This window comes from Halichoeres trimaculatus, unplaced genomic scaffold, assembly GCF_033239565.1.
Source record: "Halichoeres trimaculatus isolate MK-OKI-2021-1 unplaced genomic scaffold, fHalTri1.1 fHalTri1_scaffold_14, whole genome shotgun sequence".
Lineage (NCBI taxonomy): Eukaryota > Metazoa > Chordata > Actinopteri > Labriformes > Labridae > Halichoeres > Halichoeres trimaculatus.
Window position 1 is genome coordinate 16,359,233 of NW_027437192.1, and position 70,126 is coordinate 16,429,358.

Sequence of the window (70,126 nt, forward strand, 5' to 3'; positions counted from 1 at the left end):
TTTTTGGTCTCGTTTCTCAAGAATGATCCTTGAAGATTTTTTTTTGAAGTGCAAAAAGTTTCATTCCACATTTTTCACATCATTCTTATTCCCTTTCAACCCTGCCACCCTCTTCAAAACTTTTGCTAGTCTTCCTGGGGTCCACACAACAAATCAAAAATAAGAAACACAACTATTTAGAACCACTCAGTTTCCACAAAACAAATCAGAAAAAGGATCAAAGTGTGAAAATCAAAAAGAAATATACATTATTAAAATAAGTATCAATAAATAGCATAAACCTATAAAGTCATGGACACAAAAATCGAAAATTCTCCCCATTGAGACTCAGATGGCTTATCAGTCTGGGTCGCACCCAGGAGGGTTCACCCTTGGGTAGATGGTCTAGGTTCGAGCCTTTTTCCCACACACTATTCCCCACCCTCACCCTGCACAAAACAAATAAAAATTCTTCCCCATGTTGCTCCATCTTCACTCGGCAGTTTCCATTCCTTTGTCTGCTCACTGCTCTGTGACTGTCATCCTATCACTCTGATTGGTGATTATCAATCATCTGATAGCATCTAAATCAGCTCCACTTTCTGTGAAGCTGAGCTCTGCTGAGCACGTCATGAAGTACAGCCAACACCGTGGTGTTAGAAGTGTAGTGTGTTAACTGTTTCTCAATAACGTGAGGAGCAAGCAACAGGTGCGGCTTTCGGGGCTATTTTAACCCTCTGGCTGTTCCAAAGAGCAACATGTGAGTTAATTTCTTCCAGCCACTTTGGCCTCACAACACTATACGTCATTTATAAACTCACTTTAAAGTCTCATTTCCCCTTTTTATTCTTCATCCAATTCCCTTTAAACAGTTATCCTGGACCCTTATAGTGCATTCAGCAGTTAGTTGTGTACACTTTTCCACCATGTTTCTTTTGTGTGTGTGTGTGCGTGCTTGTTGACACACTGGATTCGTGTGATCACTCCCTGTCTCTCTCTTTCTCCCATCCAAGGAGCCAGAGTTAATGCCAAAGACAACAAGTGGTTGACTCCTCTTCACCGGGCTGTCGCCTCTTGTAGTGAGGTAACACATTACACAAACAAGCGTGCTCGTGTTTACTGTGTCAACTCACTCCAATAAGCTGACTGAGCTGTCCTCTGCAAGCAGTGAAACAAATGTCACAATTACAGGAGGTTAATCGATTTTTTTTAAACCTTAGAGGAAAAAGACAGACTCATTCAGAATGGGATTCCCTCCTCCGACAATAGCACTGCAACAAAAAATACAGACATCTTACATTTCAGTGAGAATACAAGTTATTGCAGCAGCACACCAACCAGATAAGCTGTCCTGTGGCTGCCATAGCAGCATGCAAAAGATATGATGACTGCTCCTGGGATGATGTTTGTATAGTGTGGCCTTAAAGGGGTAAAATGCAGTGAGCAATGCGCAGTGTGTTGGTGTTTGATAAGCCTGCGAAATCTCTTATTTATTCTACACAGCCCTGGGCAACATTCCCACATTAACACAGCTCTGTTGCGTAGTTTCTCCCTCTCGGTGCTATTGTCGGCATGAAAGCCCCCTAAGAATAGCAAAGAATTTTATACCACCCCCACAAAGCCACCTGCACACGCTGGCGTCTTCTTTGTGGGAACACTGTGGCTGCATATGAAAATAAACTACTAGTCTGCACACCCTGACCCACTCCCTGTCTCTCCCTTTCTCCCTCCTCACAGGATGCAGTGGCAGTGCTGCTGAAGCACAGCGCAGATGTTAACGCTCGGGACAAAAACTGGCAGACGCCGCTTCACGTTGCAGCTAGCAACAAGGCGGTGCGCTGCGCGGAGGCTTTGGTTCCGCTGCTTAGCAACGTCAATGTGTCCGACAGGGCGGGACGGACTGCCCTGCACCACGCTGCCTTCAGTGGACATGTAGAGGTTGGTGTCCTTAGACGCACGCACACACACACACACACACACACACACACACACACACACACACACACACACACACACACACACACACACACACACACACACACACACACACACACACACAAAACAAAAGACATGTTAGCCTAAGGTTTATCTCTTTCTTTGTGATAGATGGTGAAGCTGCTGCTGTCCAGAGGAGCTAATATTAATGCATTTGACAAGAAAGACAGGAGAGCCATCCACTGGGGAGCCTACATGGGTGAGAATGTTACTATGTGCACGTCTTGTGCACACACTTTGTCACAGACTTGATGTAATGTTTTTCTTTCCCTACAGTCTTTAACAGCTAAATCCTCTCTCCTTCTCTTCTTCCTCTGTATCAGGTCACCTGGAGGTGGTGAAGTTATTGGTAGCCAGCGGAGCAGAGGTCGACTGTAAAGACAAGAAAGCCTACACACCGCTCCACGCAGCTGCCTCCAGTGGGATGAGCAGCACAGTGCACTACCTGCTTAGCCTGGGAGTCCATGTAATCATGACCGCACGCACACACATGCACCATGTTTATATGAGTGTCTGACTTTAATAGAAGTATACAAAAGCACAGTGAGATTTGAATGACATGTGAGTCTTATGAAGTAAAGAGATGTTTCAGTGTAGGAGTGGCTAGCGTGTCCCTGAATCAAGGTTATAATAGTTTTGGATTTGTCATTATAGTTTAGTTTTAGTTAGTTTTGATTTTTTTTTCCATTACAGTTTAGTTTTAATTAGTTTTAGAGCAGGCATTCTAGTTTTTATTTAGTTTTGATTTTTGCAACAAGGCTTAGTTTCAGTTATAGTTTAGTTTTAGTTTTTTCATACTTGATTTGCCAGATGCAGGATTCAAAAAGGTCAGAGTAAATATTTTGTAATACTGTTTATTTTCCAGCCCAACATAGTGCTCACTGCTCAGTTAATGCTGATTCTGACCTGGCTGCAGCTGCCTTTAAAACAAAAAAATAAAATAAAATTAATATAAAAAAATATAAAAATAAATTTTACAAAAACAATGTTAACCTAAAATAACAAAAATTATATCAAAACAAAAACTATATAAAACAATATATTATGAGCTTAAATATTTAGAAACTTGGACTCTGTAACAAGAAAGGAAGACTTTAAATACAGTTAAAGTCAGACTCACATGCAATTAAACTATTACAGATGCTCTGATTCATTGCTCCACTACGTTTCGTCGCAGCACAGCGCAGAGACAGTTAGTGCAGTTAACAAGCACGACCCAGTACGTCGCTGTGATGGTGCCATACGGCACTAACAACTGCCTAAAACTGTCGTAACATTGGTTGGGAAAATGTGTCGGATTGATTTAAATTCTAAAGGCTGTTAATATTGTTAGAAACTAAAACTAAGGGCATTTTCTGTATAATTTTAGTTAGTTTCAGTTAGTTTTGTGAACACAAGATACAGTTTTAGTTTACTTATCGTTTTTGTTTTCTTTTTTTAGTTCTTATTAGTTTTAGTTAACTGCAATGTATTTTAAATTTTAGTTTTCGTTTTGAATTTCGTTTTAGTTAACTATTATAACCTTGCCCTGAATACACAGTGATGTGTATTTCTTCTCTTCTTGTCCAGGTCAACGAAGTGAACGCCTACGGCAACACCCCACTCCATTTAGCCTGTTACAATGGGCAGGACGTGGTGGTCAGTGAGCTCATCGATGCAGGGGCCCATGTTAACCAGGTGTGTTTGTGTTTCTCAGTACAAGCTAATATGTGCAGTAATCATCAGATTTAAATTTTTTTCGCTTCGCATCTCGTTTAAGGTAAACGAGAGGGGGTTCTCTGCTCTCCACTTTGCCTCCTCCTCGCGCCAGGGGGCGCTGTGCCAGGAGCTTCTTCTAGCCCATGGAGCTCTCATCAACATGCGGGTGCGTACGTATCTACAGCTCCTTTTTTGAAGTTGCTTAGAAACAGCTTTTTGGCAACATGTTGGCATAAATTGCAGAGATGCACATGTCTGAAATTTTACCATTGTATATGGGTAGCAGTGATGGAAACTGATATTAAGCCCCAACAGCCCCAAGATGTAGGGACATATGGAAGATAACAGAGGAGGGGGTGGCTCCCTGAGGCTGCAATCTGCTCTGGGAATCTGTGTGTGGGTGTTTTTGTGGTCCACAAAGTGGTCTAAGTTAGCTCTTGTTCATTTCAAGCTTTCTGAAATTTCAGTATAGACTCAGATTCAATCCAGTTACCCACACACACTCTCTTGTGTGTCTCTGCAATCGCTGCTTAACTGAAATTGGAGCTTTAAAATCAAACTCTTTTTCTTCTCTCTCCATCTGTTTAGAGTAAGGATGGTAAAACCCCCCTCCACATGGCAGCTACCCATGGAAGGTTCTCCTGCTCTCAGGCACTCATTCAAAATGGTCAGAGCTCGGACAGTATGCTGTCTCTTTGCACCTACTGGTAGACATTGTGTAAATGTGCTGTTTCCTGAATAATTTGAATTATTAAGCATTTATAAATTATAATAAGTCTTGTTATGTGAAGGAGCTGAGATTGATTGTGAGGACAAGAGCAGAAACACAGCCCTCCACATCGCAGCCCGCTACGGCCATGAGCTCATCATCACAGCACTCATTAAACATGGAGCCAACACCACCAAGTTAGTAACAATCGACATTTACCCAGCTGTCAATACAATCTGTGCTTCACTTTCAAAAGTCCTGACAAAAAGCTCTGAATCAAAGATTCTTTCACTCATTATTTTTTGTTTTCTTTCATCAAACATGTACCCAAATCCCTCACACCTCCCCCTCTGCGTCCTGTGGTGACTTGCCCTTTCTGCCTTGGCTCTTTTCAGGAGAGGCATTCACGGGATGTTCCCTCTACACCTGGCAGCTCTCAGCGGCTTCTCAGATTGCTGCAGGAAGCTGCTGTCCTCAGGTACACTCACGCTGATGCCGTTCTTGCATCGAGATCCCCCAGTTGACATCCTAATTGATGCTGAATGCATGTTTGCGCAGGGTTTGACATAGACACCCCTGACGACTTTGGAAGGACCTGTCTACATGCTGCTGCAGCTGGAGGGTGAGTCATCATTTCTGCTTACTGTTGTTTTATCTTTCTGCCCTTTTATACTTTTTCTTCTTCCTTAATAAACAGAAAACACCCTTTTTTTTCTTTGTTTCATCTTTCTTTTCAGTACATTTTTCGTTTGGCTCTGACAAATAGGAAGCTCATATGCCCTGAAATATTATCCCTGTTCTTGATTGACATAACAAAAAATCATTGTTAAAGCCATCTCTTCATCTAGGAACTTGGAGTGTCTGAACCTGCTTCTAAACATTGGAGCAGACTTTAGCAGGAAAGACAATTTTGGGAGGTAAGATAAGCATGAGGTTGTAAATAGAAACAAAACAAGGATTGAAATAAAGGTAGACTTAAAAACCACATTTGAGGATGTTTAGGTAGAAAAGAGCACTGTGTCTCATTGAGGCAAATCAACTTTTTTGACCCCCCCAGGACTCCACTACACTATGCATCAGCCAACTGCAACTACCAGTGTGTGTTTGCCTTGGTGGGCTCAGGGGCCAGTGTTAATGAGCGGGACCAGAGGGGCTGCAGCTCCCTGCACTACGCTGCTGCAGCAGACACCGATGGAAAGTAAGTTTGGAAGTGTTAAAGTGCTCAACAGGAGTGTCCAATGAAGATTTTGTTAATGTTTTATTGTCCTTTCTCAGGTGTGTGGAGTACCTGCTGAGGAATGATGCTGATCCAGGAGTGAGAGACAAACAGGGTTACAGTGCTGTTCACTACGCCTCAGCCTACGGACGCACACTCTGCCTGGAACTGGTGTGTACAGCTCCAGAGAAATATATTGCTTTTGTGAAATGTTATCTGGAAATCAAAAACATTTTACAAATTAGATCCAAGAACTTACTCATGCTGATAGTTTTCAGGGCTGTAGAGAAAAGTAAACACACTGACTGTAGTCTTTGTTTTTCTTTCAGATGGCAAGTGAGACTCCTCTTGATGTGGTAAGAAAAATATTACTGTCATCCGCTGTTACACAATGAGCCCTCACACGACTGTTTATGTAGCTCCCTCTGCTGGACAGATGGATGAAAGGGTGGTCGAGTCATCTGTTAGCCAGATGATTCCTACATGAAGTTTTCTTTGCTCTTTGGGGGACGTATAACAATAAGCAAGCCAACGTGCATTTAGCACATAATCAACCTTAGTGTCTTGATCTAAGGTCTGTTCAACAAGCTTTATATTCACGCCTGGGTTTCAGTTGATGGAGACGTCAGGAGCAGACATGCTGAATGACGCAGAGAGCCAAGCCCCCGTCAGTCCTCTCCACCTTGCTGTAAGTTCATCAGTTTGTCTACATTTGGCTGTTTGTGCCTCACACCTCCATGTTTAGTGATGGTAAACATGAACACATGGTGTCTCCCGCCGCATGCTCTGTCGCTTCAGGCTCACCACGGACACTGTGGGGCTTTGGAGGTTCTCTTGTCGTCTCTGCTGGAGGTAGATGTTTGCAGTCCAGAGGGCCGGACCCCACTCAGCCTGGCCTGCTCCAGGGGGCATCAGGAGTGTGTCACCCTGCTGCTTCACCACGGCGCCTCGCCCATGACGCGGGACTACACAAACAAAAAGACAGCCTTACATGCTGCAGGTACAACACATAAAACGTCATTATATCACACATTGACAAGCAAATCTACTGCTTCTCCACATTATAAAGGTTGCTTTAAGAGAATGAGTCATGCTTTTGTGTACTTTTTTTTGTCTTTTTAGCTATGAATGGCCACCCAGAGTGCCTGCGCCTGCTCGTGAGCAACAACAACCAACACATCAATGTGAATGCACAAGACAGCAACGGACAGTGAGTGTGTTGGCACAGGCAGCATGTCTTAGTCTGAATGCTTTGTACTTTTCTTTAGTTTAAGGAGTAAATGAGATGAAACACGTTGTATTTCTATGTTGTGTACAGGACTCCTTTAATGCTAGCTGTGCTGAATGGACACACAGAGTGTGTGTACTCCCTTCTTAGCCAAGGAGCCAGTGTGGAGGATCAGGACCGCTGGGGGAGGACAGCACTACATCGAGGGGTGAGACACACACACAAACACATTAAAGTTGTGATTTGAGAGTTATATTTTTGGGGGATTTAGTCCAAAAGTGCACACTCAAACTTTTAGCTTGTGATGCCTGTGACATTGATATTTAAGTGAAACCTAAATGATGAATTTCTTCTCACACAGGCTGTGACTGGTCAGGAGGAGTGTGTGGAGGCCCTTCTACAGCGGGGGGCCAGTGTGTGCGTCAGAGACATCAGAGGTCGCTCGCCTCTTCACCTGGCATCAGCTTGCGGTCGTGTTGGTGCCTTGGGAGCTCTTCTGCAGACCACAAACACCTCACACACCTACACACACTTCACTGACAACCAGGGCTACACACCCTTGCACTGGGCCTGCTACAATGGTACAGAGACACGCAGCCTGACACATGTATCTTCTGTATGAGGTGCCAGCAAAGCAGCGTTTACGTCTGTCTGTCTCTCCTCCAGGATACGATGCTTGTGTGGAGGTGCTACTCGACCAGGAGGTGTTTAAGAAGATTAAGGGAAACTCTTTCAGTCCTCTGCACTGTGCTGTGTAAGAGAATGTTTGTACCCATGACAGTTTTTCCCTCAGGCAGACACTGGTTTGGGTGTTAAAACAGTATTTGTGTGTCTTCCAGTATGAATGATAACGAGGGAGTAGCTGAGATGTTAATCGACTCACTGGGATCAGCTATCGTGAACACCACTGACTCAAAGGGCAGGTAAGATGTTATCAGTCACTAAAGTCATCATATGATCTCGAAGTTGTTTTGGGTCATGTTTGTGCTTCAAGTTTCTGGTTGTGCTTCCACAGGACCCCACTTCACGCTGCAGCTTTCTCCGACCACGTGGAGTGTGTTTCTCTGCTGCTGAGCCATGGAGCTCTGGCAAATGTTGCGGACACACACATGCGCAGGACACCTCTGATGATGGCAGCTCTGAATGGACAAACTAATACTGTGGGTCAGTTCACCCGTTCAGTGACACACAGGTCAACTTGCTCCTGTGTGTCAATGCAGGCATGTAACCAGCTCTATGTTTGTGTTCCAGAGGTGTTGGTAAGCAGCGCTAAAGCTGACTTGACTCTACAGGATGCACAAAGGGACACATCGTTACATCTGGCCTGCAGCAAGGTAACAACCACTGGCTGAGACAGGAAATAGTTTCTAAAGGTAGTAAGATGTCCAATCAATGTGTGTATCCATACTTTTTGCTTTCTGTTCCTTTCAGGGTCATGAGACGAGTGCCTTGTTGATTCTGGAGAAGATCAGCGACAGAAATGTCATCAACTGCACTAATGCTGCTCTGCAGACGTACGTATTGTTTCAGGGGAGCAGAGAGTTCTGCAGCTGGTTAATTTGGACATATTTTAACCTCATATCTCCCTCTGACTTTCCTGCAGGCCTCTGCATGTGGCAGCCAGGAGGGGACTGACAGTGGTGGTCCAGGAGCTGCTTGGGAAAGGAGCCAGTGTGTTAGCAGTGGATGAAAATGGTCAGCCTTTATATCCATGCTAACATTATCCTCTCCTGGTATGAGCTGTCTTTATTTTTTTACTCTCTTGTGTTTTCTCTTCCCTAGGATACACTCCCGCCCTTGCCTGTGCCCCAAACCGTGACGTGGCTGACTGCTTGGCCCTCATCCTTAACTCCATGATGCCCACATCCCCTATGGTCACCATAGCAGCTTTACCTGCACTTTCTCTCACTCAGACAGTCATCAATCATCACCCCACGAACAACCACGTCTCCAAAGGTGTGGCCTTTGACACCCCACCCCCTTTGAGGCCCGATCACGCCTCTTACTGCAGGCCGGAGCGCCCGCTGTCCTCTGTCTCTGTAGACGATGAACTGAATGACTCTGATTCAGAGACGTATTGATGAGGACACGTGACTGCTTTTAAACACAGTGACATAACACTGGCAGGTTTGCCAGCTACTCAGGAGCCTTAATAGATCACTGATGAGAACTTTAAGATGGCGACAAGGGAGACAAATGAGCCAGAGTGTGGATTATTTTTAGAAAAGCTTCCTCAAATCTAAAAATAACACTTGTGAGCCAGGTGTTTGTTTCCTTAAGGTGCATAACAGTTGGGTGGAGAATTACATGCTAGAATATAGAGCAAAGAGAACACACACTTCTTCATCTCTTTCAGACGGTATCACTGTAATGTATTTTTAAACTGTAAGCAGTGTTTTTCTTTATAAGCTCTTGATCTTAGCTGATTTTTTCTGGTGTGGTTTTAATTCCGTTCCCAGGTTTTTCTTCAACTTTCACTAGAACAGGATCTTGAGAAAAGCTCAGAGGACTTTATTTTTAAAAAAAGCAGGATTGTCTTAAAAACTGAGGGACAGTGTAATGGGACCAGGATGCTGAACACTGTTCTTCTAAGTTGTGATTCTTTTCTGAGCCGTGGTGATGGCTGTATCTCTTCGTCCACATTGATGATGTGGCCTTGTTGTTTTTGACCTCTTTTTTGATTCCCTGGTAGGGAATTATTGTTGAACACTACGGTTTTTTTACAGAATGGAGAGGGGATCCATGGGGGCAGATTATGACAGCAGGTGGATGTATGAAGCATTTACCAGGTAATCGATCAGGAGACAGATGAATGGGTGGCCCAAGGAACTTTTAACCTGCAATGCTGTAACTACTCAATGTCTGTGTACTGTACTGGAGAAGGGGAAAATAGATGACACTTTGTATATGTGTGTGTGACTGTAAGAAATATGGCGTGGGTGAATGTGTGTGTGTTGGAGCTATTAGGAAAATTAACTATTATTGCCTTCTTAGGGACAAGCAACTTACAGGCAGAGGATGAACTACCTGGTGCAATGTTTGTAAAGATAAAGTAATGAATGATAAAAAGATATTTGTTTTTGATTTATTGCAGACTGGGCATAAGAGAAAACAGCAACTTCCTCTCAAGTTTGAACATTTTGAAAAGCAAGTCATTCATTGTCTTGGTGATACATCCGTCCAAACAAAGAGGCGGTGACCAGCCCACCAGTCATGTTGGAGTGTTTCATGGTCAATCTTCCATCTGCAGCTTTTTCAAAATGCTCTGGCTCCTCCAGAACCATCCTGCTAGCCAAAACTGATGGGTACACATATCTGGTTCCAAACTTCCCCTCTAGCAGGAAGTCCATTTTTGACTCTGCCTCTTCTACGATCTGTCCACAGGAGCTTTGGTCCAACCCTGCACAGCGGACCAGTGCACACACCTACAAATAATAATGATAAAGGTTATATAAGTTTCATGAAGCACTTTGAAATATTCATTAATGTTCTTGCTCGTACCTGCAGAGCGAAGCGTCCATCCACTGTGTGCAGCCCAGCAAATGCACCTAAAGCATACAGCTCCTTACTGCTGCCCTGTGGAAACCTCTGGTACTGCAGGTGACAGCAAAAGGTGCCATCACACACGTTGAGTCTCCCCTCTGTCTCATTCAGGAGGGCAAATGTAAAGGGGTCGCTTATCATGGATGAGGTGAAAGTAATGGGTGATGGTGGCGCTGTTGATGCATCAGAGCAGCTCTCATTGTGACATGAGTCTGCTGCTGTAGATGATGAGGACTCAGAGTTCAACACACCCTCCTCTTTGGCCTGCTGACCCAACCACTCTGGATCTAAGACTGGCACCCTGGCCACCAGCAGCCTGCCCTCCTCTGGGTCTCCTCTCTTTGCATGGTGGTAGGTGGCTGAAAAAGGGGTGTAGATACCACTTCCCCCCATGTCGAGGTGATCATGGCGGAGGTTAGCTGAAAGCAGGGTCAAATTGGCACCTAAGCTTACTGCTCGATGAATCTGGACAGAGTCCAGTAGGGGGAGTGTGTTGATCCAGGCTGTGGGGTAGACCAGCTGACGTAAACCCTGAAAAAAGTGGAAACATTAGGCTTCTGTATGGAGATCACAGTCAGGACTGCAGAGTAGAGTACACAGTTTGAGTGTGTTTTTTACCTTCTCCACCAAGGTTATTGTGGGCTCTTGGAAGAGGATGTCAAAGCATATAAGAAGTCCAAACTTCCCAGCAAAAGGTGTGTCAAATGTAATAATCTCAGGCTGTGGTGGAGTGTCAAAAGAGTCCTCATAGAAAAGGTTGTTTTTGTGGTAGCGAGCCACCAGCAGACCATCTGACCTGATAGAAAAACACTCTGAGTTAGAATTTGTTTTAAATTGATGAATATGCTGGACTCCAGCCAGACTTCTCCATTTGAAGGTCTTTACCTGAAAACCACATTGGTGTTAAACTGCCAGTGTCCATCAGAAGGACAGGAGGAGGTGGGATCAGTGGACAGAGGGCAGGGCTGCAGGCCAGCCATATTGGCCACAATGTAGAGGTTGTTTTGACGAGCCATACAGCTCAACCTCTGCAGAACCTGAGAAACAAATCAAATTAAAATATCTATCATTATCATGAAACACTGTTGGCAGACTTGTGGCATATCAGAGTCATGTCAGAATACATGCTTATAACATTTCTAAAGGTGTTTTCTGAACCTCAGTGTTGTTGTATTTCTCACGCTCTGTGCAAGGGTTCCAGCTCTCTTGCTTGGGGTCAGGAACTGTTTCAAGGTATCCAGAAATGGATGAACGGCTGAAGTTAAACCCATGGATACCATCTTCTGGGAACACCAGGATCTGAGCACCCTGACAGAGGAAATAAAAGAGAAAACATTGTCAAATAATGGTGCCAGAATTTCTGCAGAGCACTTATCATTTCATACAAACCAAACTGAGAGAGAACCCTGTCATACGTATATGGAGGAATGGCTTTATTTAACCTTAGGCTTACAGCACTTTATGGTTATTATACACACCTGAAAATTATGCCCCTTCAATTTAAAGTTTCCCATTTTCCTCACTTTGACACATTTTGTAAGAAAAAACCAGATACTTCTCACCCTCCAGTCAGTGCTCCCCACCTTACCTGCTGAGCCGCTCGTGCAGCCTGCTCCTCATAGATGTCCAGGTTTTTCTTCATGTGTTGAAGTGCAGCATCTCGGGACAATGAGACACGAGGCTCGGGGTTCACAATTAAGTTGTGCTCATACACGGCAGCAACATATGAAGAGTCTTTTACAGGCTGTGTTAAAACAACAGATGCTAAAGAAAAAGTGACGATCACACCGAGTGGTATCATGGTGTCCTCCCTGTGAGAAATGAATGGTGTAACTGGGATAGATGTGGTCTATTGATGCACCCCGAAGGTCCAGAGTCCACTGGAGGCACTATTTACATGCATATTTACAGATCAGATATGATGTGACGTTGTGTAATGTTAACTGACTGGATGGATTTTTTTTTTAATTTCACTTAGCTTAAAGGAAAATACAATATCCTTGACTTCACTACATTTCTTTTAAGATGGTGTACTTTTTTAGTTTTAAACTTCCCCTCTGGTGTGTCCGTACATGCTTAACAAAAAAATCCCTACTTTCCACACACTCACGTAAGATAAGCCCTTACTTCAGTCTGTTTAAAACACTCCTTTGCAGTTCTTTGCACAGTGGTTGTGATCTGCCACTTTTATGTACCAGAGCTTGTGTTTAATTAAAAACAATATAACCATAGTGCTCAGCTCTCTGGTTGACTGGCAATCAGTCCGGGGTGTAACCTGCCTCTCACCCTGAGACAGCTGAGATAGGTTCGAGCCACATGCAACTCTGAACTGGATAAGCTGTATGGAAAACTAATTAATCAACCAATCGCAGTCCCTCTGGTTTGCATGTTATTGTCTGTGTTACCATGGCTGTTACTTTAAAACAAAGGTTTGTTTACAAATGAGGTGAAATTGGTTTGAAGCTTGAATATTTAACAGAAGTTTACATTGTAAAGCTCTCACTTATACCCAGGCGGGATTGTAGGGAGACGGTAACTTCCTCTCCATAGGGTCCCTATAACAGACATAGACGGATGTTAGGGACCATCAACAGACTATTGCTATATTGGGGCAAAATTTTTTAAAAAAAATCTTCGATAACTTCTTTGCTTTATGACCAAATGTCCTCAAATCGGTACTAATAACTCATACTCATTTGAAGGAATGAGACAGACCAACTTTTCTCCAAGCAGTGATGAGTGATTATCTATCTATCTATCTATCTATCTATCTATCTATCTATCTATCTATCTATCTATCTATCTATCTATCTATCTATCTATCTATCTATCTATGTCTATATCTATATATGTCTATATCTATATATGTCTATATCTATATATATATGTATATGTGTGTGTGTGTGTGTGTATATATATATATATATATATATATAAATAAATAGATAGATAGATAGATAGATAGATAGATAGATAGATAGATAGATAGATAGATAGATAGATAGATAGATAGATAGATAGATAGATAGATATGAGCAGGCTACACGCACTGCTCATCAGGTAAAAGCTGCAAGTATCAAATCATTAACTCAAAGGGTCCTCACAACAGGTGAGTGAACTTTCAGAGGTCACAGATGTTATCATCTGTTATTAATTACTAACCACCTAAAGAAACCCAAGTCCTGAGGATCAACAGACACCCCCCTGAACATGACGGTTATTTGTATAATTGACTAGTAAAATAAAGGGATAGTAGAAAATCTCTGCTGCCCCCCCCCCCTGCATTATTTTGACTCTCTTTGTATGTGAAGTAAACACAGAGCAATAATAATCCTATGGAAACCTTGTTTTTATTGTGTCAGTGTAAGTGTACAGTTGGTCTAAGTACTGTGGAGGCTAACTGTTCACACCTAAGGCCAAAAACCTACTGAAGCTGATTACTGCAACAGTAAATGTGTGCACAAACTTTACTCAGAAATTCTGAACAAATTTGAAAAAGTACCAATTTTCTTCTCCAGTCACAAATTCCAAAGCAGGTCATTCATTGTCCAGGTGATACATTCGACCATACAAACAAGCAGTGACCAGCCCACCAGTCATGTTGGAGTGTTTCATGGTCACTCTCCCATCTGCAGCTTTTTCAAAATGCTCTGGATCCTCCAGAACCATCCTGCTAGCCAAAACTGATGGGTACACATATCTGGTTCCAAACTTCCCCTCTAGCAGGAAGTCAATTTTTGACTCTGCCTCTTCTACGATCTGTCCGCAGGAGCTTGGGTCCCACCCTGCACAGCGGACCAGTGCACACACCTACACAACAGATTATGGTATCAGTGAAATAGGAAATGGTTGAATGACAAAATAATATAATTTTTATCATGCTGACGTTTTAGCTCATACCTGTAGGGCATAGCGTCCATTGACCACATGTGTTCCAGCAAATGCACCCAAAGCATACAGCTCCTTACTGCTTCCCTGTGGAAACCTCTGGTACTGCAGGTGACAGCAAAAGGTGCCATCACACACGTTGAGTCTCCCCTCTGTCTCATTCAGGAGGACAAATGTAAAGGGGTCGTACATCATGGATGAGGTGAAAGTAATGAGTGATGGTGGCGCTGTTGATGCATCAGAGCAGCTCTCATTGTGACAGAACCCATCGTCAGCCGCTGCAGGTGATGAGGACTCAGAGTTCAACACACCCTCCTCTTTAGCCTGCTGCCCCAACCACTCTGGATCTAAGACTGGCACCCTGGCCACCAGCAGCCTGCCCTCCTCTGGGTCTCCATTCTTTGCATGGTGGTAGGTGGCTGTAAAAGGGGTGTAGATACCACTTCCGGTCATAATTAGGTGATCACTCCGAATATTGGCTGCCAGCAGGGTGACATTAGCACCCAAGCTGAGTGCTCGCTGGAACTGGATTGTGTCTAGTAAGGGGAGTTGGTTCATCCAGGCTGTGGGGTACACCAGCTGACGTACACCCTGAAAATGTCAGAAAAGAGTTAGAGGTTACAAAAATGGAGTATCAAACATAGAAAACTAAGGTACTTTTTTTACCTTCTCCACCAAGGTTACTGTGGGCTCTTGGAAGAGGATATCAAAGCATATAAGAAGTCCAAACTTTCCCGCAAAAGGTGTGTCAAATGTAATAATTTCAGGCTGTGGTGGCTTGTCAAAGGCTTTTTCGAAGTAGGGGTTGTGTTTGTGGTATCGTGCGACCAGGAGACCATCTGAGCTGAAAAAAGGAAGATATGTTCATTAGTTCATTTCAATTAGGAGTCTGTGCTGTGGGGAAGCTATAGCAGTTTATTCAAACCTTACCTAAAAACCACGTTGGTGTTGAACTGCCAGCGTCCATCAGGGGGGCAGGAGGAGGTGGGATCAGTGGACAGAGGGCAGGGCTGAAGGTCAGCCATATTTGCCACAATGTAGAGGTTGTTTGAACGAGCCATACAGCTCAACCGCTGCAGAACCTGACAACAACCATGCTTAAATATGGATCATGCTTGCTGGCTGTTATTACAGGAGCTTTTTGGCATTTCTTATTCATTAAAAAACATAAAACATGAGTGTAGTAGTGCGCACCTCAGTGTTGTTGTATTTATCGGGTTCTGTGCAGGGGTTCCAGCTCTCTTGCTGGGGGTCAGGAACCGTTTCTAGGTAACTGGAGATGGATGAACGGCTAAAGTTGAACCCCTGGATACCATCTTCTGGAAACACCAGGATCTGAGCACCCTGATCAAGACACAACAGACAGGATATAGGTATAATCATTTCAACTCACAATGATCACACTCTATAACAAAAATATTTTCTGATTAAAGTTGAGATTAAGACCTCTGAAAAACACTTCTTTACAGATGGACTTTGCCTCTTTCATGACTTACCTGCCATCTCATGTTTAAGGGGCTGCATATTTATGGATTAAGCTGGGACTTCTTATTTTGTTCAAACAGTCAAACATACAATTCACTTTTGTATTCAGGGGTGTTCATTGATCCTTGACACTCCAATAACTTCAGCTGGTTTGCAATTCAAAATAGATGATAATGTCTGTGACCTCTGACAGTTCACTCAGCTGTTCTTAAAACCTTTTGAGTTAAAAATTAACAATTATGAGGTGTTTTCTGATAAAAAAAAAAAAAAAAAAAAAAAGTAAAAAGTTGAACAAAGTTGATGTGCAGTAAAAGTTTACCTTTGCCTTGAGTTGCGCCATTTCTAGGGACATATGGTCCCTTTTGCAAGCCCCAGTTTAAACCTGACAGAATGAACTACGTTATTATCATAATTATTATTATTATTATTGTTATTATTATTATTTATTTTTTAGTTTTAGAACTAGATAGAAAATGGTTGCAGGGTCTTTGTATCTTTGATCCAGGTGCCATACGTGTCTAACTCTTAAATCTGCAGTCCCCACCTGCTGAGCAGCGCGTGCAGCCTGCTCCTCGTAGATGTCCAGATTTTTCTGCACGTGCAGCAGAGCAGCGGGGCGGGACAGGGGCACGCGAGGCTCCGGATTCAGGATCACACTGTGTTCGTACACAGCAGCGACGTACGAAGGGTTCACACCGGGTTCCAGTTTGACTCCAGCCGAAGTCAAAGAAAAACTGACCAAAACTACAGCCAACGAAAGCATCGTTTCTTCAGACAAAAATATGACCAGCTATCACCAAGTCCCTGTGGTCAGAGAGCACCCTATCATGATCACTTCACCTGAGAGGTGTAAAGTCCCACTCGTAGACAGGGTAAACCCAGATAGGCAGTATCCAAGTTTCAAGCTGTTATGACGCCAACACTGTTCATCTACTGCAGAATACTGGGGCTATCCAAACATATCGATCCGTCAGAAAATGTATTTCATTTAATATGACAGTGATATCAATATCATTGTGTACTGCAGCAAAATGATAACGGAAACGGCGGTGGTAACTCAGGAACTTCGCGTAAACAAAGTTTTATTTTGAAGTAACAACACAGGAAATATCCTGCAAACCGGAAGCACTAGATATTTCAAATAATAAGCCCTTTTAGATAAAAGTGGCAGATCAAAGTCACTGTGCAGTCAAAGGGAGTGTTTCAGACAGAGGCTGAAATAAAAGTTTTCTTAAACACGAGTGTGAGAATTAAGGGGTTCTGTTTAAATTACGTTAACATTTAAATTACACAGTTTCATAAACACGAACACACAATTGTATTGTTTGCTAGGCTGAGTTATTTGTGAATACCAATGTCTCAGTTTGTACTCTGGACCTCTGGAGTACATAAAAAAACGATGGCTATCTCAGTTCTTGTAGGTGTTGCGCCATTAAGTGACTGTCTGCCAGAAACTGAGTAAAAGGCCGCGGGAGCGCGCGCAGCTGGGTGTATTGCTCAGTTTCTCTCGGTGTTTCTGCACCTGTTTAACCTGACACGCCAGACGGACAGTTTGATATACCCGCCAATCAGGGATGTCCGTCTGCTCTGCAAGGTTAGCAGCTGTTCCCCTCGACATGAAACTTTGTTTATGTTTGATAGTAATTAATCCGTTAAAACACTAACATGTCACATAAATGTACCCTTTCTGTTAGCATTAACACATTATCACGTCTATTTGCGTGTTATACCAGTTTCACGCCCAGGGGAACAGCTGTAGACCGGAGACACAGAGAGAAACTGTGTAATACAACTTCCGCAGACTACGCGCGCTCCCGCGGCCTTTTAATCAGTTTCTGCCAGACAGTCATTTTAAAGCACAACACCCGTGAAGACAACATGATACCACTCGGCATCATTATAATTTTTTCTTTAACACCTGTTGTTTTAACACAGCCTGAAACAGACGCCTCATATATTGCTGCCGTGTATGAGCACAACATAATTGTGAACCCTGAGCCTCGTGTCCCACTGTCCCGAGATGCTGCACTTCAACACATGAAGAAAAACTTGGACATCTATGAAGAGCAGGCTGCACGAGCGGCTCAGCAGGTAAGGTGGAGAGCACTGATTGGAGGGTTAGGAGTTTATCATTATTATTATTATTATTATTATTATTATTATTATTATTATTATTATTATTATTGTTGTTGTTGTTGTTGTTGTTGTTGTTGTTGTTGTTGTTTATCTAATTATATTTACTTGTGTAAAACATACAACCATCTGTATGGATGGATCGATGTGATTGATTTGCCTGTCAAAAGTTTTCTTTTTTCTTTTCTTCTTCTTCTTTTTTTTTTTTACATTTCAAACTTTGTGAAAGCACATTTATCCAGATCTTAACATGAACATCATACATGTTGATGGATTGCCAGCATATTCATTCATGCGAACTAGCTTTAGCTAAAGATTAGCCTGATTTGCTAAGCTAGGCTATTTTTTTTCACCAAAATGTTGATGTTGGAGTAAAGTGGGTCCAATAATTTGGGGTAAATTGAGCCAGTAAGTAAACTCTGTCAGATGGTATTAAGCACATGTTACTGAGACTGCCCCTCATGTTTGAACAGTACTTTCCCAAACTAGGGCTTCACAAGTACAATAACTAAAATATCTTACAATTAAAATGTGATTCATGTTTTGTTAGTGGAGTTATTGCTTTCCCATTCTTATCATTGAGTAACCATTTTGGACCATGATGAAGTGACAGAGTTCAAAGTTCAAACCAAACCAAGTTCAAACCAAACAAAAATGTTTATAAATCATTTGCAGACAGGATCTCTTCGTCAATACCTAGGATAACAAATTTAACTCTTCTTTTAGTTAAAAGCTATTTCTCCTTGACTTTAACCTATTATTTTGTTCATTCACCCAAAAATTAAATCTTTGAGTGCTCTGTTCTTATTCTATAAAGTTTTGTTGTGGTGTGGTTGATGTTACATGCAGACTTAGATCTCACATTGTCTTACACTGACGCCAGTGGCGAACTTAGCCATTTGGGGCTCAGGATGAACAGCCCCATTTAGGGGCCCCTGCATCTGCCAGTCCTTATAGCTGTTGCTGTTAATCCAATATTTTTTAATACATACAAATAAACAAAAATAAAAGCTATTTATTGAAGTGTGGGCTCACATAATTCATGCCCCCTTTATGAGTCAGTGCCCTGGTTTGGGCACCCCAGTCTAAAAAGTCTGGACACACCCCTGTCAGTCCAAGACCAGTCTCGATAACTGCTCCTTTCTTCTCTTGGAGTTAATGCCAGTTGGAGAAACCAAATCATTTGTGCATTGTCACCAATGACTGGGCTGAAGTGTGCAGAAAAAAAATGTCAGAAACAAAACAAATGTATTAATAATAATAATAGTATAGAAAATAGCAATTGACGCACGTAGGCAAGTAGATAAGAAATTTACTTGCACTGTCTCAAATTTTAAGGCCAAAAAGGAACCATTCAGGATTAGTCTGGAGCCCTGCCAGCGTCCATCAGGACATGACTGATAAATCAAATTAGATATCCACATGCTGCTATTGTGAAGAGATTTTTATAAAAACAATAATTATTAGGACAATTTGAGTCAAGTTACAGAGTTGTTTTTGTTGTTTGCAGCCCTGTTGAATCTAACATAGTTTCTTTTGGATCATGTCTTTGTCTTCTATTCTATTAAGCAAACTTATATAACAATTTATTTATTTTTCTAATTGTTGAATCTTTGGTTGTTTTTGCGCCCATTTAAGGGTTAGAAGTGTTCAGTTATTAACCATAGACTGTGTAATAAACTGGGTTTTTATGCTGTTCACAACCTCATCATCATAAAGATGCACGCTCATTAAGGCAACAGAAATGGAGTTTAGCTCCATTCATTGAGATGAGTTAGAGTTCTTTACCATGGAGTCATTCTCTGTCCCGTTCTGACCATTACAGAGCAACTGGTGTTTTGGAGTTAAGGGTGATGGTGCTGACTCTCAGCCAAACATGTCAGTGATTGTTGGCTGAGAGTCACCAGTTAACAGGGTCACACTTAATACTGAAACACCAGCGATGTCTTCATCCAACCTCAGTTAACCATGTTGTTGGTTTGTGTATTTAATGAAAAATTGGTTTTTGGGTTGAGGTTATGACCAAATATGGACTCACTATGGAGAGTAAATAAGTGAACCTAAAAATTATGATTAGCAGAAACAGATTTAAGACAACGTAAAAATACAGAATAATCAAAACTATTAGGTTATATTTAATAATAATAATATAAATATAATAATCCTAGCTAGTAATCTAGATGGTAGTGATCAAGTGACTTGTGTGTTTAAACTCTTCTCTCATGCTGCATATCACTTGACCAGCCATTGTAATATGTTGACTTTTGGAAAATGGAATACTCAAGGTAGCTTACTTTTTAGGTGTTTAATAGCTAAAAGTTGCTTTTGGTGCCATTCTGCGACAGTCGGATGACAGGGTTCTCTCTCAGGTTGGTTTGTATGAAGTGACTGAGAGATAGCCAAAAATTATGGCACCATTTCTTAACAATCTTTTCTCTTTTCTTTTCTCCGTCAGGGTGCTCAGATCCTGGTGTTCCCAGAAGATGGTATCCATGGGTTCAACTTCAGCCGTTCATCCATCTCTGGATATCTTGAAACAGTCCCTGACCCCCAGCAAGAGAGCTGGAACCCCTGCACAGATCCTGAGAAATACAACAACACTGAGGTTCAGAAAACATCTTTAGAAATGTTATACGCATGTATTCTGACATGACTCTGATATGCTACAAATCTGCCAACAGTGTTTTATAATAATGCTATAGATTTTAATTTGATTTTCTTTTAGGTTCTGCAGAGGTTGAGCTGTATGGCTCGTCACAACAACCTCTACATTGTGGCCAATATGGCTGGCATGCAGCCCTGCCCTCTGTCCACTGATCCCACCTCCTCCTGTCCCCTTAGTGGACGCTGGCAGTTTAACACCAATGTGGTTTTCAGGTAAAGACCTTCAAATGGAGAAGTCTGGCTGAAGTCCAGCATATGTATCAATTAATTTATTCCTAACTCAGAGCGTTCTATCAGGTCAGATGGTCTGCTGGTGGCTCGCTACCATAAAAACAACCTTTACTATGAGGACTCTTTTGACACTCCACCACAGCCTGAGATTATTACATTTGACACACCTTTTGCTGGGAAGTTTGGACTTCTTATATGCTTTGACATCCTCTTCCATAAACCCACAATAACCTTGGTGGAGAAGGTAAAAAACACACTCTACTCTGCTGTCCTGACTGTGATCTCCTTACAGAAGCCTAATGTTTCCACTTTTTTCAGGGTTTACGTCAGCTGGTCTACCCCACAGCCTGGATGAACTCGCTCCCCCTACTGGACTCGGTCCAGTTTCATCGTGCACTCAGCCTCGGTGCCAATGTGACCCTGCTTTCAGCTAACCTCCGCCATGATCAACTCAACATGGGGGGAAGTGGTATCTACACCCCTTTTTCAGCCACCTACCACCATGCAAAGAGAGGAGACCCAGAGGAGGGCAGGCTGCTGGTGGCCAGGGTGCCAGTCTTAGATTCAGAGTGGTTGGGTCAGCAGGCCAAAGAGGAGGGTGTGTTGAACTCTGAGTCCTCATCAACTACAGCAGCAGACTCATGTCACAGTGAGAGCTGCTCTGATGCATCAACAGCGCCACCATCACCCATTACTTTCACCTCATCCATGATGAACGACCCCTTTACATTTGTCCTCCTGAATGAGACAGAGGGGAGACTCAACGTGTGTGATGGCACCTTTTGCTGTCACCTGCAGTACCAGAGGTTTCCACATGGCAGCAGTAAGGAGCTGTATGCTTTAGGTGCATTTGCTGGGCTGCATAAACATTATGCCCTGCAGGTATGAGCAAGAAGCTTAGTAAATTTTTTAACATGCTTTGTGAAACTTATTTCACCTTGATCATCTGTATTGTAGGTGTGTGCACTGGTCCGCTGTGCAGGATTGGACCCAAGCTCCTGTGGACAGATCGTAGAAGAGGCAGAGTCAAAAATGGACTTCCTGCTAGAGGGGAAGTTTGGGACTAGATATGTGTACCCATCAGTTTTGGCTAGCAGGATGGTTCTGGAGGAGCCAGAGCATTTTGAAAAAGCTGCAGATGGAAGAGTGACCATGAAACACGCAAACATGACTAGTGGGCTGGTCACTGCCTGTTTGTACGGACGGATGTATCACCTGGACAATTAATGACCTGCTTTGGAAATTTTTGACTGGAGAAAAAAAAAAAGATACTTTAACAAATCGGTTCAGGTTTACTGAGTAAAGTTTGTGAATTTGACTAACATGGGAGCAGCAGCGCCATCTTTAAACTTTTCATTTGACAGCAGCATTTGAATCTAAATCACTTTGAATAGACAGATTTGATAATGTTTTGTCATGTAAATTTTAATAATTTTTGTTTTGCTAAAATTAGCAATAAACATTGGTCAGTATCTTCAACCAAATGAACTAATAGCTTAGCATGACCTGTAACCAGACAGGACCCTTCACACAGAAACATAACAAAGTTCCCTTTGTATCTGTCATAGTGACACGGGTGCATATCTGTCATCCTAGAGTCATCCGTGTTTCATATAATCTGTGAATGTCAACATTTAAGTTTTAGAAAAAATAAGACTTGTACCACTTGAACCTGTACTGTACATATCAGGTGTGTCCAGCGTTAACAGTTTCTGGCCTGTCTTGTATCCATCCAGTCTCTAGCTTGAAATGTTACTTGATAGTGGTAACTTTTCTGACACCTCCTGCTTAAAACCCGAAAAGTCAGAAGGATCGTTTAACTGATGATTTGTCTTTTCTGCTTTAAAATCTCACCTTAAAGACTACTCATTATGCTTTTGTTGTTCTTTGTGTGAGTTGTTTAAGCAGTGCTGCAATACGTGAGCATTAATTAACTGGATTTTTGCATAAATTGGTCATAAAATATGTTCTAATCTTCATCTTGCTCACAACAAAAAACAAAACAAAACACAGTCTGCTTAAGCTAACTCCACAATAGCAATTACATTCTGCTGTATTGAACAGACTATGTGAGCAATCACGGTGCAGGACAGGGAAGAAGTTTGTTTACCCTTGGATATAACAACTAGTTGACCCTCCTTTGGCAGTAACTTAATGTTTCCTGTATTTGCAGATCAGAACTGCACAATGGTCGGGAGGAATTTTTGAAGATCTTTTCTGGTAAGTTAAACTCCCTGGATGTGAAACCCTCTCGTAGGGTCATACCTCGGGATGGGTACATTTTACATTTGTGATTATACGATACCAATCCCCTGTACCTGAGCGAATCTGAGTGGAGCCGAGTGACAAAAAGAAAAATATTTCTTTTCTTTCGAGAGTCTTATCACTTCTTGATCCAACCTCCCAACATATTTCACAATCTCTGAAATAAATACACAAGAACGGCAGCTGTCAATCATCGTTAAACGTGATGGAAAGCCTGGTTTTTAACCTTGCATAACTGTATAACTAATGAAAACGAAACTCTTCAGACTGGTTGAAGCCAGTCTGTTTTTGATGTACTATTGTGCTTTGAATCATTGTCCTGTTGCATTTGCCATCTCCTGTTGAGCCTAAGTACATAAACATACACTACATACACACATATTTACTTTGAGACAGGAGCTTTTGAAACCTTTAGAAAATTACTTTATTAGTAATTATGGTTGAGATTTTGAGAAAATAACAGAAAAATTGTTATCCTTGTAAACAGGGCTTGACATTAACACCGGCCAACCGGCCAAATGCTCGGCAGTGGCTGGTAACACCGCCGCTCCCACTGGCCACTTTGGCAGGTTGAATTTTATCTCAAACATGGAGAAGAGAGACAAGCAAAAAGATGACTGATGATGAAAGCTCTGAGGAAATTTAATTTACCTCTCTTCATTGTAATTCTCATGAAAAAAGAAATGATTTTCTGATTACAATCGTTAATAAATATTTAAGCAGACAGTGTCTCTTGCTGAGTTTTTATCAGTTCAATTAATCCCCTTTACCATTGTATTATAAGCAATAACAAACTACTATTTTAATTACTATGTCTTAATTGACTGCATATTTTCATATGAAAGGAGTACAATGTTACACACAGCTTTGTCAGAGCTGAATACCTGATTAAGGACCTGTGGATTTTAACATTGATGTAGTCTTGTTTTGAGTGTGCATAGGGGTCATTTACATTTAAAGAGGTTGTAAATCTTTTTTAAGTAAACTTTAGCATGTTATCATCGGCTTTAATCATATTGAACATAATTATCCAACAACAAATAGTGGCCAGTGAAAATACTGAGTGGCTAGTAACTCAGGGATACCACTAGCCACAGTGGCTGGTGAGCAAAAAAGTTAATGTCAAGCCTTGCTTGTAAATTAACAAATCAAATGTTCGGATGCATGACCATGATGGCCTAACGTACGTAACGTTTGAATTAGCTCACTGAAAATAAACGAAGCTTTTATTTTGAAACGCCCAAAAGGAAACAGAGAAACTTACCGTTCTGCTCTGGTGAGAGCTATGGGTGAGAGTTAGCATTCAGAAGACCTGTGGTTGTACAATAGAAGTCATTCCGGACTTTGTGTGTTTGCACTGGGGAGTGATAACTGCCAAAGGACTGCTGCTTTGTTTTTCAAAGCTTTTCTGTCTGACGCATTCTCACGGTCTGTGCTAACCAGGACTTCTGTTAGCATTAGCATTTGCAAACACCCCCTGGTGCAATGTCAAACCCATCTGATGGAGAGCCCCGAAAACAACGACCACTGCCACTGGGGCACATGGTGATACAACACTGCTTGAGCTGTCATGTTGTCAGTGGAGGGGGTCTGCTGTTTGCTGGAGCCTATGTTTGCAGTATAGCTCGGAGGGTAATGAAACCAGGTCGTCTCCTGAGAACACGCACAATGGTTCAGCTATACTTTGGTTCTGGTAAGCAGCTTTAATCCCAGACACCGAATCTATCTTCACGCGTTGGCAAAACAACGAATGTTTCTTGTTTTTGTCTTTTAGGCCTGATTGCCTGGGGCTTAGTTATCATAACTTTGCCGTGGTTGATGCCGCCGCCGTCGAAATGAGACCCATGAGAAGTGTTGAAGAGGCGTGTGTGTGTGGTGTGTGTGTGTGTGTGTGTGTGTGTGTGTGTGTGTGTGTGTGTGTGTGTGTGTGTGTGTGTGTGTGTGTGTGTGTGTGTGTGTGTGTGTATTTGAAAGGGTTCCTTCACTGACAGCATACCAACAATATCCCCCAACCCAAAGAAACTGCTTCTGACTGTGGACAACATGTGTTCAGTGTGTTCAGTAGCCTCTGACAAAATCAGTAAAGATTTTTGATGGTATTATGCATTCTGCAACACTGGACGTTTTTGATTTAATAAAAAAGTTAAAGAGATCTTACATTTCATCAATGATACCATTTAACATCTGTTACCTCAACATCTCTCACAAGCTCTGGATACGAGCAGTATGGGAGCATCCAGTAGACATTTACCCAGTGAGAGATAATGTGTGGTGAGCAGGTGGACGTCCAAATTTAAATCATTCAGGATGAGACCAGAAACAGACTCATGAGCACACATATAGTTGCATGAAAAATGATGCAAATGCTTTGGAAGTACTTGGATTTCTGCATAAATAAGTCATAAAATGTATTTTGATCATCAAAGTCACAACAATAGACAAACACTGCCTACTTAAACTAGAACCAGTTAGCATGTACTAGAGATGATACTCCAGGATTCATCTTCGCCTCATCGAGCACTTTGCGCTGTGCTCTTACAGGACGGCCACTCCCAGGGTGAGTTTCAACAGTGCTGAACTTACTCTGTTAGGTTTCAGGGTAGCTTTATTTTAAATTCTGCAACATGTGCGACACATACAGAGGGTTGAAATTGAGATACTCAAAGGCCCATGATGCTAAGGTAAACATATAGTAAAAATAGTAAACATCAGAATGAAAATCAGGAGTATAGTATAAAACAGTAGTTCTCAAATGGGGGTACCCGAGATCCCAAATTTATATTAAAAAATGCAACCAAGTAAATTCCTTTTAAACTATTTGTTCAATCAATGTTCAAATCAAATTTGAGTAAGTTTAAAATAATATCATATCCAGAAGGTTATTTAATTCTGTGAAACCCCACAAAAAATAAGTCTCCCTTATACCAGGATAACGACACAAATAACTGCGCCGTGGATGAAATGTAGCAGCAGTGCTGCTGAAAACACAGGGACACGCTAAAGAAGGCCAAATTAGAATCTGCAAAATTCTATCAGTATTTGGGAAAAATACTTAATGAGATTTACTTCCACAAGCTGCTAGGCTTTCAAAGAGACCTTTGTTAACCTTACCACCTGTATGCAAGTCGACAGATCTTAACTGCAAGTCTTCTGAGAGCTCTCTTGTGCAAAGCATGGGTCAAATCAGACAATGCTTCTTGAGAACAGTTAACTTAAAACTGATATGTGTGTGTATGTGTGTTTGTATGTGTGTGTGTTCATAGGGCAGGAAAGCTTTAACCAACATTTCCAATCTGGTCTCATTAATTGGACTCCAGGCTGACTCCAATGAGCTCCTTGAGAAGTCATTAACCAAAGGTTCACATAGGTTCATTGTGGTATTATCTTAAGCAGACTGTTTTTGTTGTCATGACTTAGATGAAGATCAAAACACATTTTCTGACCAGCTTATACAGAAATCCAGGTACTTCAAACGGGTTTACCTACTTTGCCTTCAAGTCAGTGATCAGTGAGGTGAAAATGCACTCAGTAGCCCTGCTGCTGTATGAGTTGCTGTAGAGGATCCTTCTCTACCTTTTCTTTTGGTAATGCTGAAATGCTTATGTGGACACATCAATGCACAATTGCTCACACTCAAATCATTCACCACAAAGAGTCAATGAAACAGTGTAAACTGGGTTCGACACCCAGGCTGCTCCCACATTTGTGCTGGATAGCGATCACTATTTCCCAACTCAACTTGAGATCAGGGGTGGCTGCTTAGTTAAGACCTGTCAGATTAAAAAAAAAAAAAAAAAATTACATTTAATTACAGATTATAGTTGTGCAGGTTTATAAAGCACTTAGGTAATTTGCTTCTTTTAATTTATCTTTTTTGTGATGATGAAATTGCAGCATTTGCAGGGTTGCCTCTGAATAAATGTAAAAAGAAAAAAAAATCTGGTTAGAAAAGGCTTAATTATCTTAAAGATGCTACGGGGAGGACCAGTTTTAATTGGACTGCCTTACCACTGTCTTATTTACACTGTTGTGATGACTTTTAGCAAGGACTTTGGAATTAAATGGAGATTGATTGGGAAAAAAAAATGTTCAAGACAACTTTTACTGGATACAACATGGCAAGATAAGGTATTTATCAACAGTTACGTAGTGCTACGGTTTGAAATGTGACATCAAGCATGTTGTAATCGCCAGCTATATTTAGCGCTGCTAATAGCCCAGTGCTGTGAGACATGTCTGTAATGTGTAATGTAAGTGAATCCTGGTTATATCCTGCCAGTCAGCTACCAAGCAGAGCTAATGTAACCTCACTCTTCATTTTATTGATAGACTCTCAAGTTTGAACAAACCACTGCAGAATAACTGCTGCATGTGGGTTGGAATGAGCATTATTACAAAAAGGATAGCTCGTGCTCTAGCCTTTGGCTTGTGCTTTAGCCTTTAGCCTGTGCTCTAGCACTCTAATGTTTAGCTTTCTCCTGCTCTTCTGTCTTTTTTTTCTGTCCGACAGTTAGCCTGTGCCCACCATCACTACAAAATTAATCATAGAAATTATTTTCAGAAAAACACAGATATCTCTTCTCACGCTTAAACTTAGTCAGCCTGGGTGGTGTTGTCATAGAGACCTAGATGTGCCATAAATCAATTTGGTCCTGCTCGATCCAATCGAGAAGCTAAGAAGTAGCATTTTGTAATAACCTGTAAACTGTCATACTGGGCTTGATAATCTTGTTTTTAAATGTGGATTACAATCAGGCATACATCTATACCTAATCCTATTCTGTACACATTTATGTGTCAATAGAGGAGAAATGATTCACAATGACCCAAAATAATACCAGTGCAATAGACATTACTTTCGGTTCAGACGTTTGCAAAGAGCCATCCTAACTCATGAAGCAGATTATTATGTGAAACACGTTACTTTTGAAAGTGGAAATTTTATCTGATTTTGTTAATCATTAATTTGTTTGCCCTGAGTACCAAACCGCCCTTGGCTGGTTGAGCTTTCCTCTGATGTGTTTCCACACCACAAAAAGCAGAGATCTATAAAATGGTACCTGTGCTAGTTCTATGTATTTTAACCTTTATTTCCCCTCTGTGATTTAAACTGCATCAGGAGTTTGATCAACACTGGGGAATCTCTTTACTTTACAGCAAATGAGCTAAAACGTGGACCAACCATTTCATTAATTTTCACTGGGCTGCAGGGAGCAAAATTTAACTGCTTGCACACACACACACACACACTGAAGACAGCCTCCAATACTGTAGGTCAGTTAGTCTGAGTTACCTTTTATTAGTGTTATACTGATCTGAGCACAATCGCTCACAAGGAAGAGTTTGATAAGCATGATGCAAAAAAACACCCTAAAGTCATTTTCAGTCGCATAAAATGATCATGACATTCTGATTGATTTCTTTTTTAGGTTAAAGAAAAATATGAAAATAGAGTTGACAGTACATTTAGGCACACTATTAACACATACTGTACACAGATATGCACAATTTTCATTATCATAGACTCATAAATACTTGGGTTAAAAAAACAGACAGGCCTTCCTGTTTGGAGAGGTGTGCAGAAAGTTAGAGGTGACACATCCTCCACTTTACGGGGACAAAATATTCCTCTGAGGGCGAGAAGAGGCTCCAGTTCATTTCCTCTTGTTTAGCCAATCAGAGTCCAGGACAACTGCTCAGTGCAAAGCAATCAAAGCAGACATGTCCATCCAATGACTGCGGCAGAACAGAGCTCCATTCAGCCAATGGGAGAGGAGAGGCCCTCCCACAGTTGCTACGGTAAGTGCTCATTAGCAGTGATTCCATTGGTCACAGGACAAGGCTCCTCTGTGAGCCTATTGGACAGGAGAGAGGGGACGGTCCCTCCACCCTGTCAGTTTACAACAAAAAGATGTTTACACTTGACAGGACAGGCTTGAACACATAAAAACGCCACGTATGACTTAAAACGAAGCAGTATTGTGAGGCCGCCTCGGAGCTAGCTTTAGCCTAACGGGCGTAACATCAGACTGTGAAACCCTCGTCCACTCCCACATCCACTGCATACACTCAATTAGGTTGGAGTGGTTGGGATAAGTGGAAAATATCCCCCACACACCAAAAGCTGAAGAAAAACTCAGACTTATAAAACAAGTCTGTAAATAAACATTGTACTTTTACAACAACGGAATGTTAGGTTGTTGGGATACGAAGATATTTCTTGGGGAGACCTCTGTTTTGTTTTCACTATTAAAACTATATGGATTATTTCTTTCAGTATACAATGATTCAAAATGCACATGCATTAAAGAAAAAAATATTGCACAAAATTAAACATCTTCTCTGAATAAAAGTGATTAGGGATACATCTCCATATCTCTATCTTGATTTCCTTGTAACGTTCAGTCGTGTGAAGGAGCGCTACCTCTAGCGTGCGTCTCTTGGTCAGTTTCTCCTGTATGTAGTTTTAAGGCTGGTTCACTAGCTCACACTGGCACAGTTTCTTACTGAAGAAGGTAGCATCTTTATGCTAAAACACACACACAGGCATACACCCACACACCCATTCACACACATTTCTACACAAGCCAAATACAGACTAGACCAGAGAGTACATTCTTTGATTGGAGCGCTTAGCGACCCACAACTGTGCCGCTCTCTTCCCTCGCATGGTAAAAGACATGAAGCACAGTAATGTTCAGAGCACCCCCAACGTCAAGCCAGTGTGCACACACACACACTTATGGAACAGCATGAGCTTTGGTCTTCAGGTTTTGACAGTAGCCTTAAAGGGGGTGTGGCTTATTTTTTGAGGATTTAAAAAAAAATGTGCAGACAATAAAATGTTAAATCACCTTTCGACCCACTTTTGTTCAGTCACATAAAAAAAAAACAGCGCCTTTTGAGCCCAGTGCTATTGACATATTTGGTAGCAATGAAAACAAAGAATCATTTGCATGTTAGCAAGTGTGCAGCTTTTGCAGATAAAATGTCTACAGCTTGAGGGTTAGTCTGACGACAGGTGATCAGATGGTGGACTGTGCCAGCTGAAACACAGAAGCGGGAAGGTAAGGCAAGGTGTGGGTCAACGCTATCTGCTCCTGCAGTTAAAAAAACAGAACAAAACGTACAGTATTTGTGGTCTGCTCTCTGGACCACAAGAAAGCAGCATCGACTGGCCCAGGTTAAAGCTAACACAACTAAAACATCAGAAAAAAAGAACAAAATTCAACTAAAACAAATGACTGCAATGATCAGTCTTGGTGCAAATTACAGGATTTGTTTGCGCATGTGTGTGTCACAGAGTTAGAGGAGAGCAATGTGTGTGTTGCTCATCCTTCAGTTTCTGTCCCCTACAGAAATTATCAGCTGGATAACCGGAGTGTTTTACCAAAAGAGAATGTGTAAGGGAAGTGGAAGGGCAGAAATCACGCAAACACACCTTAAAATTCACATCAAGCCCCCCCCGCCTCCCACCGTCACTCTCCAGTCTCAAGTCCAAGTGTGTGTCTCATGGGCTGATGTCCCGCTGCCTCCATGCTCTCCTGTCACCTCTTGAGAGAAGACGATTTGACTTTCTGGCTAAATCTGTGGATGCGTGGCGAGCGGGAGTGTAGTTTGACAAAGAGCTCAGGGAATTTGTACTGGGGGAACATCGTCTCCAAGAAGCCCTCCAGGAAAACGTAGACTAGCCGGCGGTTCATTGGTTGATACTGAAACATGTCAAAGACTCGGAGGATGCCTTTTCTGGTGGTGTCTGCTCCAATGATGTGCTTCAGCTCGTCTGAGACAGAGAAACAAACATTACGGAGAGGTCAAAAGTCTACAAAGAGGGAGCAAGAAAAACTGTATTATTAATGCTTCTTTGAGGAACTTTGAGATTTCAGAAATCTGTAAGATGACAGAGTACGGCTCAGGAGAAGATGACAGAGGAGAAAAAGTAAACTCCCTTTTTATATTATAAGTATTGATCCGATTCTGATGTGTAACTGCAAATCTTTTAGGATATGAAGACTTTGACAAAGTTAAATTTGCATTTTTAACTCTCTTGGAGAGTTTCTACCTGTTTCATTACCAGCTAAATAAAAAATTTGCACATATATCTAAGATTAACCAATTAGCTTTTAATCATTTTTCTGTGGCTAAACTTGAAATTAAATGCGTTAAAGATGTTATAAACAGATACATTCAACTTGTTTTGTGTGTCCAACAATGTTTACATCTACCCTCTTCTTTACCATTTCCCTGCACAAGGACCTAATTTGCAAATACTGTCTCCTAGAGGACAGAGGACGTGTAAACAAACCTTTAAGAACAGCATCATCAAATCTGTAGTGCCTGTCAGAGGGGAATCATTAACCTCAATCTGAAACAAACCTCTCTACACACAGTTTGGATTTAAACCTAAATTAAAGGATTTTCAAGTAGATGAGTGGTAAAGAGGCCCTGGAGGATGAGGAGACAGAGGATGAGGTTGTCTTGAACTGGACTAGCAGACAACAAAGTGAAGCTGGAGAGTGTTTATATTACCTGGCATGATGCCCAGCAGGCTGGTCTTGGCAGCTACTCTGGTCCTCATGCGGATGTTCTTGTCCCGACGGGGCGGTGACTCAGCCAGAATACCGTTAGGCCAGTAAGAATCCCTTCATGGACACACAGCCACTATGATGAGCCACATGATTCCCCTGATTGATCAGAGCTTTTGGATAAAACATACTGATGGGTTACCTGAACTTCTTGACGTAGTCTGCGACTTGCTCGGGTGAGGTCATGTAGTCCACATGATCCACAATTTTCCTTCAGGGGAAGAAGAAAGAGGATTCAGGCTTCAAGTTATTTACTCGTCCCTGTTTTTGTCTACAAGACTTGTGTGTGTGTGTGTGTGTGTGTGTGTGTGTGTGTGTGGGGGGGGGGGGAATTCTCTGGACCTGTGTTTACTGTGAGAGCAGTTTAAATATTAGCACACATCCTGTCACATTTCTCCCATTTTCTGTTTGTTTTTCTGTTAAAACTGGTTCTGCAATGCCACAGACGGTTCTAACATGTTTGTCTGAAATTCTGTTTTTTACCTGAATCTTTAACAAACAGGGAGGCAATTCCGTTGTCACATGTGCTTAAGTCATGTATAAACATCACTTAGCACTAAAAATTCAAAAACTCTGCCAAATACACTGATCATAACTACATTTCTTAACAAAATAAAATATGTCACACTTTTGGTCAGATTGACTAAGTTAAGAGGAACTTTTTGTTGGCTTCCATAAGAACTGTGAACTATATTGAAGTCTGAAGATTCTGTGTTTCTGACCTGTTGATTGTGTCTCCATATGTGGCCCTAATGAGCTGCTGCAACAGGTTCTTGATGTTCCTGCGTAGCCATTGGTTCTTTTCCTTAAGATCAAAAACCTCGTCCATTAGTAGCAGCATAACCCTCAGAGGGATGTTGTCATCCACCTTGAAGGAGAGGTAAGCATTTAAATGTTATTTGATCTGATTCAATTGGTAAAAATAACAAGAAAATAAAGAAATGAAACAAATTATTAATATGGAAAAGGCACAGGACTTACATTGTCATCCAGCTGAGCAGAGACTCGACAGTGTTCAGGGTCGATCTCAGACTTGGGGAGGAGTGGAGGCACCTGGGAGAAAAATTACACAGACAAGTTGGAGGTTTTTAGTTTTAGATGACTGTCAAATAAAAGCACAACTTAACTGTATAAAAATCCACCAATCAGTTGTTTTTAAATAAGTATGTTATTCACTTGGTACATTTATGTTACTGGGTTTTCACACTAACCACTGTGCCTACACTGTGTCAAATGAAAAGTTTGTTCAGACTTTATTTACTCTCAGTGCTGAGGTGCTGAACCTGATGTCATAAACTTCACACACCAAACTCTGCTTTGTGGTTACCTTGAGTATGGACTGTTTAATATCCTGTCCAAGCCTTTCAGACATGCGACCCATGTTGTCAGACACTTTTGTCATGCCTTCAGCTAGACTGTCAGGTAGCGCTTTCACTGCATTGGACACATTTCTCATTGAACTCCTCAAAGGATTTACGAATGTGTCGATCTGATGGGTGGAAAAAAAAAAAACAGGACAAAATGTATCATTGAAACTATTACAAGAGAAAACTGGAGAAGCACAGCTACTGTCTGACATGGCTAACTACTCTTTGGTTGGAGCTACCTTTCGCGCAAACTCTCCCTTGCCCTTGCTGTAAGCCTTGTTTTCCAGGAAGTCATAGACGTATGGAATCAGAGTTGGACAGGCTTTCACCATCTCTGGGTTTAGCAGCAACTGAAACACAAACCAGAAGTTATTGATAGATTTATAGAGTGACACAGGGCAGTAAGGTAAGGTTTTCAAATAATAGCAAACATTAACCTGTAAGTAAGCATTGAGGTCTTTTTTTCTCTTTTCCAAGAAGTCTCTGTCCATGTTGTTAAATGTCTTCTTCCCTGGCAGCTTCAGGATTGACGACAGGTTCTCAAACTAAAACACAAAATTCTCACATGAAGATCAACACGTTTAACGATCCTGCTTCGTTTTTGTTGTCTCCTCTAGCTCAAAACACACACCTGTTCTGTTATCCTCATATGGAAGTCATGGAAGTCTGAGTAGCGGCGATACGTCTTCCAGCAGTCTTCGCTGCCATCCTGGCTGCGTCTGAACACGGTGATGGCGTACAGCGCGTAGGTCTTACCGTGGTCGTTGCAAACCCCTGCGGCACCCCAGAAGCCGGGGAGACAAGTGTCAGCTACCCAGCCCCGCAATACATCCAAAATGGGAATGGAAGATGAAGAGGATGGATGACAGGAAGGAAAAGAAGGATGGGGGGGGAAAGGGGAAAAGAGGGTGCAGGTTCAAAGTGTGGGAGGGATGGAGAGCAAGCAAGCGAAAGAGAGCAAGCACAGGAAAAGGAAGTGGGGAAATGTGAAACAAAAGACAAGAAACAAAAAGCAAGGGAGGGAAGAGCAGGAGAAAAGGAAGAACAGAAAAACAGTGAAGGTGATGGAATGAAAGAGACAAAGAATACTGGAAAAGTGTAAAATGAGAACAGAAGTAACAAATGGAGCTAAAAGAAAGAAAAACAAGCAGGGAAGGGCAAGAAAGGGCTAAAAGATACAAATAAAACCAAACAACCTCAGTGGACCCTCAGTATAGATAGACCACTGTAAAAGGATGCATGTGTACCTGTGTCAGAGATGAAGGCATGTAGGTGCATAGTTTCATCATGGCAGGAGTTGGACAGTTCGTCCAAAGACTAGGATCAAAGTAAAAGTCATCATCAAAATGTGCAGTTTGCGCAAAAGAACAGTTTAGTGTTCAAGATATCAAGAAAAAAACATGAAAAGCCAGCACATCAGTTTTTCTGAATCTTGCACCTGGAGGGGAAAAACACTTACTAGATTTATGCTTCCTGTAGGAGAGCCGTTGAAGGATTCTCCGTCACCGTCATCAGATCCTCGGTAGCTCGGCTCTTTCAGCATGTCCAGCTCTGCTAGCATTCGCACATAAAGAGGACTCTGCTTGAAGGAGGGGTAGTAGCGCTCATCACGGAGCATCATGTCATACACCTGTGGAATACATGAGTACAAATACCGTCATGATTTCAAAAGATGGAAGGAAGCACAAAAACAAAGAGCAGATTTGAGGTTTAAGAGGAAATAAAATACATTTCTCTGGATTTCATCAAATATCTCAGGGGTGGGGTCGTCCTTCTGCAGCTTCTCCCCTAGTTTTGTTACTGACGCCTCATCTACCTGCACCCTGGGAGATGCCTGTTGGGTAGACAAAAAGATGGATGCAAGTTGATTAAAAAATATGAAACCACAAAAGCTTAAGAAGCAGTGTCTTAAGGGCCTGTGTCCACAAACAGCAGTTTGTGCAGCTGCAGTGTCCACAACATTTAGTCGAGAGCATTTCTCACTGTGCTTGATGTTGCCGTGTTATAAACGCTGTCTTATGTCACTGTCTGACCAGCAGCAACTATGGACAGAGAAACTTAAAAACAGAAAGTGAGTGCATGGGACAAGCTGCTTTAGGAAATGGCTGGAAGAATATGACAGATTTTCCTTCTGCGATTAGCATCATCGAAGTTTAACTATGTTAAAAGAAGGGCAGCCATGCCAGGGATTCTTTGTTTGATTCAAGATGAATGCTGAAAATTACAAATAACACTGATAACACTGGCTTTGTATCAAAAATGGGTGGACACAGGCCCTGAAACAAGTGTGTTTGTACTTAATTCAATGACAATAAAATATACTTATTGATTTTGGATATTCGCTCCCTACCTTCTCAGAGAGGTACTGTTCAAACACGCCCAGTGCAGCTGCCTTTAGCAGCCCCTTGGTGGCGCTGGGCTGCTTCTTGCCATCTTTCTGCCAGCCCTGCATGGCCTCTAGCTGCTGCTGTGCTGTCACCCTGTAACCCTCCACGGTGAGCCAGAAGAAGAGCTCTGCCTGGGCTCCTGCTGCCTGCATAAAGTCTGGGCCGAGAGACACAAAAGACATGGTCCAAATGGAGCGGTTTACTGCGGCACTGTAGTGACATTTGCACGTACAGTGAGTGGAGCACATGGCTTTAGGGTGTGAATGACCTGCAGCAAAAGATAATTTAGCGGATACACTTGGACAAAAATTAATTAATTAATTAAAAAGACATTTTATCTCATTTTGAATTACGTTGAAGGTTTTCTTCTTTAAATTTCAAAGACGTTAAAAATATTTCATGAAGTGTGAATTTAAGAATGCAGAATCAGACTTGATTGGGTGTTAGCACGTTTTTCACTTAAAGCTGACTTGGCTTGCTCCTGGTATGTACACATTAACATGCACAAACACACAGACACATGCACGCTCACACTCACACACGCCTGTGCACTGTAACATGGAGTAACCTTTTAAAACCTCTCAGGAGGTCATGTAGGACTTAAAGGGAGTGTGACTGAGAAAGGTTGTGGTTTTAAGTTGTATAAGAGCTGAATAAGTTACAGATTATAAAGATGATTCACAGATGTGTGCAGGGTCTAGGCTTGAAATGAAAAAAGCTGGATGACAGGTCAACTGTCTGGGCATATGGGAACGTGATGTTGTGTTTTCCAGAATTACCCATGAAGAACTGCAGAGCAATGTTGTGGATGAGGATGTGATCCAGTGGGATAACACACAGCTTTCCAAAGTTGGCTGCCAGTTTTAAGGCGTCCACTTCCTACATAACACAAGAGGGTGATAAGAGAAGTCATCTACACAGAACAGATATAACAAAACAGTTTTCTTATTTAAAATAATGTATGCTTCTTTTGGTTCCTTCATTCTAAGCACTATACCGTAAAGCTGTGCTGCAGTATCTCACCTTGCCTGAGTGTAGTCTCTGGATCCTGGTCTCACACACCTTCTTCACAAACAGAAGACTGTTAATCTGGTTCTTGATCACGTTGATGTCTACGAGACAGAAGCACAAAGACATCAAACCAGGAGAACAAAGCAGCACATATGTGCTCTGCCTTCATCCTCACACAATCAGTTCAAGTGTGGAGATGTCTGTGTGTTATTGAGAAGACAGGATGCTGCTAACCATCTCCAGCAGTGTCCAGGGAGCGGAGGTACTGCAGCTCCTCCAGCACCTTGTCTTTGACGGCTTCCAGCTCTGCAGGCTTGTCTGTTAGCTTCAGGATGTTCATGAAGGCTTCATAATTACAGCTGGAGTCCCGAATCTGAAGAAAATTACACATATTAACACATGCACAAAACATGCAAGAGGACATAGTTTTTTTTCTCATACACAAAAAGTTTGGACAACAGCTGGTAAACAGAAGGTTAATATAAGAGTCAGCTCTCACCATCCAGATGACGAACTGATTTATGTAGTCCGGGTCACTCAGCTGGTTGATCAGAGGAAGTAGCACTCCACGTGCCAACACCTCCTAAAAAAACAACACAGGTGCACTCATAACAATTTAGTCACATGGCCTGGCACAGCAGTGTAGTCTATCCAGTGGCATTGTGCTGTAAGAAAATAATACTCATGTCTGAATGGCAGCCAAAGAAGCATTTGGCTGGTGGTTTGACAATGATAAACACTGTCTGTGTGACATAATGTGTGCTCCAACAGGTAATTTTGTCAGCTCAGTAAAGAAACAATAGTTTTGGTCCTCTTTTTAACTCACCCTCAGGAAGTATCTCATGTTCTTGTTGTGGAAATCTCCAGGAGGTAGTAACAGATACAAAAGCAACTCGCACAAGTCTCGAAGAAAACCTGACACACACACACACACAGGGCATGTTTAGTTTTTGCTGGTCACAGAGTTGACATGTTTGTGTGAACGAGTTCTTCATGGCTGTATGAACTGTAAGGTCAGACACACTGAAACAAGTGTGTTTACCTTCTTCATCTTTGTGTGAAGTGCACACCACGTCTCGACAAATCTTCCTCTCCATCTCCACCTCTGCCTCGAAGAAGGAGTCCACCAGCTCCTCTGTTATGTCCCCTGTTTGGACATCATTCAGCTTTATTTCATCATCACTGCTAATTTCTGCTTACGACTAAAACTCTCATCATGATACTCTTTCAAACACTCTACAGCTGAAGTTTCCTGCACGACAGTCTCAATTCCTGCTTACTTTGTTTGTCCTCTCTGTCTGCGAGGCGGTCTTGGGCTTTTCTGAAGACACGTAAATGGGTGGCAAAGTCGTCCACTAGGCGAGTGGTGAAGTAAGGCTGCCAGTCCACCTCTTTGGACCTGAGGAAAAAACAAACGCTCAAATTATGCAAAAGTTCTAATATGACTGGTTACGAGAGCAGATTATGTTTACATGATGTGTCCTGTACCTTGTAGAGAACTGGACGAGGGCATTCTGCAGTGTCTGTCTGATCTCCAATAAGAAAGATTCATCCTCACTCAGAGTGTAGTACCAGTACTGGATGTAGTCTCTCAGAGCAAACTGGATCACCTGCAGAGACAAAGATATTTGGGGAGGTGAGAAAAACTGAAAAGAAGTGCACTCAGTACAACCCACTGAGGTGGACTTTAGGAGGTTGAAGAAAGGACTGCTTTCTAATAGATGACTGAAATAAAACAGGGTTCCTACAGCTCAAGGCAAGTTCCATTTAAGACTTTTTAAGACTTTTTAATGACGTTGTAAATCAATTTCAAAAACAAGTCCACAACGAACCACAATTGAAACAAACAAAACTAACAAACAAAAACACCACATGAATTACCTGGGTTAGAGGCAATTTTAACCCAATGTTTATTTTACATAAAACATCACTTTTTACCTTTTTTTAACCCCATTTTTTACAACGTTATGTCTCTTTTGTCCCCATCCACTGTCACAACCATTTTTGGAATTTTTACAGTTTTTTTTTTATTTAATTTCAAATTTAATTCTCAATTTTGCTGCCATAATCAATTTTCCTAAGCCACTTTTGGATTTTTTTTGCCAATTTTTCCTAATTTTTTTCTCTCTCCAGGCACCCTAAGTAGAACCAAGACATGCGTCTGCTTTAAAAGTTCCTGGTGCAACCACATCACCGTTTTCTTAGTTCCGCTATTGTGATTACACGATGTTGCCACGAGAGTAATTCAGGAAATTATTTAGTAAAATAGATAAATGTTACTTAATATTTATTTTACTTCAAACTAACATAAATCTTACCAATGTGTTCAAATTTTTAGGACTTTTGAAATTTGGATTTAAGACTTTTTAATGCTAATTCAGGCCTTATTTTTAGAATTATGAATTCAATGCCTTTTAAGACTTTTCAAGGATCCGCAGGAACCCTGTATAACTAATGATAACATCAGTAAAACAATGCAATGTCCTAGTTTCAAAGTACAAATCTATGTTTTCCAACTTCTCTTCAAGAGATTTCTCGGTCTGTTCAGAGCAGACCCAGACCCTGAGCTTAGAACTGCATCTTAGTGGCTTACTGAAATTCTTTTATTTTACAACGAATTCATTAAAAGGGAAAGCATTCACCTTTAATGTTATAAAAGCTAGAAACCCTGCTGACAGCCAGCACTTGCAACCAAACCTCATGCGTGAGCATCTAGGAGCTAAGAGGTAATGTGACACTCCAGATACTTTGATACCAGAGTTCGATGCTGACGTCAAAAACCTAGAGACATGGTGAAATGTTTGTATCAAACATCTTAATCAGATTTCACTGAAATAATCTGGTTAAGATAAATCCTGTGGGAGGAGGATGGAAGGAGGTTGTTCTAAATGTTACACAAACAAGACTTAGTTTGGTAAATAATATTTGAAACCTGTGACTGTTGATTATCAGTGTGTTGAAAGACTTCAAGAAAACAGACTATTTGGGTGTTAAATCCGAGAAGACCTTGGTAAATCAGGCATGTACTGAAGTTAGACTCTATTGCATACTGCAAGGATTCAGTCAGTGGTCCAATTAAAACAAGTTCAGACATTTTCACACTGTTGTTACTGTATCAGCTGATCCGGAAGAAAGATTTTCACCATGAATTTAAAAAAAAAATGAAGACAAAAAAAGTCTGTCAGGGAGTGTGACGCAGGTTAACATGCTGTCATGTTCAGCTGTGCAAGATCTCAAGGTTCACATGTGGCTGAAATGATTGGTGTGCATTCCTGTCGAGGGAGGGAGAGAGAAGAGGCAGAACATAGCGGAGCAGTCAGTGTCATCTGACTGTCACAATCTGCTGTGTCTGCAGCTAACTCTGCCGGCCACGCTGCTTTACTGAGGGCAGCGTGCTCCAAGCTGGTTTTCTTCTCTGAGTTTTGTAGCCACAGGGAAGAAAAACAAAAACTGACAGACAAAAGCCACTCAGCTCTTCTTCTCTGTGTATTTTGAGATGTGACCAAAACAGTCATTAGGACGGATCTGTTTGGATTTGCATTTAGCAGAGAGAAACCATTCAGACATTTAAAAGTATGACATTAAAAGAAGTAAACCTCATCATCAGTGTTAAAATTGCATTGACGAAAATCAGAACTTTAAGTTTCAGTTTCACTTTTGGATCAGCAAAACCTCGTCACTCAAGAAAAACTCTTTTTTTCTAGATAGAAGAAGTTCATGCGGCTGAAGAAGTGCTGAATCTAGATTACATTTAATGCATTGTTTTGCAAGCACCGCGATTGACTTCGATGGATAGAAGCCAAAAACATGATAGTGTGTGATTTTATGAATCAAAAGTAATAAAAATGCTCTTTTTTTTGTTTAATGCACACTAGAAAACACTAATCTGTGTGTTTTTATGGTTGGGATTACAACAAGTAATTTCTGAGAGCTTTGTGAGATTTAGAGGAAAACAAGCTGAACTTTCAAAGATTACACACCACCATGAAAAGTAATACATGTTCAGCCAAAAAGTGACCTCTGTCTTATTCCTCGAATGAAAACAAACCTAAAATCCTTCTAGTACGAAACAAAGACGGAGAACTGCCTGTGTAAGAGTGTGCCTGCATGATGTTTTTCTAGTTTGCACTGTAATCACATTAAAAGTATAACTTCATTTGTTTTTCATAGTTTTCAGTTAGAAATCATTTGATTTTATCAGACAATAACCAACATGGATCAGCTGACAGACTTCATGTTTGAGACAAACCCAACGACACAAACTGAAGGAGCCATCTTCCTGTGACCACGACGCGCTCAGGCTTCAGGGGCTTGGGCAGTGTTTGACAGTGATGACTTCTTCATGGCTTGTGGCCATGGAGGTGCTGACCTGGACCAGCTGATAGGCCAGACTGTTACTTAACTGGGCCTGCTCCCAAAAGGCCTGCCATGTTACTATTTGTCAGCCAGCATTAATCCTGTTAACTCGTAGATGCCTCTCTACTTAGCTGGTGCGTATGTGCTTAGCTTTTTGAGACCAATTACCAAACAACACCAGAGTTTATCTGAGTGAAGTGTGTAGGGAGCACTTCATAGCAGCCAATCCCAAAAAGATCATTATATTTGTAATTGGAATCTAACTTTAAAGAGTGTTTAAAACAAAGGTGGTACCAAATGGACATGTACTCTCCCTACTTCACCACAAAAATTGAACACATCCCTCACAAAGGGAGAATGTAGTCCAGAGCTTTGAATAAAGGACTCTTTATTTTGTAAATATTTGGAATTATTGAACTAGTATATGCGTTCCTGGTGTGATACTGCAAAGAGCGAGGAATAAACAAACCCTTTTAGAGACATGTGATTTGTTTTTAGCCTCTAGTTATGAAACGTGAAAACTCAGTGTTTCCCCTTCTCTGTCAAAAGTAAGAGCAACCTTAAGAAGAGTTTACAGCAGATACCAAACACCCAGTAAGCCACAAACATAACACACACCTGCTGTAGTGGTTCATCTATGAAACTGGACCCCGTCAGTCTCCTGTCAATCTTTATTGGCTTCATCTCCAGCTTCATTTCATCCAACGTCTGCGGGTGAGGGAGAGAAACACACAAGGACGGGGGAGAAATCAGACAAATTAAATCAGAGCAAGCATGAAGATCTGCATGCTAACCTGGAGTGAACTGCACCAATCAGAGGCATCTAATTAATTTGTTTGGGCAGGCAGGGTCAGAGTGTGCACGGAGGTGCTTTTACCTTTAAAATACCGATTTGCGTGGGTGGTAGGTACGAGTGCTCGCACTTTTCCAGGTGTTTCTCTGAGTTGATCTTTCCATAGAGCAGTGTGACCGCAAAGCCCCTGGAGAACCAAAGTGAGAGAATAACCAGAGCAGATTCACTCAGAGTGTTGTAGTCAATGTAAGAGCAAAGACATTATCAGTGATTATTCTGCTTACCCTCCAATAAAGCAGAAGATGTAAAAGGCCAGGTAGAATATGGCAAAGGGTCCAAAAGTGACGAGGAACAGCACGACTCCAAGACCCCCCCATCCCCAGATGGACAGACTGGCCTAGAACAGATAAAGACAAATGTTAAATACTTCTTTTGCTGTTAACATTTGACAGTCAGAAGTGAAATACACAGTCCATATGCTCCAAATGTCCTCTTTATTCATGTTTCTGATAACAGTGCTGTTTATTACTGGTGTTTCATGTTTTTGTCCCCCAGCTTAACCATTAATCCCCTGACTAGGCCTGTCACGATAATCAATAAATCAATTAACCGAACGATAAATAAAAACGTCCACGGTAAGTTTGCCAGCCTCGATAAACTGACACTTGCATGCATGTTTGTTTTCCTCCTCTCTTCCGACCAAAGAGGCTGAATGAGAAGATGGCTCACTACGTCTAACTTTCCTAACATCGGGGTGCATAGTTTCTATAGCGGATTTATAGCGGAGTGAGCATCTGTCAAAAATGCGATCTTTGGGGTGAAGAAGGGGCTGCTAGCGCGTACACACGGAGAGAGCTGAAGCGAGCGTCCTGAGGGGTAAGGAGGAAACACACGCTAATATGCGTGATGGCACGAAAGATACGGTTCTTAAGCCGCCTGCCACAGTCCCAGTGTGGGAATATTTAGTTTTTTTTTTTTAACAGAATGAACAAAGTGTGAGCTCATGATCACCAACGAGCTGATATGTCGCATTTGTTTGAAAATAGTGGCGACGAAGAAGAAGGGGAGGTGCAGCGGAGCCTTGTTCTTTGATAATCCGCTCTTACTGAGGCTTTTGGTCTGCAAAGTAAATAGAAATAAAAGCGCCAAATGGTGGGCGCTCAAAGACAGATACATTGCCAAAGAAATGCAGCCCTTCAATACGGTTGATAGCCAGAAATGTTAAAAATGTTTGACAGACAGTACGGATTGACTGGGAAAAAGTACATGTTACAAACAATTCAGGAACTGTATAAACTCCCTTTTGGCTATAGTTTTTATTGTTGTGGGTTTTTTTTTTTTGGAGTTTCGTTTTTTCTTTAGAGACGGGGTCTATGTTTTATTATTTTTGATTAGTATTAATTATTTTCATTGACATGTATTTTTTTCTAAAAGAGAGTCTGTTTCATTTTCATTGTATTTTTTTCTCTTTCTTGTTTGTTAAATTTATTATTTTTTTTGCTTAATTTATTTAATTTAAAAGCTCCCGATCTTTTAATTACAGTTAAATACTCATAAGAAATCAAAGTTTCTTGCTTTTGATATGGTGTACTCACTTTATTATCCCATTTATCATTATTACATCAATGAAAAAATGAAAAAAAAAATCAAAATAATATTGACAGTAATATCTTTTATCGGCAATAATATTTTGGAAAATTACCGTCTAGCAAAATTTGTTATCGTGACAGGCCTACCCCTGACTATAACACTTTGGGCTCACTCCTCACTCCACAGAAGAAATAAGTGACACAAATGATCAGGACTCAGATCCCAAACTTAGAGAGAAGACAGCAGCACTGTACATCTATGTCACCCAGAAGAAATGCATCCCCAACCTTTGCATGTCAGCCCAGGAAAGATTATTTAAACACTTACACACACTGTGGTGTGTTGCATTGTTGGAAAGTAGCAGGGATAGACTTTGTGTGTGTGCATACTTGTGTGACACATCCTATGGTTTTCCTGTCATTGTCAGTGCAGGAAACCAAGCTCTCATTTCTAGCTAGCAACACAAGTTTGTCTCATAGGTCCAGCTTGTTTCAGCCCCAGCTACACAATTCTCATGCTAAAGACGTGATAACTGCAGTTTGTTGAAAACACCAGAAAATCATGCTGCTTCCAGCCACTAGAGTTGCTCTGTGAAGGGACACAGACAACAGGAGTGACACTCGAACAGGTCAGCTCAGCGCAGGTTGGGTCTTTCTAAAGCTCGATGTGACCTCCATCATGATGAATTAAACCTTATATATACCTTTTAATATAATAAACCTTGGCCACAGATCCAAACCCTGTGTTCTGTCCAATGAGTGATACAGATCTGAAGGACAGAAATAACACTCATTCTTTAATCTAATGCAAAAATAGTGTCACCATTACACTTGAAAGCTAGTCTACTGAAACTGGGCCGTGCAAACCTCGGTGAAACACTCGCTGCTGGGGCAGCAACAGAGTCATGTGGGGCTGTGAAAAAGGCTTTAATTCACACAGAGGTGGGTCGATGTGGAAAAGTCTGTGTCACACTCGTGAGTCCCTGACAGACTTCATGATGATCAGCGGTGATGATCTTGGGCTGCCCTACATTCATAGCAGAGTTCCTTAGATAATCAGCTCCCACTGATGCTGCCAGACAGGGACAGAGTGAGCGTCCTCAGGACAGCGAGACATTGTTCTTTCTGCCACGGACAATCCGATGACACACATTGAACATGCCACTGACTGTGATGAATGTAAAACTGTTCACACAGTTCAAAATTAAGTTCAGTATCAGAATTACATAAATGTGAAAGATCTGCTTGGGTACAAACTGTGACTCTATGACGATGACAAATACAGAGCAAATTCTTCTCTTGTAGCAGAGCTAAAGGACTGCAGAGTGTTAGGTTTTTAATTAAACCGTTCACTCAGGGTGGACCTCAAAAGTGTTGCATATAAATCTTTGAACCTAAAATTACCATAACAACTATCTGTTTGCTGCTGTTTAATGGTGGTGATAAAGAGAATTACTTCCTTCATTGCTGATAAATCATGATACCAGTTTGCTACAAAGATGAGCATTAGGGATGGTTACCTTTCACATCTGAAACGATACTGTACCGATTCCCAGTACCAGGCAATCAGTGTTGGTACTCAACAGTACCAATTTTTGGTACTTTTGCATGTTTAAATGGTAGTATATTAGTTTGTTGAATAATAAAATCTCGAAGTTTTTCAATTAAACATGTTAATTCTTCAGCACATAACCTTGCAGTGCTGTCTTCATGTCCATTGTGAAAAACTGCCCACTCTCTCACAGTCACAAGGATGTGTTCTGGTACCTAAACATGGTACCTTTTGATTTTACGTATAACAATACTCAGTACTACAGGCAGATTTCGGTTGGTACCTATAAAAGTACCTAATTCGGTTCCCATCCCTAATGAGCATAGTCACCATTACTATGAGAAGAAACTGTAATGACTTGCATCTTTCTCAGGTTGCAGAAATATGTGACATCTGTTCCCCACACCAGCTGAGCACCCACTGATACACTGACGGCTGATTCAGGCTGAAGGCTTGAAGACTTGACCCTGAATTTATTCATTCAGTATTTACCAAACAAAAAAAGTTTTCCCACTGGCTTGAGGAGAAATGATGTAAGAACAAAAAAAAACAACAAAAAACTTAATCCTATCAGGTGTTACCTGGTGTAACCTGCCTGTTAACACAATGCTGTCCGCTCCAGAATGTGTCCGAACTGGCTTGACTACCTCGTCTTTGACATGTCGTAACTGGCTGGCTTGGACACAGTCACAAATGGCAGGGTGAAGAGTTTGGGAAGTGACTAAAGCTGGTCAAAGAGAAGGATGAGGGTTTCAGTTAAGACAGGAGTGGTGTAGACACAAAGGAGGGCTTTGTACTGAGCAGTCTAACAATCCACAAACTTTGACTATCTTCTATGAACTCATGTCCTGAACTCTGAAAATACCAAGATGACTTTAACCCACTAAGCACCCTGAAAATTATACCATTCAACAGAAAGCCAAATGTATCTCAAGATTAGGAACCATGGAAACAGTTTGAACTGTAGTAACACAGCTGCTCTGTTTACCTTTCACCCACACAGCAGCGAGAAGCACTGTCGTCACTGACACATCCTTCATTACCGAGCCAAAACGACATGGCCAAAAGTATCAAACCTCAAAAGTAAAATAGAAACTGATGACTCTGGGTTAATTTGAAACAGAATCTACTGTGTCCAATTCTTTAGCTGATTACGCTTCCTACTGATTTTCAAATGTTAAGCACAATATGTGTGATATGTAAAAAGAGCCGCTGAGGATAAACCACCTCGGACTTGACTTGCCATAAGCTTGCAGAGGCATTTTTCTCAAAAGTGATAAATCCCAAAACAAACAAGGAAACATATTTAAACCAAATGCAACAGACAACAACCTGCTGAAGAAATGCATCGCAGAGAAAAGAAAAACAAAAGCTGGATGTCTGAAGGAGGTCATAGTCAACACAGGTTGAGACTCAAACTTTTAGTTTTCTGTCAACAGTAGAATGATAATTAACACTAGCCTGAGGGGCTACAGTGTTTACTGCCACTGAACAACACCCTCACTAACCCCATCTCCCAACTGTCACTGCTGCCGTCCCTCAGAGAAGGTAATGATGTAATCATCCAGATCAAAAGCTCTCGATAGTCGTCCTGTTTGAAACATTAAAGTGATACTCCGGGATGGAACAAGTTGGGTTCTATCACAAGGTTTAGGGCAGAAATTACCCCTACAGCAGTGTTTTTGTGCAGCAGAAGCCCAGGGCGCACGCACCAAAGACCCCCTCCCTGCTCCTCTGCCGGTTTCCTCTGCATTCAGACGGGGCCATATTTTACTTGACCAAAAACACAAATAAACGGACTCCCAATAAAAAAATCTGATATCGGTCTGCATTCACGCTTAATTTAGAGAACTTTTAGCGCGTTACTTTCACACAAAACCACCGCTAAATAAGGCTCTAGTTCTCATCGTGTCGTAAAACGGCGCTACCTCTGCTGCAGAGCCGCAGCTGGCTTTGAGGCGCTCGCCGCTTAGTGCATCAGTCCACGCGCAGCGTGCCAGATATAAACAAACGCAGGTAGTCTGCCAGGATGAATTATGCAATGACAACGTAAAGATGAGTGACTTTGAGAGCGAGGACGACCTGCCATTTACTTTCAATAAAGCTTAAATACAGACTGATATCACATTTTTTTGGTGGGAGTCCGTTTATTTGTGTTTTTGGTCGAGTAAAATATGGCCCCGTCTGAGTGCAGAGGAAACCAGCAGAGGAGCAGGGAGGGGGTGTTTGGTGCGTGCGCCCTGGGCTTCTACTGCACAAAAACACTGCTGTAGGGGTAATTTCTGCCCTAAACCTTGTGATAGGACCCAACTTGTTCCATCCCAGAGTATCACTTTAAGGACTGCAGAGATGAATCTCTGACCTTTCTCAAGTCTAAAAACTGGTTTTGTAAACTCCTTCCCAGAAATATACCGGCTGCATTTCCGTCCCAGGTGATTGTGTTCATCAACTCACAACAGCTGCGTGTCCAGTCCAGTACTTTGCAGAACACAAGATAGACTGAGTCCCGAGACTGAGGAGTTTTTGCACTTCCCAATGTATTGATAAGTCTCTTCTTATTCACGTTGGGTGGTAAAACCTGGAGCCTGCTGACTCCTGACCTGGCTCTGCTCATTATGTCCATTTGTTGTTGTAGTCAAGCTACATTTGATCTGTTTTGTTTTACTTTGAAAGTCACTGGCTTAGGTAGTTTTCCATGCCCAACTTCCTGTCCCACTTGATATGCCCCATGGCAAATTGATGTGTCACAGGTCCAGCATCTGGGCAAAAATAGGATTTTTGCATATATGCTGCAACCTGCTGGAGCAGGGATGCAGCAGGACCGCACCAGAGCAGATCCAGTGTATGTCGACACATTAATTTGAATAGAAACCTATGTGGTCCAGAGCTGTGATGGAGCAGAGCTAGACTGGAGACTGACCTGGTGCATTTTGGTGTAACAGCTAATCATTCATGGGCCAGAGCTAGATTTCTCTTCTGACTGCTGGGAGGAAAACTGACTTCAGTCACTTGTAAGGATTTGTTAAAAAGAGACTTCACTCTGAGCCGATTGGTTATTCAATAACAACTTGATTACTTCCAGGTCTGCGTTGTGGATGTGGACAATTATTTTCCAGATTAGGAATACAAGATACTGGATTACTGCCAATATCTGTGCAGTTACTGCTTCACATTAAAGACTGTAGTAAAGTGGTCATATCTAAGAGCAGTTTAATGACTTTTTAAGTGCTTTTGACCAATATTATGATACTAATATGGTGCCTCCAAAGTGTAGTTTGTACAGTTGGCTTTCTATGCTGTAAATAATAGTCTGAGTCCCTGAAAAGTATTTGAATGTAGCTCAAATAGGTAACATAAGCACAGTTTGGCGTCAGGAGCTGCTGTGGATGTGGAGGCTATCGGTGGGCCTGTGTGACGAGGTGATGAAGCTGTGGAGGCTGGGCTCAGTCAGAGAGATGATAACTGACACTCTTGAGTCATTACGGCTTACACACGGTTTTAAACATGAACCATCTGTTCTAGTGATTAACACCCAGGGCCCATCGGGAACACACACTCACACACATCTGAACATCTTAGTAATTCCTTGTGAAACCCACGCTGAAGGGTCACATAAAAAGATCTGTGTAACACACTTTGAGTCTCTGGTAAAGAGATTTGTGTTTAAAAAGTCACAAATGACCATGGAAGAATTATCACGAGGAGACCTGAGATAAATATGAATAAATGTGTAAATATCAAGGCCATAGATAAATGGAGTATTCACTGTTAGCTTATCATCACTTCAGACTTCACATTGCTGTAAAATCTTCTCCAACGCAGTGCTACACTGTGACATTAAAACAATAGTACACTCCCTGTCAAAGCCAAGATTAAAACATCTCAAATCTAAAGCACTGCCACATTAAGAAGTTAGATTTCTTTTGTTGAGAGCCACTGTTTACATCTTTGGTACATTAAGACACAAACACACAGTATCTTATCAGTGACTTGGAGATGATTTCCTACATTTTCTGGTACAATGTAAACAATAAATCCTGCACCGTAAATATTCAGACACACATTTATGGACAGAACTCTGTAACTTTTGTGATAAACACACAAATCCACGCACAAATCCACGCACAAATCCACGCACAAATCCACGCACTGCAACGCTGATCGCTGTGGTCACCAGGCAATAGGTTAACTCAGCCCATTAAAGCTTTCCTGTGGGGGGGAGTCTATGGATCAGGCCTCAGTGGGAGAAAACGTGAGTGGGACTGACTGATCAAGTCGGTTTAATCCACCACGACCGCTGAAACGGAAAGGGCTTTCTTATCAGTCTCAGGATTACATCTCTAGAATGGAAAAAGATTGTGTTGGTGACACTGGGTGGACAAAAACTGCACCAGTATGACAGTTAATGCCAGAGAGGACAAGAAAGATGTCGAGTAAAAGAGAGAAATTGAAGTATTACGAGGGAATTTAAAGAGATTTTAACAACTGTGCTGTTTGAGGACATTTAAAGTGATACTCCGGGATGGAACAAGTTGGGTCCTATCACAAGGTTTAGGGCAGAAATTACCCCTACAGCAGTGATTTTGTGCAGCAGAAGCCCAGGGCGCACGCACCAAAGACCCCCTCCCTGCTCCTCTGCCTGTTTCCTCTGCACTCAGACGGGGCCAATTGTTACTTGACCAAAAACACAAATAAACAGACTCCCACCGAAAAAATCTGCTATCGGTCTGCATTCACCTTTATTTAAAGAATTTTTAGCGCATTACTTTCACACAAAAACACTGCTAAATGAGGCTCTAGTTCTCATCATGTCGTAAAGCGGCGCTACCTCCACTGCAGAGCCACAGCTGGCTACGAGGCGCTGGCCGCTTTGTGTATCAGTCCGCGCGCGTGGTGTGCCAGATGTAAACAAACGCAGGTAGTCTGCCAGGACGAAGAGATACGATGAGAACCAGAGCCTTATTTAGCGGTGCTTTTGTGTGAAAGTAACGCACTGAAAATTCTCTAAATAAAGCATGAATGCAGACCGATATCGGATTTTTTCGGTGGAAGTCCAGGGAGGGGGTGTTTGGTGCGTGCGCCCTGGGCTTCTGCTGCACAAAAACACTGCTGTAGGGGTAATTTCTGCCCTAAACCTTGTGATAGGACCCAACTTGTTTCATCCCGGAGTATCATTTTAAGGTCCAAAGATCAAAACTACCTGAAATAAAAAAGAAGCTGCAACTTTCTGCACATCTGACAAAGGTGATCTCTTGCTGTGATGTGCCAGAGTCCCTGAAACTACCTAGAAAATGTCAGAGGTACAAACAGAGGGCTTTGAAAAGGAAACCAGCAGAGTAAACAAACATCAAAACAATCCAAAGTTAAAATCCTTAACAGAATTATCACATGAAGCCGCTGTGGCCGTGTTTTCTTCCTGACAAGACAACTAGAAGGCAGAGAGGGTTTTCATACAGGGTCTCACTGGTTCTGGTGTTTCTCTCTTTGTGTTTGAATTTGGAAATCAGCTGTAACATGTTATTGCCTCTGGGAAACAATGACACTGTGACATGCTGCTCAGATATTTATCTGGAAATGTTGCTGAAAATGAGCTCTTGCATGTGGTCTTGGCTGAAATCTAAGCAGCGTGCCCGACCTTCTCTGTCATCTGAAGGTGGCTGGCCTTCGGCTGTCACATCGCTGACAGCTCGCACTAACAAACATCCCAGAGGGGAGCGCTGCGGAAAGTGGGGAAAAACAAACTGAGTGCCAATTCAGAACCTGTGTTTTGCAAACCTCTGCTAACAAAAAACTGTTGTTAACTGAACTCTACAAATGGACTCAAGAAAAAAAAAATCAAAGGCCTTTGGGCTATATGAAGATCAGGTGGAGCAACAAGTAGAGCAAACAAATATATGCAACAGACAAACAACGACATAACGAACACAGCACAGCTAAAAACCTGAGAAAAGAAGGAAGCTGCTTTTCCTTTTTAAAGACTAGATGTATGATTGAGCAGCAGCACTTGCTCGTGGTATATTCTGACAAAACTTAAGAGAAAAAATTACAGAGAAACACAAATCACAAATGCAGGCAATCGTCTAAATAGTGAATATCTTAGACAAAGTTGTTCATGTCTTCTGCACAGCTCCAGAAACTCTCAGAGAATCTATGGAAAGGAGTGCTGTTTCTTTTTTTAGCACTTAGCCGTGTCAGAACACCTCAGACACTTAATGTTTTCATCCAGCTGTATCAGATTCATCCCACAAACACAGTCTGTGGCCAAGGTGAAGCACCAATTAGCCGTCTACTCTTTGGCACTCTCACTGAGCACTAATTTGTTCCCTGTTTCCTGTCCAAGCTGGTATGGCCAGCTCCCAGTGGTGTAACACTGCATTAACTCCTCTGTAGCCCTGGGGAGGGATTCAGCCTTCTTTTGATTTATCCTCAGCCCCCCCGCTATTTTTAACTCCTCTGATCAATTCAACAATCTCATTGAGAGATTCCATCAATTTAGCTGAACGCTTTGGATGTTTTTACTCCTTATGGATAAAAAAAAAACAGACTACAAAGTAAAAGCAGCTAACTACATGGGTCTTCATTTGTTTCCAAAGTATGTTTGTGCAAAAGTAAACACCACTGCAAAACCAGTGGAACCAAAAGAGCCTCAAAGTGTCTGTGAAAGTGAACATCTGCTACTCACCAAAGAGGAGGAAGCAGTTGCAGGGTATATGCTAAAACCCTGAGGTTGATTTCAATACCTTTTTTAAGACTTTTTCAAAAACCTTTAAAAAGTTTTAAAAGTTTTCAGTTGTTGTTGGCATCCACTTTTTAACAGTTGTAGTTTACATTTTTACAGAAATGCTGTAAGCTAAGGAGGTATGAAGCTTGAAAGAACAAATGAAACTAAAGGCAGGTTTATCGACACTCCCACAACAAGAAACAGGAGTTATTCAAGGCCAACTTGCTGAAAAAAAAAGAGAAATAATTTAATCATTTTTAAAATTTAGGACATGTGCCGGAGATTGTGTGATTTGCTTTAATGCTGTATTTAATTTCTCTTAATGAAACTAGAAATGACATTAATTTATAGCTGGTGTTTATACCGCTCACAATCCTTATTGTTGTATTTTATTGTAACTAGAGTCTTTATGTATTTTTTTATTCTATTCTTTTTAATTTTTGTATTTTTCTACTGACTCCATCTATTTCTGCTGTTAACACAACAATTTTCCAGTTTAGAATCAATAAAGTAACTCTATTCTTTTCTATTCTATTCTATTTTAGAACTTTATCGGCTGAATGTTTAACGTCCCAATCAGGGGACAGTTGCAAGGAGGAAAATAAATATTCATGGATATTTTTTGGGTCAAAGCTTGAACACCCATGAAACTTAATACCTCATAAAACCACAATTAAGACTTTTTAATACTTTTTAAGACCCCGCAGACACCCTGAGTTGACAAAAAAGTAGTTTGCTGCAACTGGACTGGAGGCCTTTCATTCTGATTTTCAGATTTTATTACTAATTATGAGAACTTTTTATTTCTAGGGGATGTCTTTGATCTCCAAATAACAAGCTTGTGAACAATGAGACAGAAGCAGTGTTTCTGAACCCATTAAAGTTATCATCACTGACCTCTGTAGAACCCAAAACCACAGTTTTTCAGGTTTATGCTGCTGAGTTTATTTACCTGATACCTTCACCCAAAAGTCTCCATATCAATATTAATAACATATCAGAGTGGTGGGATTCTGGTACTCAAGACAAAGTGGTGGAGCCACTTTTTAGAAATTATGAACTAGAATCAGAAGTTGATCTGCAGAATCAGGCTGAGCTAAGGTTAGGAGAAGCTTCACGTGCAGACTCCTCTGACATCCGAAGTCTGTTAAATCTCCATAAAGACACTGATTAGGGATGCATGATTTAATCGGCACAATATCGGTATCGGCTGATAAAAGCTTAAAAACACGTTTATCTGTATCAGCAGATATGAAAATTCCTGCTGATAGGCACAGCCGATAAGGTGCTATTCAGTTAGCATTATTATTATTTTCCATCTGAAAAATAAGCTCCTTGAATAAAATGTAGCACTTCATTTATTTGCACTGCAGAGCTCTGTGTCTGTCACCAGGTTGTTACAGTAGCTCTAAAATAATCAAATGCAACTTGGTTATGTTTAAAAATGCATTGTACATTTAAAGTTAATGTGATCTAAAAAAAATCTTTTTCTGTATTTCAATACTGAACGTCTTGAGTTTGAAAAAATAATACATTTTTTATTTATGGTAAAATCAAATGTTTTTTGTCTTGTTTTATGTGTGTTTCTTAAACAAATAAGACCGTCACAATAAGAGTAACATATAAATTCCAGTACAGGATAGACTTAGCTTTCTTTACAGTAAAAAAAACCCAAAACAAACAAACTTGTAATTATCGGTTTCGGCCAAAAGGGGTTTCGATATATCGGCAAAAATCCAATATCGTGTGTACCTAACACTGATGCTTTGCCTGAAACTGTTTTTGTTTACATTTTTAAATCACCTTGTCCTTTTTCTTAAAGACGAGGAGGCCGATGTGGGGATAATTTGGTTTTCGTGGTAAACACTGTATATAATGGACACTGAAGGAGCTACTTCATCGACACTTTGCTTCTGATAAATGTTGATGTTGATCAACAAAAACAAAATCGAGATAATATATTCTGTGTCATCACCCAGCTCCTGTGTTGCGAGGGAATCCTGGAGGTTTCTGGTATGAGTCAGCATTAACCTAACAAAAAATGGAAATCACTGGATTTCTATCTCACTAGGGTCAAACTTTTTGTTTTATTTAGCAGCTGTTGCAGTTTTAAGTCAGAAAAACAGTTTCATGCAGCCCCTGTGTAGATTTATCTGGACACAAAGCTCAGCTCTGCACCGTGCATAACGTGCTCAAAATATGTCTGCTTGTTGAGCTGTGCACCCGCTTTTACTGCCTTAAGGAAAGAGGGAGGTGTACTAGATGACAAGAAGTCCTGATGTGACATAGCGCTGGCCTATATGTCGATCAAGCTTTAATTAAGACACCTTAATGAGATTAAGACACAGTTGAAAAGCACGGAGATAACTTTGTGTGCCAGTGGATGAACACACAATGCACTTGCAAATCAAACTAACTCAGCGTACAGCAGGGTATTCCTAAAGCTCAATGGGTAAGCCATTTATACAAAAGGAGGGAAGTCTTGTCACACAAAAAGAGTCTGCAGCCAGGTTTGAGCGTATTCTCTGTTGAACTGATAAAATACAAAGACAAGAGTGATATTGGCCCTAAGAAATGCATCCATAATGATACGATGCAAGGTTTGTCATAACAGAAAGCACACAAGTTGGTATCATAAATGAATTGTTGCTGAAACTTTGAGACACAGGACATCATGTGGTTACTATAATCTACCTTTGATACAGAGCAGAACACCCAGTACAATCACCATATCATCTAATAATGGTCTTAGGCCACTGACTTGAACAAAATCATACTTATTTAGTCGCAGACTTCCAACAAATGTCCTGTTATTACTGAAAGGTTTATTTTATGAAACACAGAAACATTACTGTTTCATCCCCTCCACCCCTGCATTCAGTAATGATGTTAGTGAGTAACTCATTTCACTCCTTAAATCCATAATACAGATAAAGATGGCACTACAATGCTGTTTCGAAGCCAACCCCTATTACAACATGGGCCAATGCCAGCTCATAATTTACTTCAGGCTCAAGGCTAGCAGGGAGCAACATTTAACAAAGCTACTCCAGTATACTTCAACACCTGACTGCACATTACACAGAAGTCAGTACCCTCTGACAGCCATGCAGAATAGTGCAGAGGAAGCTAAAGCCTTATTACCGGGGTTAAACCTGTACTTAAACTGCTGGAGAGGTGCCGAGCTGTAGTCAGGTCACCTGTCCCTCAGGTGAGGCGGACAGTGTAGGCTGTTGGGAGCTCGACAGATGTCAAGGCCAGTAGTTTTTTATCTATTTGAAGGCAGGAAACTAGCATTGAGAAACTGCATCACGTGAAAGCTGTAGTAAAACTACAATGTCATCACAAGTCATTGTAAAAAGAAAAAACAATGCCTGTCAGGCAAAAGCTCAATCTCTTTACCTACTGAACAACAACAATGGAGCAAAAACACCCTATGAATATTTTAATAGAATCGTATTAGTCCAGTTGTTAGTGTTTGTGGGAAGTCTGGATACTGAAAGCCTCTGCAAACATATCCAATAAACAGCTGTTTGTCTATGCCAGACTTTCCCCTAAATGGAGGTAATAAGGGAAGGAAATGACTAAACATCCTTTTTATCAGGCAGGCAGCTGTCATCGCTTGATACACTTGAGAAGAAAAATGCAGGTAAACCTGAGCAGAGTTTACCAAAACAAAAGTCCACACCTGTGTGTTTACTCACCCTTCCAGATACCTCACAGGTCACTTTCTTCCACATATAACTACACGTTGTTGCAGCTTTAGCAGCTAACGCCCAGCTCACCTGAATTAGTAGTGTAGAAATTCGTTGCTGAAGGATGTTACTCATAATCTAAACGCATACTAACGCATACATTGCCTGTGTTGAGCTAATTCCAGGACGCCGTTGATAGTTAGGATATTCTCGGCTCAGCGTATTAACTTTGCGTTACCTGTGTAATCCCATGCTGACTGCCACTTATAGCAGGCAGGCTTTCTGAATACACGGAGGCTGTGTACATGACAGGCTGAGGTGTGTTTACCTGCGGGGCTAACGCTAAGGTGCTAGCCGCTACAAGCTAACTAGCCTTGTCTGTCACTGGAAAACAAACTACTCGCAGCATACACACGTCTATTTCACAGCTGTTAGCTTACCTCTGCAAACATCGTCACAAAGGCTGTGCGTGCGGTGGCTCCGGCTAACCCCACCACATTGTAACATGCGAGGAGGAGGTCATTTTCTCAGTTAAAAACGGTCGTATTTCCAATCTCCGTACTCTCCTCGGAGTGTCGCCATGTTTGCGAGGTTTATGTCTCGGGTGCCCCGTTTCTGGTCGTCGCAAGATGATTGGCTGGAAAGTGATGACGCAGAAACACACCCGTGACTGATTGACGGACACAAATGCAACGATTATCACGATTGACCAACCAAATTAGATAACAATATCTGATATGTATGCTCTAAAAAGCTTTACCATGGTTAGAAATATAAAACATAAATCATAAAAGGTCACCACTCCCAAAAAAACAGCCTGCCATTCAGATATAAGGTGGATGGAAGGTGTAGTGTATAGATTATATATATACTTCAACGATTTGTTGATCTTATAGGGCCTTAGACCTAAAAAAAGACCAAAACAACAACTAAAAGTAGCCACTTTAAAAGAAAAAAAACTGCTATGAACTTAAATAAATCAAGTAAACACATTTTGCTTTATACTATAAAGTCACTTCCTTTCCCTCTTTATTTTTTTAAATAACCTCTTAAGACTGAGTCCATCACAAAAGGCTCCCTCTCATTTATGTTTCTTTCTGAGTTAGAATCTATATCCCAGTAAACTGTCTGAATAGGAGTGTTTTTATCTAAACCATTTTTTACTCATTTATAAAGTAATGTAATGCATTCATAGCAAATTCATAGTATATAAAAATAAATATAATCTAAAATCAAGTTCTGAGAATTATTACTTATATAATGCTCAAAGTTTTGTTCAGCAATATCAATATTACACATTGCCCAATTCAACAAAGTGGCAACTAATATTTTTCTCTCTGAACCAGAAGTAGAGGTAAAATATAGTTATCCAAGTAGGGAGTTCACAACAAAAGCCAGAGTGCAGTCTGTTCATATTGTTGACCAGTGGCTACCTGGTGATAATGCATTATGCATTGCCCCAGTGGTACCTCTGTCAACCCGGGCTCCACTCCAGACAAAGAGAGAGCAGTGAGGCAGGGGCAGGACAAAGAGCCCTAGAGTGACAGACAAAGATCTCCAGCTTCAATGATCTCTGTTTTTCTGGCTCAGCATCCCTCTCTCCAGGTGGATAGAACCCCAGCTTTATCAAGCAACAAGTTAGTAAGCGAAACAAAGTTTGTGCCTCCTGAATGTCCAAACTAGTGGGGCCAACTCAGTTGGCTGCCTATTCCTCCAACACACAGGTGCAAACAAAAGACACCTCCTCTGGGCTCTCATGTTTCTGGCATCCTTTTGCTTCTATCACTCTTTCACTTTCCCTCTTTAACTGTCACTCACTAACTTACACCTTTGAGTGTCATGAGTTCCAAGTTTTTATTGGCAAAACATGTGACAAGCTGATCTCTTTTTAAACAATTTTGGAACTGCTTCATAATTGGAATGACTCCAAATGAAAGGACTGGAGCACAGAAGTTCAGCGGCTGACATGTATTGCTCATGTGCCCACAAATGCCCTCTTCTACAAGCTACAGCAGTGATTATTGAAAACAAAAGAGGGATTCTGTTTATCTAGTGCCTTTGTTAAGGTGAATTATACACTCGTTAATGACAAAAACAGACATGCAGCAGTTTCACATGCTGTAGGCCTATAGACTAACGCATAGCCTGTAATGCTGTGCCACTACCACAAGAGGGCACTATAAGTCTTTCACAAACTCCTGAGAGGTTGAGCAAATGATGTGAAAAAGGATCGACGAAATAACTCAAATTAATTACAGTCTGCCTGCCATTTACTTTACAACCTTAAGGCAAAACAATTATCTATATACACAAAAAAGCAGCGAGGTCCATCATTTGAAAACACGTTTATTTTCAGTGGTAAAAGTAAATGACTAAGAAAATAATTTTCTGGCAGCTAATTATGAGTTGATAAGACTGGAAGAAGGAAGTGTGTGCATGAAAAGTTGAGAAACGTGCCTTTTGGCACTGATAGTGCTCAAATATGCACAAAAACATCCTGCCCGTTTTTTTCTTTGTTAAAACCATGTTGTGATGTCATTGTCTACATAATGGTGTTGGTTGGTTCTTTGGCTGTGCGTTGAGTCCATAGGTATTACCCAGATACTGTAAAGCAATCTGATTGTGCCACATATCAAGCACTTGATAAAGGACAGCCCACCTTTAATTGAATTTTGCAGTCATTTTCTTGTGTATGTAGAGGACATGCTATACTTTTTAAGTCTGTAAACACAGGTATGAAAATGTCATTAAAGTTATGGGTGAAGGGATGTGAATGTATTTAGTTTTTATTACTTCTATATTGTTAAAGTCTTAACACCAAAGTTTTTTTTTTTCATTTTCCTTCTTTCTTGCTGTAATTGTCACTCTGTATAATTTTTAAACATGTTCCAAAGATGTGTGGAACTTCGCAAAAATAAAATACAGTGGTCTAATGGACAAAAGAAATGTGTGCTCAAATAATTACAGAAATGCATGTTACAAACTCAGGGTTTATGTGGATTAATTTGAAAATAATGTGATTTTCATACAGCTCATGAATCAAGCCTCAAGCCAACAGCTGCTGTTCATCTCTGTGACTTTTACAGTTTCTTGTGCCCCGACCAACTTCAACTTTATGTCCAGGAGCAAGTAGGTTCCATATGTAGTATTTCGACCTGGGCGGTCGGTATGTGGAGCCTCCTGACATGATCTGCGGCTCCTCACATAAAGTGCCTGGTACAGCCTCATTGTGTACTGTCCAGGCATTGATGACCTCAGGGATAACATGAGCCTTTTGTATGTTGAGCCCCTGTTGAGATGGTTTCTGGACCAGTGGTGTCAAACACCTCAATTAATGGTCTGGACTCATTTCCAGTCACATGTTATACATCCCCTAGTGAACCGAATGATGTACAAAAAACAGAGCTAGCTCAATGTGTATGGGAAATTGCAATGATAAGCTAGCGGTTAGCATACATCAATATAACTTCGGTTTTAGAAGAGAATTTCAACTTTTATGACAGAAACATATCACAATTACTCTTTTTTAACAATACTGAAAAATCCAAATGTCAAAATACTAAAAAAAAAATTTCAAGACAGGAAGATAAAAGAAAGTTACTGCAGGCTCATGGCTGACTTCAGGTTCCAAACATCTCAAATCATTGCTATAACCTCTTTGAGACACAAGACAGCCTATTTCAGTCAATAACATATAAAACAACACTACACCAACGTTACATTATCATTTACTTATTTTTAGTTATTTACGTCCAGAGATCTGGGATCCAGTGACTGTGTGCAAAGATTATTTTTTTTACTTATTTGTATAAACTTACGCCCAGATATCCAGATACAGTGACCTATTTCATATTTATTTTCTTATAAACTCAATAAAATGCAGTTGACACAGAAAACCTGTAAAGCAGACTTTTTGTACTTAGAAAATTCACAGGAGGGTTTGTTGAGGGAATCAATAAAGAATAGGATTGATAAGCAGTATTGATAAAGGCATTGGTATCAATAAAACTGTATCGATACCCACTCTAGTCTAAAGTCTCACCCATTACGCTTTCAACCTCAAGATCTTTAAAGCTCATACTGCTAAGGTCGGGGTCCTACTGAGATGATGATGCAAATGTACTTTTTAGGCACCCAGGTGATGATGACATCCTTATCAAAAAGAATTGATACTGATAAACTCTGGCTATTGGTGTAAAAAAAAATTGAAACAAAACATGTACCTGAACACTTGGTTGTGTTTTAATTTATTACAAAACCCATACATAAATAAACTAATCATTGTTTCTTCTATTTTATTACAGAAGCCAGTGCTGATACTTTAAGTCAGTCGTAAACCGAACAGAAGAAAATCAACTCCGATAATGAACACAGTGCTAATACATCTGATACAGTCTTGATGCCACAGGATTGGCACAGTCTTTAACCATCAAATTCAATCAGATTCAGTGTCATTTAAAATCTTGTATCATCATGGTACCTGGCAGCAGGGAGACAATTTGTGTTCAAAGTCCCCTCAGATAGGGGTGTCTGAACAGTCAACAAGATCCCTCTCAGTCCTTTATGTGCATCCAAACTGCTACTTACAATTCAAATGCTTTTTCTTATGTTTATTTAACAACATAAGTCTGTCTCTCACCACGACACTGAGCTCTGTATGTTGCTCCACTAACTTTAATAAAGTCAACAAGGCTGATTATTCATCACCTGCAAATGAGGACACTGCAAAAAAAAAATGTTTGAACTTCCATCACAAATGCTAATGTGTTCTTGTCATTAATTTTGTGATGGCTGTTTGCTGCTTTCAGGGTGTTTTCTCATAACTTAAGCAAATATCTCTAATTCTTCTGATGAATGACCATGCGTCTCATGAGCCAATAGAAAACCAAGATGTATCTCTCATTTGTAAGTGTCATTGATTTATTTCCAGACATTACACAGTCCTTAGCTCAGCTTAGTAAGCCCATGAATAACCTGAGGCATGGTCTTCATGGTGGTACGCCCAGGAGGAGGAGGACCTGTGTGTCAAAGGTTAAAGGTCAGGAGGAGGAATGTGATGTCCATTTACAATTTAATGTTGATAAGAATGAATTTTTATGAGGAAGTATATTTGATGTTAAATAGAAACCAAAAATTTCTACAGTTTCAGCTTAAATTTTGGTGCATTCCATTATGGGTTGTTTTGTACAAAGAGTTGTGTTATGTTAAGATATCAATAGAGATTTGTAGATAAATAATCCTCTTGAAATGCTTTCTGCTGTGATTTTTGTTGCCAAAAAAGTCTTACAGGATTTGTTTTAAAACACATTTCATATTGGGTGCCACTTGAACTCATAAAAAGAAAGTTTTAATTTGGCAGCTGCAGAAACAGATGCAGATGTGTTAGATTGTTGATTGATAATTGGTCCTGTTGATGTGGCACAATGTGTGTTCTGAGTCGCATGTTCTTTTGCTGGCAGGGTGACAGGAACTAGATTTAGGGTGACACTGGCTAAATGTTTGCAGATGAGGGCTCCCAATATCTAATCACCGCAGTAATAAGGGTCACCAGGGTAGGCCAAGAAGCCCAAGGCACTGTGGGTAGTAATGGGCGAAGATGTTTGCCTCAAAATCAACCAATTGTGGTTACACAAGTGTGTGTGTGAGGTTTTGTGTGTGCCTGTGTGTGTGTGTGTGCTCTCAATTGTCCCCTGATGCCTTGCCTGAGGGGAAAGTGTGCTTGGCCGCTGCTCCTCCAAACTCCACTTAACACAACCTTCTCCCCCCTGACCTCAAAATAATCCACACAGTCACTGTGCTGGGAGGAGAAGGAGGAGGAGGAGGAGGAGGCACTTCCTAATGCACAGAGAGCGTGTCATTCTAGAGATGTGTGTTTGTCCCTGTGGTCAGATAGTAACCACTGTCACGCATGCACGACACAAGCTGGATAGTTTACGGTCCATGTGGGGAACAAATTTTTCAGAGAAAAACACCAGGGATGACAGTGCACCAAGACAAAATAACAATCCACATAGCCTACTTAGCAATTACATCACAGTACAGCCCAGGGCCAAACCTCCAGGCATGTAAAAAAGTGCAAGAAATGAGAAGAGGGAGCAGAAATATATGTTTGAGAAGCATGGATTTATAACATTTGTGCTGCACTGAAAGCTTGTTTAGGATGTTTGAACTCTCCAGTGTGTGCATCTTTAAGGTTCAGTGTATAAAATATGGACAATGTCTATGTGACATCACCTGTCTGTTCCTGAAACAGTGCAATGAAGCCAATCCGCCGCCATATCGGAGAAGACGCAGGCTTTGAGTTTCCTTTCTAGCTGCTATAGGGCTCCTGTCAGTCACATGAGCTGAGCTGTGTCTCTGATTGGATAATCAAACAATCCTAATTTCATCAAAAAAAAAAAAAAAAACTTTGTACAGTGTGTGCTGATAGAGACATCAGTGTTTCAGACACAAGCGATTTTTTGAACCAGGCTGTAAATATGTCTTTTAATGCCATAAAAGCCTGCTTCTGTGGCGTGGTGTGTACATGGTTTTTGGTCTGTCTGCAATCAACCTTAAAGACTGTTCTTGATGATTCTTGAGCAACTTTTTGCACTTCCGCATAGGCTTCATTTTTTTATACCAGATGTTGCCCCTTGGGTTTAACATTTTCTCAGGGCAGGATCTGACTGGGAGGACCTGGGTTTTCAGAAGTACATATGAGCATTGAACTTTGATTTTTATTATAACATAAGGATGAAACTGGGAGTTGCTGACCTGATGCCGTAAACCAAAATAGTCCAAGTGGAAATGGTATCGAAAAATGAAACTAATGTGGAGGTGCAACAATACAGTTCCTCAATTGTCCTCTTGAGTTTGTCTCCCTTATACAAGAAAATACCCTCAACACTCATCATGTTTAAGTGTCAGTTTTTATGTTAACTCTGTACCACGATTAGAAATCACAGATATCAGCTCTCTTTTTAATTTTGGCACATTGGTCCCTGTAAGTTAACACAAAGTAGCTAAGTTTAAACTGATGACCCCACTGTCAAAAATTGTCACCGGCTGAAAGGTATTTTTCTCAGGTCTTAAAACAAAACCACAAGCTCAGATTTCTGTTTTGATTCTGATTTGTTGAACAGGCAGAAGCTGTGGGTGAGGTCAGTGTGAAGAGGCTTCACAGTGATAATCGCCCACATTATGTGTCAAACTGGATGGTTTTACTGTTTGTACGTTCTATTCTCATAAAACCAACACAAAATACTTCTATTTTTCTTCTCCCTTGGCTTTGTCTCTGTTGGGTTTATTCAGTAAAATAATACAGCCGTGTAGAGATAAGACAGATCTATTTTCACTTCTCAAAAGAGTTCAAATAAACCTGCTTTTCATCCATTTAGGAAATTCCACAAAAGCGTTGTGGGGATACTGAGGGCAGGAATACCACAGGTCTTCAGGGAACACCACAGGAGAATATTTCCCGGAATATTTGGGGGCCTGTGCAACCGCAGCAGCAGCTCGTTTGTGAGCCTGGACGCAGCTCGTTTTTGAGATAACACAGGTAGCAGAGCTTTTTGTCTCCTTGACTGTTTCTCCCCAGAGGACCTGAAATGAAAACAGTAAATGGATTAAAAAAAGGACGAGGGAAGCAGAGCAGAGAGCGGGATCACGTAGGAGAGGGGATAAAGGTGCATTTTTCAAATTGTGAATAATTTGTCTGCTCTGACATGATGCTGTGCAGGGCCACTTCCTGTGGCTCAGGTTTCAGTGTGTGAGTGTAAATGTGGAGGTGGGGGAGGGTCCACTTCCTGCACCAACTTCTGATTTTTGGGGGCCTTACTTGGTGGATAACTTGGGAAGAAGATGCAGAGGTTTCAAGACTTGAAAGAAGTATGAATCCTGGCTGAAGAGAATATTTTGTGGGTTCTTCCTGTAAAAATGACACAAAACAAATGCAGGCAACAAATCAAGATATAGTGAACTGTGCGCTTTAAAAAGTCAGTCTGATTTCAAGCAAAAGGACAAGTTTAAGTTAAAGCCATTAATGTTTCACCTTAGAGCTTAGCTAGGTTCCTTTCAACTCAAGAGCGCAGTCACACTGTCCATCCAAACCATGCTGTGAATACAACGAACAAAAAAGTGACACAGTTAACAAAGAGCAACAATGGAAGACATCCAGCAATTCATCTTCTTTGTGATTTCCCTGTGGCTCTTTGTTAAAAAGCGCAATCAAGCTTTGTTTCAGCAGCTGTTGTTGCAGTAAGTGATGATTCTTTCGACCAATCAACGGTCTATGTTGTAGCTCCACCTTCTGGGGCTGGATCAGTCTCGGTCATTTGGGGGTCTGTCCCGGGATTAGTCAGTGGAAACGCCTCAAAATACGTGTGAACCAAACTGAACTGCTTGGGGGACACAAGACTTAAGCCTTGTGAAAGGTTCGTATCCAGCTGCTCATTATCTTATGATCAGGGGTCAACATTCTGCAGATATCACAAAAACCATGTACGTTAGTGTTGTTGCACTATCTTCAAGAACATCATCATGTTTGTTTTGGTGTTTTTTTGCCTCTGCAATTATCTACACTCTTCACCGTTGGACAACATTCAGGCGCCAATCAGCACAGTGCCTCCTTTAGCATTGTGTAGACTCAATTCACTACATGAAAAAAAAAAAGATAATAATGATAAGACATGATGTTTTATGCCTTCTTGTAAAAAACGACTTGTAGAAAAACAGCTGAAAATGCCTATAAATAGGTATAAATACCTGTAATTTCTTTGTGTTAAATAACCCACAGACTTTTCTGGATAATAGTGTTTTATGATTGCAGAGATGTGTTTTATTGTCACTCAGCACATGCTTTTTCAATGTTCCCACATTTTTCTGTGTTACTGCACAGGTGGAGTTCATGTGTGTGGCCTGAGGAAGTGGTGTGTGACCAGACCTAGGATAAATAACTGTCTTTAGACATTATGTCCCCCCTCCCTTTAGATTAACATCGACCAGCCGTTAAATAGCAGAGTTAATATCCCTGTGGTGTGTCTGCTAATCAGCGCTGTTTTTGTGTTAACCACTTCCTGTCAGACACTCCAGCTGTCTGTGTGATCAGCACTTTGTTTCAGCCTCGACTTTCTTTTACAAATTGAATTTATTGCTGTTATTGTCCTTATGCTCGAGTGTGTGTGTGTGTGTGTGTGTGTGTGTGTGTGTGTGTGTGTGTGTGTGTGTGCAGGTTGAGGCTTGGCCGTGTCTGCTCTGAGGTTTCTGTGGCTGCAGGTAGCGGACCTGTTCACTTAGACACTGTACCTCTAATTCACTCCAGATGATCCAACTATTTAAAACACACTTTCTCCCTCTCTAACACACACACACACACACACACACACACACACACACACACACACACACACACACACACACACACACACACACACACACACACACACACACACACACACACACACACTGTCTTTTCTTCGTGGTATCCTTCCTTCCATTTATAAGCTCTTTTGGTCTCAAGACCTTTTGCCTCTTTTTTAGGATCAGACTGTTACTTTACACTTCTCCTGTGAGCTTTGCTGTGCCATGACTCAAATTGTGTGTGTCTGTGTGTGTGTGTGACTTAGAAAGTTGGCGTTAACAGCGACCAAGCAGCCAGGGTAAGAGAATCATGGGACATTTAGGCTTGTTTTACAGGACCTGATAAAAAAACCCTGCAAATGGTTCATGTGACACCAAACTGCCAGGCTTATAAAACCACACAACCAACACCTTCTGAAAAAGAGAGTGGAGCAGACAGAAAAACAAAAAGCTAGAAATGCCTTAATATTAAACTTTCTGCTTTGTAAAAATCACACAGTGCGGCACAATTACCATGAAAAATGCTGGCTGGCGATAATCTCTGCATCAGCAAGACTTTGTTTTCCTACAGTCCCGGCATCTTTCTCTTTGTCTCGGCTGGATTTTTTCTTCTTTCTTTTTTTTTCTCCATACACACACACACACACACACACACACACACACACACACACACACACACACACACACACACACACACACACACACACACACACACACACACACACACTTTTGGCAAACACCTCCAAGCACATAGTGAGACATGATGAGTGTTATTGTATTTGTGCATGGACGTAAACAAAAAAGGGGAGAAAGGGAGGGGAGTTTGGAGAAGACGAGGAAATGAGAGACAGGGAAATATTAAACAGCGACAGGGAGATCGCACGATAAAGAAGAGTAAGAGATGAAGGGGAGGAGGAGGAGGAGGAGGGGATTTGAGGAAAAGAAGTGGAAAGACGGAGAGCGACCACCTCAAAGTGAAGAGAGCAAAGCAAGGAGGGAGAAATAAAGAAGGTGGAGACAGAAAGAGAGAAAGACCACCCGATCAGAGGAAAAACTGCAGATCTCAATGTCTTTTTCTTTCCTAGCTTTGCTCCCCTTAGACCTACAGAGAGGCTGGATTTGCTCCTGCTGCCAAGTCATCCCTCACTTTACCCTGTGTGTGTATGTGTGTGTGTATTTGTGTGTGTGTGTGTGTGTGTGTGTGTGTGTGTGTGTGTGTGTGCTGGCTCATTACGGAGGCCCTCAGAACGCCAGTAAACTATGGCTGTGCTCTGGTTATTGCTTTCAACAGAGAAAAGCTCGGAAACTTTATATAATCCAGGATGATGCAACAATCTCTCTTTTCTTTCAGCACAACAAAGTAACACACATTTAAAGTCACACTGCCGTCAGTGTGAATGGACCTATGCTCAGGCAAACTGTGTCAAATGCAAAGTGTATAGTGCGTGACTTTGTGTTATTTCATACCAATAGTCCACAGATAAGAGGCCAGTGTGGTTGTGAATGTAAACATGGTGAAAAAGCCCCTTTAAGTCCATCAATAGACCCCCTATAGTTCTTCATTTAAGCCAGAATCAGACATTCAAACAGCACAAATCCAATATAGGACCTTTGTGTAGGTTTGAGTTAAATTAAGTTATGAGAAAAAGCCTGTGTGTTTGAATGAGCTGCGCTGCTCTTTGATAAAAGCGTGCGTGTTTATGTTGGTGAAGTGAGGGTCACTCTGATATTGTCTGGTATGCGGAGAGTTATAAGAGGCTTGTGCTTAACTCAATCTGCAAGATAAACAGCCCCGAAGCAAAGGAGCGAGGCTGGGAGGATTCATAGCCCTGTTCTTCCTGCACTCTTCTCCTCAGCCCTCATTCTTATTTTTTTCCCTCACTCATTTGTCCTCGTTCTTTTCCTGTATCCTCCTCTCCATGATCCACACTCCATCCTTTTGTGCTTCCCAACAGTTTAAGCAGCATTGGCGTAAACTGAGGGGTTACTTTGTGGTGGTGAATGTGGTGGCTCGTGTCCCAGCTGGGGGTTGCTGTGCTCCAGGGGAAGGGGTCAGTGTGACAGGTCAAAGGTCAAAACACACAGGTCCAGCTATAGTGCATGTGTGTGTGTGTGTGCATGTGTGTTGAGTCTTTATGTTACTTCACTGCTACATTTTTTTGCCTTGACTTCCTTTCTGTCACTCTTCTGTCACTCTTTTCCTTCCTGTTATAACAAAGCTCTAAAGACAAGCTCTTTTGAATGGCTGGCAACACTTTAATAATAAATACTTTCAAATTGAAACCCAGTATTTTATAGATAACCTAGTATTTTTCATCACACCTTTCTGTCTGCCAAACTTCCACTTCTTACCAACTTTAGCTCAAGTTTTTAAAGGCCTGCTGCAAGGACATATGGGTAAAATGACACAACAAGGGTAATAATAAAACTCTCCAGATATGTTTATTAATGTATGACTCATACAAATTTACAGCATGAAGTGGTGCAGGACGTATCATTTTCCTGAAATCAAATTCCTGTACAAATGATCAAGTGAGACTTTGTGTGAAAGTTGTTTATACAACAAAACAAAACTAAACAACATGTTAAGTCACCACTTTCATGATTTTTGTCCCCCTTTGAATCTAACATTTTTGACACCCAAGCAGGAATAACCCTGACAATGTTATTGAGATAAGATTCAGGAATTGAAGAGCCTTTTCCTCAAAAAAGTAAGAAGTACTCCTCTACTTTTTCTTTTTGCTTGAAGATGAACCTGTTGTATGAACTATCAACTTTAATGATACCAATTTAAGGGATTATAAGGTTATGAATATAAAGACAGGACATAGATTTTGACTCATTAAATGTGAACTGTTTGATTTTCTTGTCTTATCTGTTATTAGTGATGTAATTTTTTATTTTATTTATTGTTAATTGTGTTGTATTGTCACGTACCATATTGTATAATATCTTATCAAACTGAATGGAATCAAAATACAACTGGATGCTTATGTCTCTATTATATCCCATGACATCCTGTTGGACTGTTAACTTAAATATTGCATTGCATGGCATCATACTATATTGTGTTGTGTCAAATTATATCATATCTTATTGCATCTTATGATTTTTAAACATTTTGTTTTGTTTTCTATAATATTATAATACATCAATCACAGCCTTTCATTGAATATCTCAATAATTTTATCTTAACCTAACATTTCGTGTCATAACCTGTTTTTCTGTAGAGTTGGAACAAATTGTCTGGTTAAATTAAATTCCCCATGGTACTGTATCATCTCTTGTGGTAAAGTATCATATCTAATTTTATCTTGTGATATCAAATCAACATTTTTTTGTATCATATGGTTTCATTAAGTATCATGCTTTTGTATCTTTTTTTTCCCACTATGCTCTCTGAATAAAATGTATCATTTCATGTTAAAGCATATTGTTTTGTACCATATCCTGTTGTATGATATGATATGATATGATATGATATGATATGATATGATATGATATGATATGATATGATATGATATGATATGATATGATATGATATGATGAAACAACATTACATGACAAGACAGGAAATGATATATATGCAATGATAAATGATCTAATAAAATATGATATGAACACATGTTATGATACAACACGATATGGCACAACATGGCATTATTTAATGTGAAATGATATAAGATACACAATAGCATACTTTTTTTATCATATCTTGTTGTATGATATATTATGTGACAGGGCATAACGCGACATGACATGATATGATATGACACAGTATGGTATAATGTGATATGATATGATATGATATGATATGATATGATATGATATGATATGATATGATATGATATGTTATAATATGATATGATATGATATGATATGATATGATACGATATGCTATGACACAATATGGTATAATATGAAATAATATGATAAGACATGATATGATATGATATGATATGATATGATATGATATGATATGATGTGATATGATACGATATGATTTGATATGATATGATATATGATATGATATATGATATGATATATGATATGATATGATATTTTGTGTGTTTGTATTCTGATGTGGTGTTTTATGGTTTTTCCTAATATTTCCCTTAGCGTTGCATCGTATAAGATTGTGTCTTTGCACCCTTTTATACTGGTCTCATATAATATTGATTGCATTATATTTCATCTTGTAGTATCATAATTGTATAAAATTAAAACCTTCTGCAAAAAGAAAATTAAATATCTGATTCTCAAAGTTTTTGCACTACATAAAAATATATTACTGCTCATGATTTGAGAACCATCAGTCAAAGCAGCAAATTCAAACACATGCATACACACTCTGCTGCTTTGGGTTGAGATGAAACTCAGATAATTAGCTCTAATGAAAACCAGACTTAAATCTGGTCCCTCTCCCTTTCTCATTTGTGTGTGTGTGTGTGTGTGTGTGTGTGTGTGTGTGTGTGTGTGTGTGTGTGTGTGTGTGTGTGTGTGTGTGTGTGTGTGTGTGTGTGTGTGTGTGTGTGTGTGTGCCTGTCAGCCCAACTTCCTCTTCCCTCAGCCCCATCTTCTTGTGGTGTTGAGGGTTAATGTAAACCAGCTCTTGTTACCCTGTAATGGGGAACTTCAGAGGGAGCGATGGAAGTGGGGGAGACGAGAAGCTAAAAGAAGTGAAAGCAGAGGGAAACCAGGTAAATCTGCTGCACCAAACAATGACAACAATGTAGGCCTCTTGGAGTTAGAGCTCTGTTTTTACCAAGATTTATAGCTCCTAAAGCACACACAGACCTGCACCTTTGACTTTAAGATCTGTTTAAGGTCTGTGAGTCTAAAGCGAGGAGATATAAAGTGTGATTAATGAGCAGGAGAGTGTGTGTGTGTCAGTCATCAAAGAGCCTGTCATAGCACACTTAAACCCACAGAACCAGATGCCTTCACACTGATAACAAGTGCTCATCCCATTACCGTCAAACATCAAAAGGCAAGGGCAGGAGCTGAGGAGCAGGAGCTCTCTTTCCCCCCACTCCTTAGAGGAATGAATTTCCCTGTTTGGTAGGCGTGAGAAATCTCCCTCTGTAGTGTGTATAACCTATGTATGTGTGTGTATGTGTTTGTGTGTGTTAGTGTGCATTTTTGTGTGTGTGAGAGGTGACATTCCTCCGTGTCAGACCAATAGCCTCAAGTTTAAGATAACATGGCCACGGTGATCTGAGGGTGGGAATCGATTCCCCCCGGTGGCTGGCGAGGGCGGGGGGTCAGAGCTGATGGCTTTACCTTCCGCACGCACACCCACAATTCAAAAACACAGTAACGCTCCCATAATCACCCTCAACAACCCTACTGAGAGATGAGGATCACACTGTGAGGTGTTTGGATTGACCCCAGTACCTTTCAACGGGGGATCTGTCTGACTGTTATTAAATACACAAATCTTATAATAAATGTGTTGAAAGTGTATGCCTGCTCTTCTGTGTCTGTGATTTCTTACAGTCCCTGTGAGAAGTTTCTAAGTGATCTTGAAAAAGTCTTACTTCCAGATTATATGCATGATCATAATCCATGGTTTAAAAAGAGACTATAAACCCCAAAGTTGGTGATTTCTAAATGCTTTTTCTCAGTTTCTGTGGTTGGGTAGTCCAGGACTGGATAGATTTACGGCACATAGAAGTCCACATGACAACACCATGC

General features: G+C 41.0%; 5 protein-coding genes across 7 annotated transcripts in view; 2 read left to right on the forward strand and 3 right to left on the reverse strand.

The window, feature by feature from the left end:
* Positions 1–9,972, forward strand: part of LOC141802691 (serine/threonine-protein phosphatase 6 regulatory ankyrin repeat subunit A-like) — a 20,667-nt gene extending 10,695 nt beyond the window's left edge. For 2 of the 3 annotated variants that reach the window (XM_074686298.1, XM_074686297.1), the window contains exons 4-29: positions 993–1,063; positions 1,717–1,917; positions 2,086–2,173; positions 2,298–2,440; positions 3,544–3,651; positions 3,734–3,838; positions 4,261–4,339; positions 4,464–4,578; positions 4,777–4,859; positions 4,940–5,003; positions 5,230–5,298; positions 5,439–5,579; positions 5,657–5,768; positions 5,927–5,953; positions 6,211–6,285; positions 6,396–6,597; positions 6,720–6,807; positions 6,916–7,033; positions 7,187–7,406; positions 7,492–7,579; positions 7,665–7,748; positions 7,841–7,989; positions 8,077–8,159; positions 8,257–8,339; positions 8,429–8,520; positions 8,608–9,972. In XM_074686298.1, the coding sequence (XP_074542399.1) occupies positions 993–1,063; positions 1,717–1,917; positions 2,086–2,173; positions 2,298–2,440; positions 3,544–3,651; positions 3,734–3,838; positions 4,261–4,339; positions 4,464–4,578; positions 4,777–4,859; positions 4,940–5,003; positions 5,230–5,298; positions 5,439–5,579; positions 5,657–5,768; positions 5,927–5,953; positions 6,211–6,285; positions 6,396–6,597; positions 6,720–6,807; positions 6,916–7,033; positions 7,187–7,406; positions 7,492–7,579; positions 7,665–7,748; positions 7,841–7,989; positions 8,077–8,159; positions 8,257–8,339; positions 8,429–8,520; positions 8,608–8,906 (2,987 nt within the window). In that variant the 3' untranslated portion in view covers positions 8,907–9,972. Of the gene's footprint in view, positions 1–992; positions 1,064–1,716; positions 1,918–2,085; positions 2,174–2,297; positions 2,441–3,543; positions 3,652–3,733; positions 3,839–4,260; positions 4,340–4,463; positions 4,579–4,776; positions 4,860–4,939; positions 5,004–5,229; positions 5,299–5,438; positions 5,580–5,656; positions 5,769–5,926; positions 5,954–6,210; positions 6,286–6,395; positions 6,598–6,719; positions 6,808–6,915; positions 7,034–7,186; positions 7,407–7,491; positions 7,580–7,664; positions 7,749–7,840; positions 7,990–8,076; positions 8,160–8,256; positions 8,340–8,428; positions 8,521–8,607 lie in introns of those variants that run through there. The other variant, XR_012599527.1, reaches the window with a different exon arrangement.
* LOC141802692 (biotinidase-like) lies at positions 9,956–12,942 on the reverse strand. Its single transcript, XM_074686300.1, has 6 exons — positions 11,957–12,942; positions 11,527–11,676; positions 11,254–11,405; positions 10,987–11,164; positions 10,327–10,899; positions 9,956–10,250 (listed from the first exon to the last, which is right to left on the reverse strand). Exons 1-6 carry the CDS (start codon positions 12,167–12,169, stop codon positions 9,978–9,980), a joined length of 1,539 nt encoding a protein of 512 aa, XP_074542401.1. The 5' UTR covers positions 12,170–12,942; the 3' UTR covers positions 9,956–9,977.
* Positions 12,943–13,709: 767 nt separating this feature from the next.
* On the reverse strand, positions 13,710–16,807 carry btd (biotinidase). Its single transcript, XM_074686787.1, has 6 exons — positions 16,286–16,807; positions 15,451–15,600; positions 15,187–15,338; positions 14,923–15,100; positions 14,269–14,847; positions 13,710–14,178 (listed from the first exon to the last, which is right to left on the reverse strand). The coding sequence occupies exons 1-6, from the start codon at positions 16,502–16,504 to the stop codon at positions 13,906–13,908; spliced, it is 1,551 nt and encodes a 516-aa protein (XP_074542888.1). The 5' UTR covers positions 16,505–16,807; the 3' UTR covers positions 13,710–13,905.
* An 845-nt stretch (positions 16,808–17,652) lies between these two features.
* On the forward strand, positions 17,653–21,996 carry LOC141803215 (biotinidase-like). The gene is made up of 6 exons (XM_074687174.1): positions 17,653–17,832; positions 20,330–20,479; positions 20,600–20,751; positions 20,836–21,013; positions 21,088–21,651; positions 21,727–21,996. The coding sequence occupies exons 1-6, from the start codon at positions 17,779–17,781 to the stop codon at positions 21,994–21,996; spliced, it is 1,368 nt and encodes a 455-aa protein (XP_074543275.1). The 5' UTR covers positions 17,653–17,778.
* Positions 21,997–28,295: 6,299 nt separating this feature from the next.
* On the reverse strand, positions 28,296–55,703 carry snx13 (sorting nexin 13). The gene is made up of 25 exons (XM_074687145.1): positions 55,531–55,703; positions 41,818–41,930; positions 41,618–41,720; positions 41,359–41,448; positions 37,873–37,994; positions 37,665–37,783; positions 37,427–37,531; positions 37,211–37,299; positions 36,884–36,967; positions 36,619–36,757; positions 36,397–36,485; positions 36,153–36,252; positions 35,337–35,530; positions 34,716–34,820; positions 34,446–34,616; positions 34,234–34,303; positions 33,618–33,760; positions 33,424–33,531; positions 33,226–33,336; positions 32,947–33,108; positions 32,601–32,672; positions 32,342–32,487; positions 31,762–31,830; positions 31,564–31,676; positions 28,296–30,817 (listed from the first exon to the last, which is right to left on the reverse strand). Exons 1-25 carry the CDS (start codon positions 55,540–55,542, stop codon positions 30,582–30,584), a joined length of 2,865 nt encoding a protein of 954 aa, XP_074543246.1. The 5' UTR covers positions 55,543–55,703; the 3' UTR covers positions 28,296–30,581.
* Positions 55,704–70,126: the final 14,423 nt, after the last annotated feature.

Bases quoted from the DNA above. Each gene is read 5' to 3' on its own strand.
- btd (XM_074686787.1), bottom strand. From the start codon at position 16,504: ATGCTTTCGTTGGCTGTAGTTTTGGTCAGTTTTTCTTTGACTTCGGCT. The intron at 15,601-16,285 runs GTGGGGACTGCA...TGTCTTGATCAG, and splicing joins CTGCACGCGCTGCTCAGCAG to GGTGCTCAGATCCTGGTGTT. The intron at 14,179-14,268 runs GTATGAGCTAAA...TCTGTTGTGTAG, and splicing joins ATGGACGCTATGCCCTACAG to GTGTGTGCACTGGTCCGCTG.
- LOC141802692 (XM_074686300.1), bottom strand. From the start codon at position 12,169: ATGATACCACTCGGTGTGATCGTCACTTTTTCTTTAGCATCTGTTGTT. The intron at 11,165-11,253 runs GTAAAGACCTTC...TTTTTCTATCAG, and splicing joins AACACCAATGTGGTTTTCAG to GTCAGATGGTCTGCTGGTGG. The intron at 10,251-10,326 runs GTACGAGCAAGA...TATTATTTGTAG, and splicing joins ATGGACGCTTCGCTCTGCAG to GTGTGTGCACTGGTCCGCTG.
- LOC141803215 (XM_074687174.1), top strand. From the start codon at position 17,779: ATGAAGAAAAACTTGGACATCTATGAAGAGCAGGCTGCACGAGCGGCT. The intron at 20,480-20,599 runs GTTCAGAAAACA...ATTTTCTTTTAG, and splicing joins AGAAATACAACAACACTGAG to GTTCTGCAGAGGTTGAGCTG. The intron at 21,014-21,087 runs GTAAAAAACACA...CACTTTTTTCAG, and splicing joins CAATAACCTTGGTGGAGAAG to GGTTTACGTCAGCTGGTCTA.
- snx13 (XM_074687145.1), bottom strand. The intron at 31,831-32,341 runs GTCAGAAACACA...CTTCCCCTGAAG, and splicing joins TATGGAGACACAATCAACAG to GAAAATTGTGGATCATGTGG. The intron at 31,677-31,761 runs GTAACCCATCAG...GTGTCCATGAAG, and splicing joins GACTACGTCAAGAAGTTCAG to GGATTCTTACTGGCCTAACG.